The 72,089-nt window shown below is 42.4% G+C and overlaps 1 protein-coding gene across 2 annotated transcripts; it reads left to right on the top strand.

Moving 5' to 3' along the window:
* Positions 1-41,579: 41,579 nt before the first annotated feature.
* LOC148026736 (diaminopimelate epimerase family protein) lies at positions 41,580-71,648 on the top strand. Of its 2 annotated transcripts, none has more exons than XM_087691240.1 (11): positions 41,580-41,737; positions 41,880-42,026; positions 42,156-42,206; positions 42,305-42,472; positions 42,552-42,622; positions 42,717-42,774; positions 70,047-70,226; positions 70,322-70,406; positions 70,496-70,555; positions 70,838-70,911; positions 71,029-71,648. In XM_087691240.1, the coding sequence occupies exons 1-11, from the start codon at positions 41,663-41,665 to the stop codon at positions 71,140-71,142; spliced, it is 1,083 nt and encodes a 360-aa protein (XP_087547366.1). In that variant the 5' UTR covers positions 41,580-41,662; the 3' UTR covers positions 71,143-71,648. The 2 variants fall into 2 exon arrangements, with proteins under 2 accessions (XP_087547366.1, XP_087547365.1); XM_087691239.1 differs by having other exon boundaries at positions 42,153-42,206.
* The last annotated feature ends 441 nt before the right edge of the window (positions 71,649-72,089 follow it).

Here is a 72,089-nt window from a genome sequence, read left to right as displayed (position 1 = left end):
AAAGATGTTGTTTCATGGAGTTGGTCATAATGCATTGCATGATCAAATTAATGAGTTACATAGAAGAGATGCTAATTGGGCAGCTTTTAAGAAAGCTTTGAGAGAAGAGTTTTTCTTGGAAGATGCAGGATTGGTAACTAAAAAGACATTTACATATTGGATTGAAAAGTCCAATAAAGGGTTGGCTATTACATCTTTGCTCCATGAATTTGAAGTTGGTATGCGCAGTTGGATGCCAATGAGTAGTAATCATTGGAGAGTCAGAAAATTGATTTGTTTCTAAAGCCTGTAGATATTGTCTTGTAGGAGAAGCTGACTGATCGTTTAGGAGATGCCTCTTCTAAAATGGGGCTAAAATAAGATTCAACTAATGCAACTGAGACAATGCATAGGTTGGCAAAGAAAGAGCGGATGAAATTAAGATGGGGTACATACACCACACCTACCAGTACTCAGAAAGGGGTTGAAATTGTAGTCAAGGCACCTGTGGCTATGGCAGAACAACCTACTATACTTGTTGGTCTAGCTCTTAAAGGTGATTTTGTGCATGAATTAATTAAATGCATGCATGATTTGAGACTGAATTTGACAAAAATCTATGCAAAGGTCAAAAAGTTGGATGTTAAGGTAGAAAAGAAGGCTCGGGCAACAACCCAAAGACCGTACAAAGAAGGATACAAGACGAGATGCATTTGTTGTGACAGTTTACTTCATGAAAAGTGAGACTATATAGCCTATCGTGAAGGAGAAGCAAAAAGGTTAGTCTTTTAGAAGGATGGAAAAATACATGCAACAAAAGCTGGTCTTCCAATAGAGCCAAATTTTGGAAATGGTGGCATGTAGAAGAGATTAGAAGATATGGCTACAAGGACAGCATTTGTTGCCATAGATACAGCCACATATGGGTTGAGAATTGAAAGGACTAATGAATCTCGTAAAGGAGAAATGGCTAAAGTAAAATCTCACGTTTAGATACATGCATTAGATTGTATGAAAAAGGGAAAAATAGTAAAGTTTGAATTGATTGATGGAAGTTAGATTATAGAGGGAGAATGGGATGGAGTACACCAGTGGATTCATTTTCAGCATATGCTTATTTGGCTAAGGTTCATAATCAAGAAGCTCTTGTAGAAGAAAAGAGTTGAAGAGATGAGGACACTGCTAGTCCTTGATCTTTAGGCCCATCTAAATGCATAATATAAAGTAAAGTGGAGTAGCCAAAAGAGGCTGAAAAAGCCATATTTGAGCATGTTATGGAGGATGCATCTCAAGAGAAGAAATAAGAAGGGAAGAAAAGGGGCAAGCAACCTGGTTACAGGTTACAATCAGATCTTGAGACTACTACAAACCTTAAAAAGGTCTTAGAATATCGCATACTTGGTAGTAGAGTGGAATTCACTCTTGATGAAGTTCTTGGAATCGCAAAGCGTGAATTTTATGATGCAATGATTGATATGCTGAAACGAAAATGACAATTTGATGGTGAAATTTTGCAAGCATTGATCCAGGTTGACAAAGACATAAAGAAGCAACTTCAGAGGGAATATGATAATGCATGTAATGATGATTTGGAGCACATTGATGTTGAAAATGGGCTCAATGGAGTGTAGACAGCAAGCTTGTGGTTAAAATTGGTCTTGTGGGTAGTAGTAAGCATAGAGAGAAGACTATGTATAATGGGGATGTCCATCAACAATCATATGAAGAAGAAGATGCTCATTTTATTCCAAGCAGTCATTATTCACAAACGCATTGAGCTCGTACTACAATAAAGACAATTGTTAAAGTGAGAGAAAGAGAGATGCCTTGCATAGCTCTCTTGGATCATGGTTCTGAAATCAACATTATGGGATGTAGCTTATATGAGAATGGAGGTTGGCTGATTGATGTAGATCCGAGATGGCGCATATGGGTAGCAAACAATCCATCAGGGGATCTTTATGCGGCTTGTCCAAATGTACCTGTGACTATTGGATATGTTAGGGATGAATATCATTTTTTTGTGCAAGATTCATGTAGTTATCCGGTGATTTTTGGACAATCCTATATTTTGAAATCAAGACTGGAAACAAAAGCCTTGGATGATGATTCTTCATATGCTCGGGTTTAAAGTAAAGACAATACAAAGGCAGTATTGTTTCTCACTGTTTATGTGAATCATCCCCGCAATTGGGATAGGTTACGGGATAATCCCATGCCACCTAATGCACAAGAGTTTAAGGGTTTTTAGACAGTATTGCTATAAGTGAAGGCTATGGCAGTGCCTTTAGGAAGATAATTATGCTTCCAAGAAAGGGGGAAATTGTGTTTGTGTCTAGATTGTAGGAATGGACAACATGTAGTCTTGGCCATTTTAAGAATATTTCAGCCATGTGCAGGGCTGAAAAGAAAAATGTAGGATGGACTGAAAAGGAGTTGAAGACATATAGTTTGATGGCTGCAAATGAGGGTATTTCAAGGCTATTTTCAAGGTTAGTTGATGTTGATACAGTGGCAGAAATTTATGCAGTAATTAATGCTGAAAACATGGCAAAAAAAGAGGTTATTTATATCGACACTTTCAAGATATATGAAGTCATTCAAGAGTTTTGCTAAGCATGAACATGAGAATATGAAAGAAGAAGAGATAGAAGATGTAGACATTAACATGGCAAAGGATACTTCTTCTAACACTGCAAATTCGTAAGACTTTGGCACATGCCGAAGGATGTGCAAGTTAGGAGGGGATGAATGTCATGCCACTACACAATCATAGTGTGAAAGACTCTAGAGTGCATCATCATTTGGCTTTCTTATTGATCTAGAGAGCCAATGCCATATTAATCATTAATATTAGTGTCCATAGTGTGGATGGTTCAAAAATACTAGATTTTTTGACAAGTGTAGCCAAATTTTGATATTTTAGATATTATCTCTTGTAAATATCCAAAAGTTATAGACAACTTCTAGAATAGGATGACATGTAAAAGAAAGCAGGTAGCTTTCAGTCATTTTGGAAGGATTTTATGTAAAAAGAAGGATTGGCAAAATCGCATGATGCACGATTGCAGTTTTCAAGCAGTAAACAACACTTTGAAAATGAGGAGAAGAAGAAGGAGTGATCTGGGAGAATTCTGAGCAGGTGTCCTACTATTTTACCCCCTTTTGGAGCCAACGGAAGCATCAGATTGGCGGTTTGAGTAGCAGAGAGGAAGCTATTGTTTTATGTACGTTTTTTTTCTACAAGAGATTTATCTTCTTAGAATGCAGAAATAATTTGACAAGCTTCACCTCTGTGAGTATTCTTCTACATCTTCTATTTCTTTAAACCCCTTCTCTTCCGTCTACTCCTCTCTTTGAATCTCCCTTCACCCTATTGTCTCTTACCCCCATGGTAGAAGGCTAAGGGCACAACCCCTAGCATCCCTAGAAGCCCCCACCCTACAAAGAGAAGAATTATTTCTAATCAACTAGAACCTGGAACTTGCAGTATGGGAGCAATGGGAGAACAAGTGCAAGCCCTTTGAATTCCCTTTCTGATACCCACCCATACTAAGCATGGTATTATCCCCTAAATTGGTGGAGGAAGTGATCAGCAGGGGTAGAAGAGTTGGGGAGTAGTGGAGCACAGAAAGAGAGACACATCCAACACTATGGAGGACAAAGGCACATGACTACTAGAAAGGCAAGGTCATGGAGGTACCCAAGACTGTCAAAAAATACAAATGACAACCAAGATGGAGGCAGAGAATCTAGGATGGGAATGTAGATATATGGATGTTATTTTGCAGCACCCTGCCCTATGAAAGAAACGACCCAGTGTACATGCTATGTCCAAGAAGGATAGGGGTGGACTTTAACCCCAACATCCATGGTCACTACAACTTACCTAAAATCTACAATGTAAATGCCACTAAGTTAGAGAAAGCCCTTACCTTTTCCAAGGATGACTTCCGGACCTCAATTGCCCATTTTCTTATTGAGTTTTCTTCTTACCCAAATCCTGCCTTCATCACAACCTATAATTATCTTAGGCTACTTAGAGTACTACTTAAACAAGACCCTACACCATAAGAATACTCCCTCCCACCCCTATTTTTTGATCTAAATGCCGGCATAGATAGCTACATCATGGCTAGGTTAATGATCCAAGCCGCCCTCCTTGCATCCTTTTACACGGCCCTCTTAGAGGACATGAATGGCATCCGCTTCACTAGATACAACCACCCATTCATGTCCACCACTATCTGTCTCAACGTACGTATAAACTTAAAAGGATACATGTAGAGCAAGTATTTTCTTGGAAAGTCCCTTAAGCCCCCCAGCCTCCTCCTCCCACAATCACAACCACAATCATGAGGACTAGCTCTCCGCATACTTATTATTAACAAAAAAGAAAGTAAAAAGAAAAGAGAAGGAAAAGACAAAAGAAAAAAGAAAATTAAAAATGAACGAAAATAATACATCTCATTTTTGCTAAGTATCACAATCACTCCACCTAGGGGTCCTCAAATAGACGTGTCCGGTGGCCTCAGTCGATCAGCCCCGTATCTAATCTCCTAGCCTCTTTTGTTTCCCACTTCACATTTAGGGCACATCAAGGGCAGGACACACCTAGGGAGTTCATGCTCACCTATGGTTAGACTTGTCTCCCTAAGCTATACCTGCCACACCTCCCCTATGCATGAACTAGGTCCTCAAGTGTGGGACACCACCCAAGACCTAGCTTCTAGTTCCACTAGCATGGACACAATGCACCGCACACAAATGGTTCAACTTTAGAGTTTGTGAAGATGGATAAATGCCAAACTATAAAGAGATTGATGCTCTTCCTCTAAGAATGGCAAGTTGCTAAATTTCTTGTCTTGCCATTGTAGGTACCTGTCATGAAGCTACAACTCACCAATAGTGTTCTTCAGATAATTTTTTGCAGAAAGGCACATAGGAAATGGTTGTGTGCTTATGGAAAACTAAAATGCTTAAATACATCAAGGGAATTTTCCTTCAAACAGTCCACACATTCCATTAAAAATTTATGACACTTTTCCTTAGTCATAAGTTGATTTTTATCCATTTTTTTATGCTTTTGGATGTTGATTAAGGTTTAGGGTTTGGTTTTATGTTCCAGACACTGTTTGTCCTTCTTAGGATTAGAGATTGAAGGGTTAAGGCCATTCACGACATGCTCACAGTGTTTTACTTTTGCATGAGCCAAGCATAGAAGTTTGAGTTGTACCCCATGTGAGCATAGTGGTCCATGTTGACAGGTCGGATGCTTACGTGGGTGAGGTAAGTGAGGTCATCCATTAGGAAGTCATTGAAGTCTATTTGACTGGCAATGTATAACTCCTCCTCCATCAACATGCGATCAAAATAGGGATGGGTCATGATGTGCTCTTTGAGGGTCGATTGCAAATGGTTATCATCATCCTATAGGAGGTTGGAGCTACATAAGTTGGGTTGTACTCCAAGGTTTTGATGGCATGTCTCTACTCAACATTGGTCATGATTTGATAGTCCTATAGATCTTATTGAATTCAGAGAGCATACCATTTTTGCAGGAAAGAGAAGTTGTTGATAGCAAGTTGTTTTAACTCTTCAATTTTCTAGTTTCTGGTAGGGACCATGCTCTTGTCATATGAGGTGATGAGTCGTGGTTCGTGCACTTGCTCATGGGAAATCTCGGTGGAAATTAGCTCCTAACTACCTAGGGAGCCTTAACAAATATGAATTCCAATTCTTCCCAAGAGCAAGGTAGCATGCGTACCTCCTTGGCTAAAGGCTCTTCTAAAAGGCCTAGGTCTACTCGGTCATAGTTTTTAGCAAGTGTAGTAAATGTAGTGTCCAAGCATCGAAGACAAATAACCAAGTCATCCCCCGTATTTTTCACTAAGCATGAGGCCAAGGTAAGAATTGATCATCGCTCATAAGAGGGTTTTAGGCCTACGGGAGGTTGAGGGACTAGACAGGTCTATGACTGAGGTTTGCGGTTTTGGCTGCTCCTAAGGGAATGGTTTAGTCACTTGCATACAAGGCATGGCTTGTGATGTAGATGTTGCATTGCTAGCTGCTTGTGAGGCCTTAGGGGCACTAGCAATGCTAGGCTGAGGCAGTTTATAAGCATCAGGTTGCAATTTCGGTCAGTCCTCTACATGCTTAATGAGTTTGAGCTCTATGGGCTCCATAGCTTGAGTCGTTTAGGATTTCGATTTCTAATCTACCAAGTGGGATTGTGTGGGCAAGCTCAAGGGTTGTGCTTGAGTAATGTGCTTTAGAAGTCTTGGCTTTGGGCCCCATTATCCAGGTATTGCCCTTGTAATAGCCTTATGCTTGTAATAAGGTCTTCGGGACCCAACGCGACTTGACCATTTGTCGATGCCTATAGTTTCTTCTCTACCTCCTAGGTTTTGAGGGTGAATTCCTAGCCTTGCGACATCTTATTTGGTTACTTCTTAGTGGTGGTCCTTGATGTTTAGGTACCAAGGGTTCATGGGCTTTGGCTTTCGTCTCCACAGTTTGCTAGCGTTGAGGCTTGGTGGGTTGTGTCAAGTCATGACCCCCCTCCTTAGACTTAGTGGTGGATTTCTCTATCAGTGACTTTGCGGTCTTTCATGGAGCCGCACTGTCCTTGCTGGAATTTGTTACAATGTGTACATTGCTGATAGCAAGGTGAATGCACTATGACTCATACTCCGACATTACAATGGGTCTATTTTTTAAAGGCATGTCCTAACAATGATTCCTTATCGGCATCTTTTGTATTTGGCAACACACAAGATATTATGTGTATGCTCATAGATTCGATAGAGGTTGTGACTTTGCACTTTTCCAAAAGTACGTATGATTGGCTCCCAAAAGGGCTAAGTTTACCACTCGTGGGCTATAGTTGTGGTCAGCCGATTTGAGCCCAATGTTCATGAGTTAAGATATTAAAATCAACTCCCTCATCAATCAATGCATCAAAAGTATGAAGTTCTAGCACTTCTTCATCCTCATCTTCAATTTCCATAATTGTGGCAACTCGGACTTTCACAAGAGATTCTAGCATGGGAGGCTCTTGTAGTGGATGTGTAAGAGGGTAGCACTTCTTTATGCGGCTACCATTGAAGAAGCCTATCCCCTCTTCATCTAGGGTCTCGAGCTCTACATTGGAGGTTCAGCTGATTTGCGAACTCGAAAATGTCATAATCCCCTAAACTTCATCTTCTGCTTGATCGAAGTCTCATTGCTTGACATGCTTGTCAAACTAGCTCTCACGTCGTGCCTTTTCACAAATCAATGCATGGGTAGCTAGAAGTTGGATCTCTAATAGGTGTTTTAGCTCAACTAGGTGTTCTACCCATGCCTCCTTCCCATCCCATCTCTCTTGAGTGGCTACTCTCAAGCTAGGAATAAAGAATTCCATTGGTAAAATGGCTTCAGTTCCGTAGGTCAACCTAAAGGGAGTTTGTTCTACAGTCATTTTATAGATTGGTTGATAGGCCCATAAGGCTGACATCGACTTGTTGTCCTTATCGCTACGCGAAGCAGAGACCACCTTGGTCAAGACATTCACTAAGATCTTATTTGTAGATTCTGCTAGCTATTCACTTGAGGGTAGTAAGGCAAGGATCTCTAATGTACGATCAGAAAGATAGACAAGAGGTGAGCAATCACTTCATTGATGAAATGTGTGCCTTGATCACTAAGTAGTTCAATGGGGTAGTCAAATCGCGAGATCACCTACTCCCAAAGGAACTTAGACGTGGTTCTAGCATCGTTCTTTCTAGTGGCTCATGCTTTTGTCCACTTTGTGAGATAGTCTATGGCAACTATGATGTACTTGGCCTGCAAATATTCTGTTGCAAGACTAATCGGTCCGATAAAGTCAAATTTTCATTTTTCAGAAGGCTTTCTTGCAATGATTGGGTTTAGCTCCATCTTGTCCTTGCAAACAGGTACATTGGTCCATTGGCACTCATCATTGTGCTTTACAAATCGTGCTACATCTCGAAAAAAGTGTAGGCCACCATAGTTGAGACTACAACACCTTACGGGCTATCAAGTCTTCATTAAAGTATCCTCCAGCAATTCCATTGCGCGCTTCTACAAGTATGTCATGCATTTCATGGTCGCACACACAACTATGTAGCAAGCCGTCTAGCCCTAGCCTATAGAGCTAACCTATTATCAACTAATATGGTTGTATCTTGAGGATGAATCGCCTAAGTCAACTTTGTTGATGGGTCTTTCACGTAGTTTGTGTTCAAACACTTGGACTATATCATCTACTCAATATGGCGTCAAGTCGTCTCTAAAAAAATCTTTCTCATTAAACAAGTTAAAGAGATGTGCGTCGACATCGTTGGTGATACTTTGTCCCCAGTAGTTTCTCCTTTGGGTGTGTGGGACATATGATCAGCCATGTAATGATGTTTCCCCTTGCGAAAAACCACAGAGAAGTTGAATTCTAACAACAGAAGTAACCATCGAGCAATGTGTCATGTGTAGCACAAGGTTTATTAACAAGATAAAGTAAGGCTTGATGGTCAACAAAGAAAGTAAAAGGCATAGCCAATAGATAATACCAAATTTTCTTTATAGCAAACACCATTGCTAAACCTTCTCTCTGTCATGGAATAGTTCATTTCGATGTTCGTGAGTTGTCTGCTAGCGAAACTCACTGGATAGTCTAGATTGCGTTTGCCAGGCTAGAACAACATCGCTCCCATTGTAAACTTTGAGGTGTCAATGTGGACATGGATGGTTATGGTCCAATGTCTAGGGCTCGTACTATTGGCCCAGTTTTAAGATCCTTGTTTAACTCTTCATATGCACATTGGCATTCCTTGGTCCATTCGAATATCATCAACATTTTGTAGAGTGGTCTAGCAATTAATACATAGTTCAATACAAATCATTGATAATATCATGTGGTAGTTGTCTCTCTTGACTTTCTTATAATTAAAGCACTCTCTGATTTTTCCATTCTTCTTGAGGACAATTACAATGGGCAAAACCCGGTCCATGTGCTCAAATTCATATACGAATCCTACTCTTAAGAGTCTGGCTATCTCCTCCTTGACCACATGAGCATGCTTGGGATTCATTGGATATGGTTGCTGCTCGACCGGCATTGCATCAAGTGTCATGGGGATGTTTTGAGTCACTATACTCAGATCCATTCCTTTCAGTTCTTTAAGTCACAAAGTGAAGATGTCTATGTACTCTTGTAGGAGAGCAATGAGACTTGCTTTTTCCTGCTTGCTCAAGTTGTTGGCTATAAAGATGAGTCAGGGCATTTCCCCTTTCTTTGACAAATTAACCTCTTTCACTTTAGCAGGTCCTTCTATAGGCTCTCTCACTTGCCCTTATTGTTTGGCTCCTAGCAAGATCACTACCCTATCGCCTTTCTTGAACTTTGTGAATCGTTTCAATAGGTCTTGTGGTTTTTTTTGTTCTCTAGCTTCCAAATCCCTGGACTATCTCCTCCTTTCCTCCTTCAACTGTCAATGCCTTAGGTAGACCGGTAGGTCTCCCTTGGTGCATTTTGTATTAAGAGGCTGAGGTATCTCAGGGCCAATAACTGAGCTTACTTCTGACTTAGAATCAAACTCTCCATCTTCGATAAAAGAGGGAGTCTCTCCTAGTTGTCGTAGCGCTAATTATGATTTCATTATTAATAGAGGCACATCACTTGGCTAAACTAACCCTGTTTGTTCATAGTCTATCACCCCTAAATGGTCTAGCCAAGTGCAATCACATTCATTTCTGAAAAATCCTCTTTCAATTCTAAATGCATTGGTGCTCTACAGCTTTGAGTCTACCCTGATCTACTCAATTACCTGATCATCTGTGTCGTATTCTATTGTGTTGGTCTCCTCTTCACTGTCTTCATTCATGGGATAACAATTTTTGTACTCATTGTCTGAACTGTCCTCATTCGATTGCTCATCATCTCTTAAGTCTCAATACTCTATTTCTTTCTCTTTGGTGATTAAGGCCCAATTGTACATCAAGTTTAGATCATGCACCTTGGTCCACCTCTACTTGGGTTCATCCAAGAGATCCTTGAGGGCTTTGAGATTAGCGGCTGGGTTGCTAGCTAGCTCATCTGTCAAGTGCTCTAAGATCTCGTGGAGATCTCACTTGTTATTTGAGATATGGAATGCAATAGGGGTGGGCCGTTCACTAGGACTTCTGGCCATCATGCATAGTGCATTGAGGGTTTGTCCTTGGGCTCACCGATTGTGTTAGTAGCTTGTTCGTATTCCTCATTGTCTGAGAATAGTAGATTGATCACGGCCAGTACATGCATCCAATCACACTCATCCTCAGGGCAATGAATATATTTCATTAGCAGCCCGTAAGATTTTCTAACTTGAGTATCACCCTTCAGCATAGCTAAGATGGTGTTAAGGTTGATTGGTGTAGTCTTCTAGGTGTCCATCTCTACCCTCACTGCTTCCATCTGATGCCTAAGAAGATCAAACCGTTGCCCCAGTCTTCTATGGCTCATGCATCCCACATCTAGGGTCGGCCTAGCAGGATATCATAGTCAACTCCCTTCATGACAATGAAGTCTACCAAGAACTGAACTCCTACGATCTTCAATGGCCAACTTTTCAGTGCTTCGAATGATTTGACATTCATCCCATTGGCCAGTGTGACATTAAACCCAGCATTCTGAACAAGCGGGTCACCCAGGCATAGAGCACCATGTGGCTAAGCACAATGACTCCTATCCCTATGTCTACGATTCCTTTCCATGTAGTGTCTCCTAGTGCTAAGACTAGCAAGACCGCATGCATCTTCATGCCTTCCCAAAAAGCATTAACATGTAAGGACTTGGGCATTGAGTGCAGTGTCAAGCTCGATATCTGCATCATTGCATCGTGGTCATGTAAATGAACTACCCTTTGCTAAAGCAATCCTTCCACCCACTATTTCAACTCTTGCCATAGCATTGCATGCTGTCTAAGCAAGTCTCCTAAGCTCAAATTCACTAGGGTTGTTAGTAGTGTTGTAAGAAGATTTTTAGTTGCTTGCTTATCTCCTAATCTTGTGCTCCTTGGCTAATGGGCTTGGCTAGCTAACTGCCTTGCGGTATTCAAGCTCTATCTGTTCAACACTACTTAAGGTGCAATGGCTTCTCGCGACCTCGGTCGCGTAGGTGAAATTGGTGTGCTCACACTAGAGAGATCATCTATTTCATCCTCCAAGATGGGCTCAACATCCTTTAAGTGTTCTTGGGCTTCTCTTACCCACTCCTTGACCTTATCTATGGTTTTAAGTTGGTGCTTCAAATTGGGGTACTCCCCGACCTTAGCACTCCCTTTTTTTGAAGTCTTCAAGGCGAATGTTTCTACCTCTGCATTCATGAATTTCTTCCCTATGAGTAGTGTTGTGGTACTCTCACTTTTAAGTGTGATATTTACTTTGCTTTTCTTCTTTCTTCACCTATGGCTCTTCTTCCCAATTGAGGCTGCATCTAGGTTGCTAGGCCTTGGTAGTGATATGCCGGTCTACTTTATCTGTGCTTGGGTCATGATATGCAACGGGATGGGTGTAGCCTCTTTGTCGTATGTTTCAAATCCCAACAATCCCAATGGTACTAATGGCACAATTGCCAAGCTAGAGGATGGTTTTTGTCTAGGGCAATCGGCAAATAGGTGGGTGATTCAACACTCTGTGCACATCTGAGGTTAGCCTTTTCTCGATTGGCTTACTCCCTATCAAGGCAGCATGAGGACATGGTGATTGCAAGTCCAACAAGCAAACAACTCTTAGGTCTGCCCTCCTAGGTCTCTACCTCTACCTTTGCCTAATGCCATCATCGGCACTAGTCTATAGTCCATAAGGATTAGATTTTTCTCTTCATCGTATGAGAGTAAGGGTTTATATATGCCTCTTTGTCATTTTGCTTCTCCACATAGTGGACTAGAGCATCGTTCGATGGGTGGGTCACAAAAACTCCAGGCAGCCAAGGTATGCCTATGGGGTTGATTTCCATCCTAGGGATGGCTGACTTTGCGTCATTAGGTACTAGAAGAGCCGATGGGACTCCCCTCCCGAAGAAATTTGGTGTTCTATTCCCTAAGTACACCTAGTTATGAGGTTGTGAGTATGGAAGTCTCCTTGGCAACCTAAAATGCATGGCATCATGACCGAACCTATTGCAATTGGCACAAGGTTGAGTCCGAGGGTCTTAACACTCTGCTGGGAGGTGGTTTCCACCACAATGCTTACATTGGACATGTGAGTGTGTAGGCCTCCTTACCATTTCTTGCATTCTAACTAACTCCATCTTCATTTCTGCCAGCTCTTAACTTTGGTCATCACCGCTTTTTCCTTTATCTCGGGCACTTGGGACTAACCATTCGCTAGATGTTGTGGCCCTTTTGAGGATCTATGGTTATCTTCGTCCTAATTAGAGATCCTGGAGCTTCTCTCCTTGAGCTAGTCATCCACTCCTATGGCCTCTTCAAAGACCCTAGCTAATGCGCCTCTTTGCAAGCTTGAGTTTCTTGCCAAGGCCTTCTAGAGCTCCTCACTGTCTATTCCGTTGATAAAGACTATGGAGACTGATCTCTTGATGGGTCATTCATTAGTTGGGATCCTCTATAAAGACTCTACACTTAGCTAATGTAGTCCCTAATGTCCTCTTTGTCCTTTTGCTTGACATTCAAACTATGAGATTGTCGGAGTACCTAGCCTCAAAGAATCTCTTAATGAAGAGATTCTTGAGTTTGTTGAAGTCATTGCATCCCATAGCATCTAAGCTCCTGTACCATATCCTATCCTTATTGCTTAGGCATAGGCCGAAAGCTTGTGAGTGTTGAGCAAGATTGGTGACACCATTAACTTCGTATAGACCTACTCGAATTGCTCCATGAAACTATACCAGTCATTGCATGGTTGGTATTTGTCTAGCTGCTTTGTGAATGTAGGGATCTTCCATTGGCTCTTGGAGCCTTGGGTGACTCCTAATCCTGTAAGCAATGATGTTATTAATGCTATCACGCTCTGCTCTACTAACGTATTGTCAACGAGCCGCTTCGTGAGAAGCTCTCTCAACATTAAGTTTATCTCTAGTGCACACACACACACTCTCTCTCTCTCTCTCTCTCTCTCTCTCTCTCTCTGTGTGTGTGTGTGTGTGTGTGTGTGTGTGTGTGTGTGTGTGTGTTAGGTCATGTTTGATTCCTATTCACTAGAGCTAACACATGTTGGACTTCTCGCATCTCTATGTCTTGCAACAATTTCCTAATATGTTGCTCCTAGCAATGCTCTACAGTGCCTTACGTGCTAATTTTCTCTCCCCCTTGATGTCTGCAATGATGTCCTCTGATGGCCTACCATGGTGATTCATTTGGGTTTATAGATCGTATTTACTCACCATTTGCTGGATTTCAACTGGGAAATCTTCCAAGTTGAGCACATCACTTCTGTGGTTCTCACGGGTTTCTAGCATGTCTACAACCTCTTACTTCACCAAGTTGTTGATGAGGTTGATCAAGTTGGATAGTGTTGCGCCTCTAATGGCATTGATCCTTCTACGCGTCTAGCTTTCCATGTCATGTCTCTCTCCTAGTTCTATAGATTGGGATTCTTGATAGCCTGTCTCAGTTTAAGGGTCATCTCCTATTATATTTGAGTGTTTTTTTTGTTTATTACAAACCATCTTCAACTTATGTACACATTGAGTGCGCATGGTGTTCTTTCCATGCACTGTGCAAAATCATGTTTTCAGTCTTTTTAAGTGCACTTCAAGTGTCAAAAATTTTGTGGGGAGCGTATGTAGGATGACAAATGCAGCTCTCTCACTCCCTTGTATGTTCTCGGCCAAGTATAGCTCTAGGCTGAGTTACTAGCTACTCTCAATGGTCTCTATTTCGTCTTTCAACTCGACTGATTTATAATTGAGGTCTATGGGTCAATTTGTGGCTTTGAGCAGGCTAGACAGCTAACGAGTCAATTAGCATTGCTTTTAGGTTTGTAGATCATGTTGCATGCAATCAGGAGGCTCCACGAGTCATCCGACGCATCTCGAAGGCTAGAAAAAGGTTTCCCTCTCATAGAAGGTGCTCTACTTCCTCATGGATATGCTGGATTTGTCAATTTTCACTCCTAGTTTTTTACTCCGATTTGACAGGGTCAATTTCTTAATGTCTGATTCTCAGAATTGGACATTCGAGCATGGATGGTCTGATTTTTGTTCGCTTGACTTTGATGTGTCTAATTTCTTTGCGATCCAATTTTAGGTATCTCATTTTTTGAGTCCAAGTGTCTGATGATCGATAGTCTGAATTGAACAAGCTATGTGCCTGATCGGATGGGTCACAGGGGGTCTGAATTCGATTGTCAATTTGCGTCTAATTGGACAATTCAAATAGTGTTTGAACTTCTGATTCTCGAGAATCGGACCATTCGATGATCTAGAATCATACACCTGAGTCCAATTCTGAGAAATGGACTCTAATGACATGGTCTGATTGTGATGGCACAATAATTGTGATTGCAAAATTTCAATTTTTGGTGTTAATTTAATGCACTTAAGGTCGCATACACCTCTAGAATGCAAGAATGGACAAGGAGCCAGGTTTGTATATACTTGGAATGGTCGAAAAACTCTCGCACAAAGTCGATTGATCCACCAGAAGCCCTAAGTATCTCTCTCTCTCTCTCTCTCTCTCTCTCTCTCTCTCTCTCTCTCTCTCTCTCTCTCTCTCTCTCTCTCTCTCTCTCTCTCTCTCTCTCTCTCTCTCTCTCTCTCTCTCTCTCTCTCTCTAGTGAAGCTAAAAATGAGCCATCAGCCCCCCTTCCTTGGGTCTTAAACCTTCATTCCAATACGCAAGTGTTGCCTCATTAGTACTCATGCCTTATCAATGGATTTCAACCCCTTTTTTTCCTTGTTTCAGGCCTATTTATAGCAGCAATCCTAAAGCAATTCGCTTTGATCTCTCAATCCTATCCTACTCTAAATGCAACAAAAATCAAAACTCAAGTACTAAAATGAGTTATCCTACTTGTCGAATCATCGAAACTTGAAATACTTACTTATATTGAAGATTAAACTCCAAAATCTCCTATTTATATCAAGCATTGGTTTAGGGATGAAACCCTACTTTGACGCTCGATTTAAAGCGCACAAGTGCTCAAGCTTGAATCTGTTGGTCCCAGCAACATAATCAAACTGTAGTGGGAGCTCACGCTTGACTGCCTAGACTCACAAACTGCTTATTGTTCAAGTGTTTCAAGCAAGATCTAATGGCTATCTCCCACCTAGTTGATGCGCTTCTAATCCTATGGGTGTAGTGAGCTTACCTTGATGCCCGAATGAGTGGCCTCCTCCCTCAAGCTCCTTGGTAGCTCCATAATCCTAGATGCAAGCTCAAGCAACCTTAAGCTTCCTCCCTCAAGCTCCATCCTCCATAGCCGCGCACAAGATAAGAGAAGAGAAGAAAAAGATAGAGGACAGAGGAGAAGATGGAGAGCTTCTCCTCCCTGGTCCCTCACCCTCACACACTCACTCGCTCTCTCAACACAAGCAATAAGGAGAGAAGAGAAGAGAAGAAGAAGAAGCCACCTTAGCCCCACACAAAGAATGAGCTTCTCATTCACTTTTTGAGTTTATATACAAGCCCTAAATCCCTTGGTCACCTATCCTCTCTTTTTTACATGATTGAGCATCTTGCCAAGGTCCTCTTTCCCTATTCCCTTCTAGTTGCCTTATCCCTTCACCTATGCACGTCTAGACTTTACAAATTGCACAAGAGGGAGTGTGACGCTCTTTTACAAAATTTTGGTGATGCCTTGGCATTTTAAAATGCACCTTTACCTTCGACTTGATCTTTTGCACTTTTGGCCTTTCCTCTCTTATTTGTTTGTCGAGTTGCCTTTTTTCACATTATTCTATATTTTTTAATTTTCTTTTTCCGTCTCACATCGGGGTTAACATGTACAATACTCATGATCTTGGGAAGAGTAGGAATACCTCAATGAGTAATATGGTGATCACTTAGATGACCTTCTAAGACTCGTCCTTCATGAGGAAGCTGAGGAACATCAATTGCTCCCCACATTCTATAATGCATTGTGACCCCAATCATCAAGGAATTATTAGCACTAGAAGAGAAATCAAAGGATGGTAGCCCATTCTATGTGAGCCTCAACAGTTGAACTCTAATTTTAGCTCATGACCACTTCATAGCAAAGACGAACCATATGAAAATCCCAAATTGACCCAATATACATAGCTCTTCCCTCCAAGTACTTGCCATTGTATGAGGAGTCACTCTGGATAGACCTTCCCTTACTTGATAAAATCCTCACAGAAGAAAAACACCATGTCATGAGTAGATTAAATCAAGATAATGTGGTACTTGATATTGTCGCATATCTGACAACATGTTCTTCATAATAGCAAATCAAGACTTAAGGATCAAACACCTCCTACTCTCAAAGCATAGTTCTTCTTGACCTTCCAAATGTTCATCATCCATGGATCTCTTATGTAAGGCTAAAAGACCTATTGTACAACATTGTTGTATTATTCAAAAAAAAGAAAATTATGAAAAATAAAAATAAACAAATGCATGCACAATCATTGCATTGCACCTAGGGGTTCTTAGGTACACCCGGTGGCCTAGGTTGGCCATCTCCATCCCTACTCCCCTAGTTCTTTTGTTCATTCCCCCAACACTCACTCGAGGCATATCAAGGGCAAGACATACCTAGGAAGCCTGCATTGCTTCTGGTTAGAGACATGTCATGTTGGGTCACTTCCACATTTCCTTATTTGTATCACATCAATTCCCTTTAACAAAGCAAGGTAGAAATGTGTTGGAAGAAGAGACCATTCTCGTACTCTTATTCTCAGGTCATTCAACTATAATAAATATTATCTAGTATACTAATGACATCTTTAGAATCTTCTTCAAGTGCACTTTCGAACAGCAGCTATGCTTTTTTTGTTCTCTTCGTCAACAACACCACTACGAGGAAACAAAACGATTGTTTTCTAACTAAGTTGTACCTAAGTATTCACGTGCACTCATTAATATTTACACCATAACCTTTATAGAGTTTGGGTCCTCGAGTGTAGGACAACACTTTAGGTTTGCTTGGAGTTCAACTTGTTTCCCAAACCAACAAAATATGTCATGTGCATGATAAGAAGACTAGCATTTTCCCCTAAGGAACAACTACACAATAATTGTTTTAATTTTTGTAGATAGTGAAGATCCTAAGGAGTAATGAACCATCAGCTTCTCCTCAAGTTTTTCTATCCTCGGCCCAATACTTCTACCCTTCAAGTCACCATGGGAGCTTACCAAGAGAATAATCACCATTGGAAAATAGGATCTTAAGAATACCACCAATTTTGACCATGAGGACACTTATCACCATTCTACCCATAACTTACCTTACAATAAGAAACTTCTATACCATCAACAATTCAAATAACTCCTCCAAGGACAAAATGCAATGGTCCCTAGCATCCATGTCTTTGGTGCAAGTTGAAGCATGCCACCTACAACAGAGAGTGCAATGGTACTAGCACTCATCCAGGAGGTGGATAATGTTAATTGAAATACGCAACATGCAACATTCAAGCAAGCACAAGGAAGGAGCCTAATTCTTTAGATTATTCACCAAACATAATGTACATGAAGCACTTGCATATTTAAATTGCCAAAAGGTTGCAGCAATCATATTAATTTATCTCGATTTCCCAATAAATAATACCCAAACTTTTGTAAGGATAAATACCATCCCTAATGCTTCTCTTTCCATCATAGAGTAATTCTTCTCTACCATAAACTCCTACTAGCACAATATATTGGCTTGATGCTTCCACCAATCACCTTGCTTTGATACCAATGTTGAGATTCTTTATCAGCAATAATTGAAAGAGAGAAGAGAATAGATAAAGAGTGCATGAGACAATCAATGGGTATAATGTCTTGCGTACAGTCTCCCTTTTACTTTTATTAACCTTATTGAATTGAAGGTTTAGCTAGCCCCTTTTCATGTGCATAGTTGAGGATATTACAATATGCTACAAGCACATGTGAGCAAAAATAATATAATTGGGAAGATTACCTACCCATCTTAGAGTCTATTTATAACAATTGATCCGGGTTTTTTACAAATCGGATATCTATCATAAATTTGGCCAAAACCCCTATCAAGAGCCTTACCCATAGCTTAAACCCTACATCTTATCACTTTGGGTTTACTCTTCAAGCACTAGGTATGCTACATTACTTCTGGGTTATGATAACTCTAGCAAGTGGAAAAACAAGTTCTTAGGAGGGATGTCAATGTAAAGGCTAAAAGGGATGGGTTATGTTAGTGAAGGTGGAAATGGATTACACCTAGGGGTTGAGTGAGTATATAGATTTTTTCAAAGGACTAACCTCCAACTACGCGTAGGTTCCATCTGCATCACCAAGATTTGGGATCTATCACTATCATTAGAGGACATCTCACCCTTGTACATAAGTCAATGTCCGCATTATGGTGTCATTTGGATCTTACAAAAAAGCTTAAAATCATAAACGCCCTCTATCACATGCTCATATGTATTTATATAAGGAACTAAAGTCAAAGCAACTTTTGAAAGTCATTTTTTATAATTTCAATAAATCCCAAGGAAAATCAAATCTCAAAAAAAATTTCACGTAGCCCGACAGGTTTTGACCTAGTCTACAAAGTTGTAGGAGAAACCTTTTTCAGATTCTTCACCGATTTGAAGTTATGAAGGCGCAGACTGCTGGCTGCACACAATTTTCTTCTCTCTTTTACCCTTATCACATCAACTTCACATTTTATCCTTCTTGTAAATATATTATAATAATGTGCTTTTGGCACTCACCTTTTATAATCTAGCTCCCTTTCTCTACCTTGTCTACCACCACCCTTAGCTTCTTGCATGCTAACCAAGGTGGGGATTTGTCCCATCCACTATTCTCTATATTTTCAAAGATGCCATACATAATCTAGGATTATGTTAATCAAGAAGATTAGCTTAATCTAATCCCTCATGGAGACTATATAAGGTGCCCGTGAAAATGTAAAGGACAACAATGACAAGCACATGAGAGAACTCTAGAATACTCTCATGCTAGTCCATCTCTTTGAGGTAAGCTATGAGTGAGTCTCTTTTATTATGTAGCATTCCATGAATACATAATGGCAAGCTTCCTCTCTCTCTCTCTCTCTCTCTCTCTCTCTCTCTCTCTCTCTCTCTCTCTCTCTCTCTCATATTCTAATATGGTGTCTAGATCATATGTACTCTCTTCTAATTCTCCCTCTATATTCATACTTAAACTTATTAAGTAAGACTTGCCACATGCTCTATTGGTGGGGAATCCTTATTTTCTCATGTTATATATATATTCATGGGAGAATTTAGGAGCCATCACCTCTATTAACCTTCCATCATCTTCATTTCCATTAAGATGGGCTACAAATTCTCTCTCGTGAAGTTGTGTTTTGGTTCTTTCCATTCTCTTTGAGGAAATGGATGTCCTAGCCCATCCTGCCTTTGGCTAGGTGGTGCCCTTCTTTAGCTCTCTTAGTGAGGATTGGAGGCTGGGTGGGTAAGAGGCAACCCACTCATCTTTTCAGTCTCAGAATGATGTTGAGGTCCTTAATCACACTACAAGATATAGACCTTATACCGACGTTAAAAGCGATGAAAATGTAAACAACAAAATTCACCTCCATCGTCACAAAAAGCATCGTTATTGGTGACGCCATAGAATAGTCGGTATCAACATCGGTATTAGGGTCGTTATTAGCATCGGTATTTGCGACGCTGATACCGATGCCAATAACAAATGCGATGCTGATACCGACGCCAATAACGACGTTGATACCGATGCTCTGCGACGCTAATTACAACGTCAATAACGACAGGAGCAGTAAATTTGCGACGCTAATAGCGACGGTAATAGGGGAAAAAATTTTGTGGCAGGGCAGCGCACTGTGTGCTTTATTTGGGCCATATAAAATAGCTTCTGCACTGTATACAATGCTTATGTAAACCAAAACAAAGTATACTGAAATCATAATACTGATACATTAAATAAATACATGATCGCATAATGAAAGCGACTGGTACAATCATGGCAAGATATCACTACTACATAGAAAATGTCTACACAAATCAAGCGACCAAAAAAGAAAGGTGTGTGAGCTCCAGGGATCCAAGGGTGAGCTATATATCCTCACCATCTGAAAGCTCGTCCCGCGCTCAAGTTTCGGCCGACGTTTTTTTTTCTCTGGTTACCGCCGCTATTTGTTGTCACTAATCGGCATCGCTGTGGCCTGATATCCTTGTAATGTCACACGATAATAAAGATAAATAGAAAATTGAATCAACTCACATCCTTGCCCATGTGAGATGTGTCATGCAAATTTTTCTTTATTCTCTTCTCTCTTTCAATGGACACAATCTCCCAGGGAGATTGTACCCATTCATTGTGTCATGCAATCTTTCTCTGTTCTCTTTTTCTTTCAATATTGAGTCGATTCAAATTTCTATTTATCTTTGTTATTGTGTGATTAAGAACCTCAACAATACTATTATAAGCAAACTCTAAGATGGGTAATAATCTTTCCAATTACTTTTTTTTGCTCATATATGCTTGTATATGATGCACAGATCGGATGTTGTATGCGTACATAGTGAGCGTCGGAAGGTCCCCAAGAACAAAAGAACTCTACTTTTGCACAAAAAACAAGAGAGAAGACTTACATGGCATGAACCAAAAGACTAATTGGGTACAATCTCCCCCCATGCCTTGTGTGAGCGCTCCACAAAGCATGTATTTGATATATTATCCATCTCCAAGCTCAAAAAATAGCCCAATTTACAAGTAGCATGCTTTAGCTTTTGTGTTTGCTTTTGTCCCACTAAAGAATTAAAGAAATTGGGCGCCCAAAGAGTCGAAAATACAATGTCCAATAACAAATATTTAAATCTGTACCCATGCGCATACAAAATAATAAATAAATATCAAGCACTTCAATAAATAAGCATGTCAAAATAAATATTGGCGCCACGCCTAAGATGTGCGCCCATCAAAAATATAATTTTTTCTAAATAACTTGAATACACGCTATAGCCCGGTGCTTCCCAACACCACCGTTGCCTGCTCTACACATCAACTGAAGCATTCACAATTGTTAGAAAATAATAAAATTAAATTGACAAAAGTGAATATCTAGTAGTGTTCAGCTACAAAATAAATAAATTGGTTAGAACTCAATCCTAATCTTAATTTATTACGAGTGCGCACTCTAAACTCATAAATGTCCATTAATTTAAATATGTATTTTGCGGAATCACCCACTTGCACATTAAATTAACAAGACACCCGAAAAGGACAGGCGTCTCCATCGACTTTTCGCACAAGGAATCCACCTTGTGTATGCACCCTGGCAACAAATATAATTTTACGACATCTACCTCAAAACCTCACATAATTCACCGTGGAATATGTCTCTTGGTATCAGTATCATATTGTAATATCCCTAAGTATGCACGTGAAAAGGGCCTAGCTGAACCTTTAGTTCAATAAGTTTAATAAAAGTAAAGCTAAAAATAATCATTGAGATCATCAACATCAAAACAAACTCCTCCATTGCAATGTATGCAAATCTGTTGAGCCATATGGGGTGATAAGTCTAAGAGAGATGAGGATGGGGAAAGGCTGTAAGATTAGGCCAAGGGACTAAGAGATAACATTTTTTAAAAAAAACATAAATGCTATTAGATATTTCTTTTTCCCATTATATACTGCACACATGTACACACTCACAGAGGGGGGAAGATAGAGAAGGAGAGAAGAAAGAGGAGAGAGAGGGAGAGATAGAGATGGGAGAGAAAGACAAAGAGAGGAGAGATGAGAGAGGAAGAAGAAAGAAGATAAAAAGCAAGAAGAACCACAAGAATTTGGAGAAAGACTTAATACTATTTGTATTCATCATCCTTTTCAATTTGCTATATGTGTGACATGCTTATCTAACAAATCTGTGATGGTGTGATTTTGGTAGTTCATCAAGAGATGGCCCTAGGCGAACACCATACTAAACTCTCTTGGAATATATGAAATTTGTCACCTAGGGTCACTTGAGTATATCTCACAAAGAAACTCCACTCCATTCCCTCGAGGATCAACATGTAATGATGTATTTAGATAACTTCTAAGGTCACCTAGCAAATTTTCTAGTGTCAACTATGGCAATTGCTTATGTAAGTTGACCCAAACCAAAGAAAACCTAGGTTGCACTTGGTTCAGAGTGCAAAACAAGGGGAGCTACTGCATTGACCCTATGTCTATAAGGCAAAATCTCACACAACCCCTGAAAATGATACAAGGTTGGGATCTGTGACAACTTCCTATGATAGTTAGTGTTTAAGTAAACACCTCAACTAATTGAGACCGTCCTACCATAGGACAAAGCCATCAGGGATCTTCTCTCTTGCTTTCCTTTTATAATGGGTTTGCCCCCAAGGGAAACACCTTGACTAATTGACACCATCCTCCCATAGGTCAAACCCATCATGGATCTTCTCTCTTGCTTTCCTTTTGTGATGGGTTTGCTTAATTATCTAATTACCTATCACATTTTGGTTAGCACATAAAAACTACTTCCTTAATTAACCCTTTAAGAATAAGGTTCGTTCATGTATAAACACTAAAAGAGGGGAAGACAGTTCTTTTAAAAAATACTGATTTTACCAAGCTAGGTAACCTTGTCTTATTACATCAGTTTACTCAAATGAGACAAACCACCAATCCTTCCTCGGTTAGTATCGAGCCCTTCATCGAGAATCATCTCGAGGTTGTAGAGGGTTAAACTAATTCTAAATCCTAATGAATTTACTATCAAAGCCCTCTAGCATCCTTGTTGCTTCCCAGCTAATATCTAATACCTACAAAGAGACCTCTCATGTTCGACCAATCCTAGAATCCACAATGGACAAGAACATTCCCTTGGTGAAGGGGTCTAGGAATGGACTCAGAGGAGGCTCAGCATGCATCCAAATGTTAGCATATGTTGGTTCAAATATTAATGAAAATACACAACCAACAAGCAGTTTTTCCTATTACACCAAATAATCTTTGAAACACAATCTATTTATTGGAACTCCTTCTAGGCATTGTTTTTCCATCTTGAGATTCGACTTGGCTTGATAAGTTGTCATGAACTTAGGGAAGGTATCATCCTGGCCACTTGAAGATAATTGGACCCTTTTGGTTATTTTTAACATCTTAGTTTTGGTTTGATTTTCCTTCCTTGATAATCTTTAATTTTTTGACTCAAGTACTTAGGCTTAAGGACCTTTATGGTTCCCTTGAAACATAGTCTTCATTTATGGACATAGGAGTTTAACTATATGACTTGTTAAGACTGCGAGGAGTTTCTTTTAACAAGAATCTTTGAGGGGAATCCTCTAGACATTTACAATCTCCTATACTCTTACTGAATTAATCTACCTTGCTTATCCTTTATCTTGAGTTTCATAGTAATGGTTACACCTTATTAGTTCAAGGAAATGACATCCCTTTGGTTAGGGTTTACTTACTTTCCTCAACTAACTCTTTTATGACTATCCCTTAATGAAATAGCTTTATAAACAACATTTGAAGTTCTTTAGTTTATTCAAGACTAGTCGAAAGTAGATATCCTTCTTCCACCTAGATTATTTTAGGTAGTACTCAATTTATTGTTATTTCAATATAGCCCTATGTTCTTTCATAATTAATGTTATAAACCTAGGGTCTTTTTGGATCCAGCTTTCATCAACAAGATCAACTAATGTTGGGGGTAAAGGCACCTTCGCCTAGCCGCCCATGTATTACTACACTAACAGTTACTGCCACTGCACACTACTGGTAGCGGGCGCCCATCACCGTCACTTTATTCTTTATTCTTTTAGTGACAATTTGAATAAAGGAAGGCCCGGTCACACATGGTGACTGTTGGAGTTCCCATTTCTTATCTCTCTCTTTCTTGCTCTTGCTCTCTCGCCATAACTCTCGTGTGCAAGCTTCGATCCTTCTCACCTTTCAACTGGTATCAGAGCTCGGCTTCCCGACTCTTGAGCTTGGCTCGTGGCATTCTCAGCTTCCCATCAACTCCCCACTCGCATTGGGTCTCCTTCCCGACAGCCATAGCTCATTCTCTTGAGCTCCCGTCACTCCCCGGCTTCCCGAGCTTCTTCTCGGCCTATTGAGGCACCATCAGGGCATTGACATTGAGGTATTGCTTCATTATTTTCAAAGATTTATTTCAGTCCACATGTCTAGGTAAACAGGGCAACCACCATTGAAGCTTCCAATATTCATATCTCTTTGCCACTGGTTGTGGGCTGCTAGAGGCTTGTTCCAAGGCCTCTTTGGCTCATGTTTGAGCCCTCCAATCTCTCCAGACCAGCCACATGGATCAGCAAGAGCAGCAACATCATCATGTTGATATGTGCCTAATTTTGGAAAAACTTCATTCAACCACACACTAGTTACTTCAGCTCCAGCTCCAGCTTGGCATTAAGCACTTGTTTGGGCTCCATTTTAGGATTTTTGCACATGTATTGATACTTGGCATTGATCCTTTGAGATTAGGCATTGGTTTGGTGTCTGAAACTAATGTTTCAGGACTATTATAAACAGTCTACAGACATTTGATGCTAGTGTTACATTCATAGTTTATGCCTATGCTTGTTTGGGCATGACTACATAACCGGTTCGATGCCTATTGCATCCCGATTGATTGGGGGATTGAAGCTACATGTCATGCTATGATTTTGGCCTAATTGTGGGGCTGGAAATACATAGTTTATAACAGTAAATGCATGCTTAATACTCTTGTACTGAAGTTATCTTTCATGCTTTGACATATGCCTATTGGTTATGGATGTATATATTGGGTTATGCTATGATGTATTGATCATCGAGGGATGACTTCGAGCTTGTCATTAGATCCAGATGCTTTTGGAAGCTTGAGCTTATTTCAGCCCGCACTTATTAACATCGGTCTATGCTTGACAATGGTCAGTGCTTTGACAGTTATATGCTCTTTGGGTACATGCTTACCCAACACCTACGGCTTGATGCATTTGTCTTGGCACAGTGTACCATGTACTTGTTGAGCTTTAGTGCTCTCTGAAGACTTGGCTTGGATTCTCATTTGCTATTCCAAAATTTTGTATTGGATGTCATTTTTGATTGTTAGAGATCTTTATTGGGATGTATGTCTTGCTCATGGATGCTACCTACAATTGCTTTGTAGCCATCATGCTCTTGGGATGCTATTGGCATCTTGTATGCTTGACCAACATTGAGCAGGAGGCTTATGCTATTTGAGTATTTTGTAGATACTTGAGACTTTGGGATCTCTTACACTTAAATATTGCATGGTTCATGCACTCATATCTTGGAGTTGCTTTTGACCTGAGCTTGGGCTTTACACTCCTGTCAGCATACACCTACTGGTGTCATGTCTTGCCAGTGTTATGTATACTTTACCCTACTGTCCAGGGAGTATGCCTACTCACTAACAGATGCTTTGGTGACATGTTTGGGTGTTTTCTCAGGGTCTTGATGACTGTTTGGTGCTGATTTATGTCCGTTTATGGTTGGTTATGTCTTGGCTATCATTTATTGACTTAGTGCAATGATTTGGTTAATAATTGACTCTCACAATACCCTGCTATCATTTATTACAGCAAGCATATAACTCCGGACTGACATGGTTTTTTCATGCTGAAATATTTTGAAATGATGTACTTTACTTGGTGGGCAGCAGCTTTGGTTACACTTTTCTCACAATTTTCTCTCGATTTTTGGTGATTTTTTTGTCATTTTCTGTAGTAAACAACAAGCAGTTTTGTATGCAGTCTTCCAGCCTGCATTATGGCGAGTTCGTCCATTGATCATGCTATTTTCAACATCACTAAGCTTGATAGTATGAATTACTCTTATTGGAAGAACCAGATTTGGGAGGTGTTGGTGAAGAAATTGCAGATCAAACCATTGAGGTTGAGCGGGCAACCGCCTGCAACTATGCCAGATGAGGAATGGCTTGAGCTTGATGAGTTATGCAAGTCCACTATTGTATTATCTCTCACAGAACAGGTTCATTACAATGTATTTGAGAAAGAACAAAGTGCATGGAAGTTGTGGGATAAAATCAAGAATCTCTATGATAAGAAAAGTCTAGCAAGTCAGATGTATTGGCCGAAGCAGCTTATGGATCTGCGCATGAAGGAGAATGTGACTATGTCTGCTCACTTGAGCCAGTTCCATGCTATACTCAAGAACTTAACTTTGCAAGACATTACTTTTGTAGAGAATGTCACTCCTCTTTTCTTGCTTGGTACTCTTAATGAGTCATGGGATGTATTCCGCACTGCATTACGTGCCTCTCTTGTTATCTTGAAATTATCCGATGTTGAGAGTGCTCTTCTGCAGGAAGAGATTAACCGTAAGAATTTGGATGCCTCTCATGTGTCACATGCTATGACAGTTAGAGGGAGGAATGATGGATATGGAAAGCATAGCAGTGGCAGTGGTCGTGGACGGGATTCTCAGAAATCTCGGTCCAAGTCTCGTGGAAAGTCACGTAGCAAATCCCATGGCAGGAATGCAGATGTTACTTATCACCATTGTGGGAAAAAGGGCCATATTAGGCCACGATGCCATGAACTGCACAATCAAAAGGCACAAAGATAAGGGGAAAGAAAAAGTGCAGGATAAGTCTTATGATCGCAACATAGTGCTTGCAAAGTCCAGTGTTAAAATTGAAGAGATCAATGTTATGCAGCCTGAGGATGTTGTTGATGATTATATCCTTGCAACTTATTCTAGTGCTTCGCAGATGACAAAGATACACTCTATGTATGCACAGTGTTGGCTCTTGGACTCAGGTGCGTCCTTTCATGTGATACCTTGCCGAGAGTGGTTTCATTCATACCATACTGTTTCGGGCTCTGTGCGCTTGGGTGATGACAGGTCTCTTGATATTGTGGGCATTGGTGATATTAGGCTGCAATTTCCTTTTGGCAGCAGTTTTGTTATGCAGGATGTACGTCATGTACCTGCTTTGACACACAGTCTCATGTCAACTGGACAGCTTGATGACGCAGGTTATCATGTATCTTTTGGAGACTCTACATGGAAGATCACTTTGGTAGACTTGTGATTACGAGAGGTGCCAAGGCTAGCAGCCTTTATCCCTTGATTGTATCCGCTTCTTCCCTTGATCATATTTTGTCTGTGGGTTCTATCCCACATGTATCTCTTTGGCATGTCCGTTTGGACTATATGTCTTTGAAGGGAATGAAAATGCTTTCTGGTTTGTAATACTTACCGCCCCTTGATTATGCATGTTTTGATTCATATGAGCATTGTCTTTATGGCAAGTAGACTAGGTCTACGCATAAGAAGTCTGGTAGGCCACACATGAGTGAGCCCTTGGCATTGGTACATTCGGATGTCTGTGGGCCCATGCCTTGTCAATCTATGGGTGGTGCAAAGTATTTTTTTACTTTCATAGATGATTTTTCACGAAAATTTTGGGCTTATCCCATTAAGCTGAAATCTGATGTCTTGGCTGTGTTTCAGAGATGGCTTGCATTGGTTGAGAACCAGTCTGGGTATAGGCTAAAATGCCTAAGGACAGATAATGAGGGTGAGTATGTCTCACGTGCTTTTGAGTAGTTATGTGATGAGAGGGGTATTAAGCGTCAGTTGACCGCCCCCTACATCCCCCTCCCCCCCCCCCCCCCCCCAAGAATGGTTTGGCTGAGCGGATGAATAGAACCATCCATGAGCGTGTACACACTATGCTTAGCCATGCAGGCCTACCACAGAGCTTTTGGGTTGAGGCAGTTAGTATAGCTGTGCATATCATAAACAGATCACCTTCTAATGGTTTGAATTTTCAAGTTGCAGAGGAGGTATGGACTGGAAAACCTCCCTCTTATGCACATATCTGTGTCTTTGGATGTGAGGCATTTTGCCATGTGCCCAGGGACAAGAGAAGTAAGCTGGATCCTAAGAGTGTCAAATGCATTTTCATTGGTTATGGGGATGCAGGCGAGATGGGTTACTGTCTCTGGGATCCATAGGCACGAAAAATCATCCGCAGTCATGATGTAGTCTTCCATGAAGACAAGATGCATAGGCAGCCCGAGAGAGTTGTTGAGATCTGCAAGGTCATATTTCAGGAGGAGCCGAGAGCTCCTGCACAGCCAATTGGACAGCCTACAACTGCAGCAGATCCTCATGGTTAGGGTGTTGGACAAGCAGCTAGGCAGGCAGTAAAGCCTACCGTGAGACATTCTGCTAGAGACAGACGTCCATCTGATAGATTTCAGCCCTCGATACATTATGTCTTGGTTACATATGCAAGAGAGCCTTTCACTTATGATGAGGCTATGCGCAGGGGTGACAGTCACTCTTGGGAGAGGGCTATGCAATCTAAGATAGACTCCTTGCATAAGAATGAGACTTGGGATTTGGTTTCCTTGCCTAAGGGCAAGAAGTCTTTGCCATGCAAGTGGGCGTACAAGTTGAAAAGTACCCGTGGACACCCCAAGCCAGCATACAAGCTAGATTGGTAGCAAAGGGTTTTAAGTAGGAGCATGGTGTGGACTTTGATGAGGTCTTTTCTCCTGTGGTTAAGATGACCACCCTGCGCTTAGTCTTGGCTTTGGTTGCTCAGCTTGACTTGGATTTATACCAAATGGATGTCAAGACGGCATTCTTATATGGGGACTTGCATGATGAGATTTATATGGAGCAGACTAAGGGCTTTGCAGAATCTGGAAGGGAGCACCTAGTGTGCAAATTGAAGAAAAGTCTTTATGGCTCGAAGCAAGCACCTAGGGAGTGGTATCATAAGTTTGATGCCTTTATGAAGTCACAGGGCTATAGCAGGAATGCTATGGATCCGTGTCTTTACACGAAGAAAGCCCGTGATGGTTCTTTATTGATGTGGATGATATGCTGATAGCAGGGAAAGCTCATGATGAGCTAGATGCTCAACTCAAGAAGAGCTTTGAGATGAAAGATCTGGGACATGCCTCTCACATACTTGGTATCGCAGTAGACGCAAAAGGCATCAGGGACTCCTCTACTTGTCACAGAGGGAGTACATTCATAAAGTCCTTGAGCGCTTCCACATGTAGGACGTAAAGCCTATTGGCTATCCATTGCCTTCTTATGTGAAAGTATCACAGGTCGATTGTCCATAGACAGATGAGCAAAGGGCCGAGATGGCCAAGATTCCCTTTGCATCCACAGTGGGCAGTCTTATGTATGCCATGATAGCCACTCATCCAAATATTGCCTTTGCAGTTGGTGTTGTGGCACGCTATATGGCTACACCTAGCAAGAAGCATTGGGATGCCGTGAAGGGTATCATGAGGTACCTGAAGGGCACTGCATATATGTGCATATGCTATGGCAGCCAGGATACAGGAGTCGTAGGGTACACTGACTCTGATTATGCAAGACATGCAGATAGTAGGAAATCCACTTCCGGCTATGTATTCACCTATGCTGGAGGTGCTGTTTCTTGGATGTCCAAGGTGCAGAAATGCACGGCCCTTTCTACTACAGAGGCCGAGTATGTTGCAGCCACTGAGGCTTGCAAGGAGGCCATTTGGTTGGGTCGTTTGGTTGCTGACCTTGGTATTGATGCTATCCCTACACTACATTCAAATTCTATGAGTGCTATTCAGTTAGCCAAGAATCTGGTCTTCCATGCGAAGACAAAACACATTGAGGTGAGGTATCACTTCATACGTGGGGTTGTTGAGGACAAGTCTCTTGACCTTGTCAAGATCTCGACTGACCAGAATCCTGCAGATTTGCTCATGAAAAGCCTCTCTACAGAGCGCTTTGCCTTCCTCAGGAGGTTGATGGGCATGGGGTGAGATGATGTCTTTCCTCATCCTGTTGTATATGTGTACATGTTATACAGTCTTTTTTCTTTTTTCTTTTCACTCCTCACTAGGGTAGATATGCCTTTAAGTGGGAGGTTGTTGGGGGTAAAGGTGCCTCCGCCTAGCCGCCCATGTATTACTACACTGACAGTCACCACCGCTGCACACTACAAGTGGCAAGCACCCATCACCGTCACTTTATTCTTTATTCTTTTAGTGACAATTTGAATAAAGGAAGGCCCGGTCACACATTGTGACTCTTGGAGTTCCCATTTCTTGTCTCTCTCTTTCTTGCTCTTGCTCTCCCGCCATAGCTCTCGCGTGCAAGCTTTGATCCTTCTCACCTTTCAACTAAGTTCAACCTAATATCTTGTTGAACAAGATCCATCAAATTAAGTTCAACCTAACATCCTATTGAACATAAAGCAATGAAGGAAAATATGACCCTTTTCTGCTCAATTTGTAAGTAACCCCTTTATAATAGACCCTTCTATATGTAAAAAATGTGTAAAAATAGTATTTTAAAAATCCCTTATGTTGAACCCATGTGATACATACATATATTTATGACTGACCTCCCCGATCCCTATAATCATAGGAAAGGAACCTAGAGGGAAAGGGAATGCATCAAAGAAATGTATGAAATGACGAATAAATTAGTTAGAATAATATCATATAACTTTTAGGATTGCTTGAAACATGCACAAATCATGCCAGCTGGTTTGATGCTTGTGCTGCTGTTGATGGTCACTCAAAAGCACTTAGTGGTGCTTTATCAAGCTTGTTGAAGGCCTTGAAGCAAGCTTAAACACCTAGGAACAAGTTGAGGTTAAATGGTTACCTTTTCAAACTCGAGCCATGGCTGCCATGAATGTGAACTATAGGGATTTCATCATGAACTAAGAAGAATATTGAGGAAGCTCCCAAGCATAAGGGCTTTGATACCGATTGAAGAGAGAAGCTTGAGTAAGAGCATGAGCAAACAAAAGCACCGGAGGTGTGACTATTGGTAGATGAAGTAAGAGAGCAAAAAGAGAGAGACTCTAGATATGGGAACTCCAATAGTCATAATATATGATCAGCCTCCCTTATTCTATTAGTCTCATTAAAATAATAAAGAATGAAGTGACAATGATGGTCGGCCACCACTATAGTGTACTGGTGTGTGGCTATGTAGGCATAGGCATTGTTGCCCCCAACAAGTTGAATCATTTGTGCTTATATATGAATTCCAAACTTAATCACAAGTCATTGCGGGAAATGAGAAAATCCAAATTGTAAAGGACTTTCTTCAATATCATTTTAATGTAATAAAAGTACATGCTTGAAAGTTAAGCAATTTCAAGTCCAATATAAAACAATGAAGCCTTAGCATAAAAAAAGAAGTAGTATATGCAAGTGACATCCTTACTGCACTACGAATCAAGCTCATATGCCCTCGTCTATGCTTAAGATGTACTTTGGATACATTAGAAATTAGTCATTATTATTCTTGAACAAATGACAATGCATATAATGCATTTGTTGGGGTTTGAGCATCTTATGATGTTTTGCAACTTTCTAGTAGGTAGATTCCAAGGTTGACACCCTAGCATGGAATCTTTGAAAGAAATATCCCCTCATATGATGGGATTAATACATGCATTATATGGTACTTCTATTATAATCAGCACGAATTCCATATTGATAATGGCAATATGAATACTAGATAAAGAAGAAAATTGTAGTTGAAGTTTGATAATAGAAATATTAATTTTCCTAGATCTACTACAGGCATTGGCATCCCCCCCCCCCCCCCCCCACACACACACACACACACACACATGGCTTCTATAGCAATTGGATAGTAAGTGGACACTACTTATCTCCCTCCCCAACATTGGTACTCAGCTTGAAGCATTGGTTTTGAGCTTGAATGCTTGAGCCATTCATTGTTTAAGAAAGGTAGCATGATGTCATCAAATAGGGATAGCTAATGAACCACTTTAAAAGCTTCATCTATGATCATTTACTCATACACTCATTAGAGGCTTGGCATTCACTGAAGAGATCTCAACATTGGCATTGAATGCTGACTATGAACCTTCAATATATGATTGGGACATGTCTTGAGATGCTTTGTGGGATGTATTGAGCTCATTCTAGCTCAACCTTTAGAGGTTATTTCATTGCTGTTATAATAGGGTAGCAAGCTCTTTTCTCAAAGAAATTGTATGCCTATTGCTCTTGGTGATTATTTGGGTATTGTTAACCCTAGTGCAAAGAAAGCAATAAGAAAAATTAAAAAGACACAGGGCAAGTAGAAAATGGTGGCTCAGGCTGAAGAAATAGAAGGAAAAAATGCCAAAAGCACAAGGACAGCCTTAAAAGTTCAAGGCAAGTGCAAAAGAGGAAAGGCACATTTTAAATGCAAAGATGCACCTTGAATATTTGTAAGAGAGTGGGGCAAGCAAAAAAAGGCTACCCAACTGAAGAAATAGGAGAAAAAAATGCCAAAAGTGCAAAGACAACCTTAAAAGTTCAGGCAAGTGCAAAAGAGGAAAGACATATTTTAAACGCAAAGATGCACCTTGAATTTTTGTAAGAGAGTGCCAAGCTCCTTCCTCCTATTCAATTTGTAAATGTAGATGGGCATGGGCGAATGCACAATGTAAATAGGAAGGGAATAGGAAAAGATGACCTAGGCTAAAATGGTCGGTCATGTTTTTTAAATAAAGGAATGGGTACCCAAAAGGGATTAGGCCTTGTATAAAAGGCAAAAAGCGAATGAAGAAGCTCATTTTTGTGTGTGGCCAAAACTAGCTCTCTTATTCTCTTATTCTTCTTGTTCTTGCTTATGCTTGTGCTTGAGTGAGGGAAAGTGAGGGAGGGAGAGAGGGAATGTGTGAGGGTGAGGGACCGTGGTGGAGAAGCTCTTCATCTTCTCCTCTCTTCTTCTTCTTCTTCTTCTTCTTCTTCTTCTTCTTTTCTTCTCTTGTGCGTGGCAATGGAGCATGGAGCTTGGAGCTTGAGGAGATAAAGCTTGCTTGAGCTCACACCTTAGATCATGGAGCTACTGGAGTGCTTGAAGGAGGAGACAACTCCATTCATCATGGAGGTAAGCTTACTACACTCATAGGGGTGAAGCGTGTGTATGACTATGTGAGAGGTAGTTATTGCACTTGGCTTGAAATAATAAGTGGTCCGTGGGTCTTGGCGGCCGAGCAAGAAGCTCCCACATTTTGGTGCCATTGTTGGGACCAATGGATTTAAGCTTTGAGTTATTGCACACTCTGAATCGGGCATTGAAGTAGGGTTTACCCTAAACCGGTGCTTTAGATAGGTAGAAAATGAGGGAGTTGAAGAGGTATTCGATCTCCTTTGTAGGTAAGTTTTTCTAGTTTTTTGGATTTAGGTAAGTAGATTGGAGTATGTGAGTGGTTGCTTATGATTTGGATGCATTTAGGTAAGGAAAAAACAAAAAAATTAGAGAAATACACAATAGCATTTCTATTGTAATAGATGGCCCAAAGTAGGGAAAAGAGAGCCTTAAGGCATTAAGACAACAAAGAGAGAGAAGGGGGAGGTAAAAGACTAAGCAAAGAGGGGTTTAGGAAGCCAAGAGGGCGAGAGAGCTCATTTGTGTGTAGTAGAGAGAGAGAGAGAGAGAGAGAGAGAGAGAGAGAGAGAGAGAGAGAGAGAGAGAGAGAGAGAGAGAGAGAGAGAGAGAGAGAGAGAGAGAGAGAGAGAGAGCTATAGGGCTAGAAACCTTCTCATGCTTGGCGATCTTCACCATCATGCCTTTGAGCCCCACAGGTAAGCTTTGAGTGTGCCCTCGTGTTGGATGATTGCTTCCAATATCATAGATGGGAGATTGATCAAGATGCGAGTGACATTTGGTAATGTTTTTATCATTCTAGAACTCGCGATGCCATGCTTGGACAAATCCATAATCGTTCAAGTCGCGCAATGGCTTGGATAGTGCAAGTCCCTAGTCCCCTGGACAAACCATACCAGTCTGAGTCCTAAACTTGGACTTGAACAATGTTACTCGGCCTTGGATGGCCACTTGGCCTCGGATAGCTAACCTCAACCTTCAAACGACCAAATTTTGATACCCCAAAATAGTCCACTTAGATGCTCATATATTCAGCCTCAGATGGTCGAGTGCCCATTCATTCAGGGACTGCTCAAACTCGAATGGTTTGAGTCAGTCACTCAGATATACAAAATCTAGATTTTGGCAAATTGGACCCACCCTAGGGCAGGCAAAGGCTAATCTTAGGCTAGACGACATTCTCGTAGGCCTCCAAGTACATAGAATGGGTCATAAGGCTAGTAGACTCACGAATCACAACCTGATGATCCAAGAACAGTTGGCTCTTGTTCATTGGATGTATGTGGTCCCATGCACTTCATACTTGACTCTTATGTGTACTATGTGTCTGTCAGCCATATAAACAATTTTCATAAGAATCAAAATACTTATAGTCTAGGGACAGAATTAAGCATTTTCATTTGTTGTAAAGACATATGCCCAAGGTGACAATGCCAAAGAGATACATGTGGAATTGTAGCCATAGCCAAAACATGGTCAACTGAACCAAATACAAGCAAGAGATAGATCAACTTAGTATTCTACCTAAGTCATGGGATACTTTATGTACGACTCTATGTGCTAACGATGAGCTAAAATTGCAAGATATTGAGAGAGCCCTCTTGACAAAAGAGGTAAACAAAAATAATGTAGATGCTTCCTCGTGTGACCCCTCATAGAGAGTGGTTTCACCCTTATCACAATATGATTGGATCTGCCCATTTGAGTAATGACTTGGCATTGGACATAGTTGGTATGTGTGATGTCCATCTATGTTTTGCTTCATGCGGCATGTTTACTCTTCATGATGTATGTCACATACTAGGTATCATGAAGAGCCTTATCTTTGCCCGCACCTTGGATGATATAGGTTATATTGTCTCTTTTAGTGATTCCTCATGGAAGATAACCCATGGGAATCTTGTTATTGTACATGGTTCTAAGTCTAGTACCCTCTATCCCTTGTTCATATCTGGGTTAGTTGGCCTTGTTTTGACTATGGCTACAATTCCACGTGTATCTCTTTGGCATCGTTGCCTTGGTAATATGTCTTTAAAAGAAATGAAAATGCTTATTAGTTTGCAGTATCTACACATGGTACTAAGTCTAGTAGACATAGAAGTCTCTTTTTTAATGTAAAGGTCCATTGACTGTTTCAATCAATAAACTTAAGATGCAAGACTCTACTTGTCATAAAGATTCTGAATATGTGTCCGAAGCTCGTATGAAGTCTAATTTTCAATTGCAACATTGTAGTGAACTTGCTTAGAGAGTAATAAAATGATTGTGGACTTGCATAGCTCATTCAATTCATCCCAATCCTCGATTCGCGATGTTTTCAAATTTGGCACCCCCGTTTTTAAGTGGCCTAACCTGCAATTTATGCACTAAAACCTATCATATATTGGTCTTCCAATAGCTATAGTTGGCCACTATCATGAGAACTTCGAGCCATAATGATACCAAGCAAGTGCATAGAAGGGGTAAACATGCTACTATAATATCTTGCAAATTAGCCCTAACACCATTGTCAAATTGAGCCAACAATAAGAGGTATTGACGAAATAATAAGTTGTCCACAAACGATAGCCAAGAAATTGTCAAGACAAGGTAATTGCTCTCCTAAATAGTGTAGAGAACTCCAATTACACCATGCTGAAAATAGAGCATAGTAGTAAGAAATCAAAGCCAAGCATGAACTATCATTGATAAATTGCAAACTGTAACTACTAGGGATATCCTACATAAGGTGGGGTATGTATGAACAACTAGCAATCAATAAACATGTGACAATTACCCAAAGCTGTCAACCTCTAAGTGTCATAGTGTAAATACATCCAACGACATAACAATCATGCATGTAGTAGGTCTCACGAGTAACAAAAGAGACATGCTAAAGGCACAATTGACAAAGCAATAGTAATAGAAGCTCAATACATAGCCATGTCAGGTGTATGTATCACTAACAATGATCTGATAGAGGTAGGTGCCCACCCAAAGACCAATGTCAAATCAAGCCATTAGGCATACACTACATACATACAGCATGAAGAGAGCATAGAGATGAAGTGAAGATCCCAACGTCTCATTATAAGGAGATCAAGCTTAATTGCAATCCAATGTGTAATATGACATCCAATATCAAGTAAGTAGCTCAATACATAAAGCCAATTAGCTCACACAAAAGTCTTAAGCCTGTAACCTAACATTATCTCAACTTGTATTCAAATATCTACAACAATTCATAGTCATGGGCACCCATAGCTTCAACCTTCAACGTATATGTTGATCTCCCATTGCTCCAACACCTATCAAGGCCTATTGAGGTTTCTTTAGGGCATCATTAGGCCTACCTTAAGCCCACTTTAGTGATCATTTAGCTCAATAATACCAGCAACCACACCAACTCATCCAGTGTGATTTGCACCTGGCTATCCAGCATTTCTTTCTAATTAGTCTAGTGTCTCTTCTGCCTCATGTGTGTTCATTGACACCTGTTAGCACTTGGGCAACCTCTTGGACTCTTCTCAGGATTGGCCACTTGCACATTGGGGCTCCCAACCTCCATTCCTACTAAAACATATAGCAAACCTATTGTAATATTTATCTAAATAGAGTTTCTCATATTGGAGCTTGTATATGCTTCTTAGGATGCCCGTATGCACATATATGGATACCAGATAGTTGGCGGATGATATGCCATTGATGTGAAATGCTATTAATTTGATTTGAGTATACATTTGGCTCGGTTTTCTTAGAGATTTCATTGTTATAATAATAGGGATGAATGTCATTTATTTGGGAAAAGTACATGCCTCTTATTATTTGATGCTCTCGAGGCTTTGTATTGATACCCAAATGTTAGCTTGACACTTGGGAAAAGTATATGCCTCTTGCCATTTGATGCTCTCAAGGCTTGGTATTGATACCCAAATGCTAGCTTACACTTGGGGATGCTTGATACATGACTTGAAAGGATTTGAGCTTTGATTGAGCTCGCCATGGCTCAACTTTGAGTGTTATTTTCATGCTATAATACATCATACAATAAACACTTATCTGTGATATTTTATGTCTATTACGGGTTCATGCCATCTCATATTGATACTTCGCATGTATGCTATGTGGATCTTGGATGCATAGATACCATTCACATTATGTTTTGAGCTTTATTTTGATTTTGAGGAAGATAGCTCTGATACCAGTTGAAGGGAGTGACCCTCGAGTGGAAGCATGCGAGTAAAGCAAGAGCTATGGTGGAGAGAGAGAGAGAGAGAGAGAGAGAGAGAGAGAGAGAGAGAGAGAGAGAGAGAGAGAGAGAGAGAGAGAGAGAGAGAGAGAGAGAGAGAGAGAGAGAGAGAGAGTTGTGTGTGTGTGTGTGTGTGTGTGTGGTGTCGGAACTCCAATAGTTAGAATGTGTGACCAACCTTCACTTGTTCAAATATCACTAAAAGAATAAAGAAAAAGCAATAATAATGAGCGTCCACCACCTGCAATGTACAAGTGTGCACATTCTATTAGCGTAAGTAATATACGGGGATGGCTAGGCATAGGTGCTTTTACCCCCAACAATTTGTAGTAGCTTGTCTTCTTATAGTGTGCTTTCATTTTCTAGCATGATGGTTGGTGGATCAAATAATAGTGCTATCTTTAATCTTAAAAAATTGAATGGCTCTAATTACAACTATTGAAAGGAACAAATATAGCAAGTTTTGGTGAAAATTTTGTAGATTAAGCCATTGAGACGTGAGGGTGTAAAGCCCAAATGCTTTTATGCAAAGGATTGGGTTGAATTGGATGAGTTATGTAAATCTACAATCATTTTGTCACTATTTGAGCATGTGTTCTACAATGTTGTCTTGGAAGGGAAAACTGGCTAGTAGTTATGGGGGAAGATCCATGATATCTATGACAAGAAAATTCCTACTTTACAAATGTATTAGTTGAAATAACTCATGGACCTTTGCATGAAGGAAGGGACCAATGTGTTTGTGAATTTAAATGAGTTTCATTGGCTTTACAAGGCATCAAGTTTAAGGATAATCTTCCTCCCTTGTTTTTGATTGAAACACTTTTCGAGTCATGGAATACTTTCCATATTGCCACGTATGCTAATATACCTAAGGATGTTTTCAAATTGCAGGATGTAGAGAGTGCATTATTGAATGAAGAGGTTAATTGAAAGAATGTTGATGCTTCTCTTCCATCTTATGCTTTGATAGTTAGATTTAATAATGCTAAGAGTGGTAATGATTGCGGTGAAAGAGACTCTTAGAAATCGTGTTCTCAGTCACAAGGACAATCTCGTAATATGTTCCACAGTTGTAATATGTTGCCATTGTACCACAAAATACATTATGACAAGTGCAAGAAAAAGAAAAATGACAAAGAGCAAGAAAAGAATGATGATTATAGTATTGTCCCTAGCAAGGCCAATACCAAGATTGAAGAGATTAATATCGCATAGATTGATTTTGATGATGATTATATAATTACATCTTATTCTCTTGATGTTTCATAGTCGATTGATACCTCCTCCACCTATACTTAGTATTGACTAATTGATTCATGGGCTTCATTAAATATTACCCCTCATCGAGAGCAATTCCACTCCTATCGTAGCATAAGAGGATCTATTAAATTGGGTAATGACTTGGCATTGGATATTATTGGTATTGGAGATGTCCAATTGTAATTGATTCATGCAATATCTTTACTTTGCATAATGTACACCATGTTTTGGTTTTGACCAAAAGTCTACTCTCTACTGGCCACTTGGATGATGCATTGTTACTTTATATCCTTTGGGGATTTCTCATGGAAGATTACTAGGGGAATCTTGTTCTAGCATGAGGTGTCAAGTTTGGCACTATTTATCCCTTACTTGTAGTTGGGTTTATTGACCATGTTTTGGCAGTGGCTATAGTATCACATGTATCATTATGGCATCGTTGCCTTTGGACACATGTCATTAAAAATAATGAAAATGCTTACCCATTTGCAATATCTTTTGTCCCTCTACTATAAATATTTTGATTCTTGTGATCCCTGTCCTCACGGGAAGAAAACACATAATTCTCATAAGAAATCTGGCATTATGCGCATGGGTGAGCCTCTGGCACTTGTTCATTCTAATGTTTGTGGACCTACGCCCTACAAATCATTAGGTGACACAAAGTATTTTGTTATTTTCATTTATGATTACTCATAAGGTCTGGCTATACCATATGAAGCAAATATCAAAAGTATTGGCTTACTTTCGTTGAGGATTGGCCTAGATATAGGCTAAAATGCATATGATTTGAGAATGGGGGTGTGTATCTAAAGCCTTTGAGTGACTTTGTGATCATAAGGTATTAAGTGTTCAATTGACTACCTCGTACACCCCACCCTAGAATGGTTTGGCTGAGCATATGAATACAACAATTTAGGAGAGAGTTTATAGTATGCATTTCCAAGTAGGCTTACCACAACGCTTCTGGGTTGAGGTGATTACTACTATCGTAAATTTGATTAATTGATTCCCATGTAGTACTCTTGACTATCATGTTGCCAAGGAGGTATGGTATGAAAAACCTCAATCATATGCTCATTTGTGTGTCTTTGGTTGTGAGACTTTTTACCATGTTCCCAAGGACAAGCACAATAAGTTGGATGCTAAGTCTGTGAAATGCATCTTTTTTTGTTATAGGGATGTATGTGGATGATATGGCTATTGCTTATGGGATTTATATGCTTAGAAGGTCATCCACACCCATGATATTGCTTTCCACGAGGAGAAAATGCATAAGTAGCTTGATCAAGTTATTGAGGTACACAATGTAATATTCTAGGAGAAGCCGAATATTACTATACAGCCAGCTATATAACTTGTAATAGTCGATGCTCTAATGGCCTAAGTTCATGATGTTTGTATAGGTCCCACAACCTGTTTTGAGGTGGTTTATTAGAGATAGATGTTAGCCTAATCAGTTTGCACCCTCCATGGATTATGTTATGGTGACTGATGTTGATGAGTCTCTTATTTATGATGAGGCCATGCATAGAGGTGATAGTCACTCTTAGGAGAGGGCTATGCAATCTGAGTATGACTCATTGCAAAAAAATCACACATGGGACTTGGTTCCTTTGCCTAATGGAAAGTGCGCTTTGCTATGCAAGTAGATATATAAGTTAAAGAGTATTAATGGATATCCGAAGCCGACATATAAGGCCAAATTGGTGCTAAGGGTTTTAAGCAAGAGCATGGTATTGACTTTGATGAAGTCTTATCTCTTGTAGTCGAGATGACCACACTATGCTTGGTATTCACTTTGGTTGCATTATTCAGATGGATGTCAAGATTGCTTTTTTACATGGGGACTTATATGATGAGATTTATATGCAGTAACCTAATGACTTTTGAGGAAAAAGGAAGGGAACACCTAGTGTGCAAGTTGAGAAAGAGCCTTTATGGCTTTAAGCAAGCACCTAGAGAATGGTACCACATGTTTGATGCTTTCATGTGTTTATAGGGATATATTTGCTATGATATGGATCTGAGTTTATATGTAAAGAAGGTCCATGATGGTAACCTTATGATTTTAGTACTCTATGTGGATGATATATTGATTGTTGGGAGTACTAATGATGAGCTGGATACCTTGAAAAGTTAGCTCAAGAAGAGCTCTGAGATGAAGGACATGAGACAAGCCTCGCATATCCTTGGAATATGTATCATACATTGTCACTCTAAGGGACTCCTTTACTTGTCCTAGAAGGAGTGTATCCAAAAACTCCTTGAGTGGTTTAATATGTAAAAATTTAAGTCTATTACTTGTCCTTTGCCTTCTCACGTGAAGGAGTATATCTAGAAAGTCCTTGAGTGGTTTCATATTATGTAGGATTTTAAGCCTATTATTTGTCCTTTGCCTTATCACGTGAAGGTTACTTAGGCTGATTGTTCACAATCTGATGAGCAAAAACTAAGGTGGCTAAGATCTCTTATGTATCCACAGTGGACAATTTTGATATATACTATGATAGCCACTCGTCTTGACATAGCCTTTGATGTTGGAGTTGTGACATGCTATGTGGCTACACCTAGTAGGTATCATTCATATGTCATAAAGGGTATCATACGATACGTTAAGGGCACTACAGATATGTACATATGTAATGGTAGTTAGGATATAGGAGTTGTGGGATACACTAACTCTTATTATGTAGGACACGTAGACAGTATGAAGTTCACCTTTGGCCATATCTTCACCTTTGCTAGAGGTGCTGTTTTTTGGATATTTAGGTAAAAAAATGCATGGCCGTATCTACTATAAAGGCATCTATACTATTAGTTAAGGAGAGGTGGGGGGTAGGTGCCATGTGGCAGCCCCCACCTCCCCCACAAAAAAAAAGAGAATGCAAGGGCAGGTGCCACGTGTCCAGCACCCGCCCCCTGCAAATATCGCGCCCACCATGGGCAAATCTAGGCGCGGAGCGCCTAGTAGTATCTTGTAGCCATTGAGGCTTGTAAGGAGTTTGAAAAGTTATAGTAGGATGGGTTTTCTTATAGGAGCTACCTTTAGTCCGCTTTAATTTTTCTCTCTTTTATTTCATTTGGGTCTCTCTGTCTCTCTCTCTCTCTCTCTCTCTCTCTGTGTCAAGGCAGGGTTCGGACAATGGCAAGCGTTTCCATGCATAGCACCAACCCCACATGGCAACAAGCGAGGTCACGTCATCAGGCCACGAGCTGGGTAATGACATCCTCCACATGAGAGTGCACACGCACACGCGCAAACACAGACTGAGAGAGAGAGAGAGAGAGAGAGAGAGAGAGAGAGAGAGCCTCATCTTCCGATTTCTGTTTTTTTTTTCCTTTGTTTTTGTTCCTTCTAGCTCAATGCCAGCCTTGCCAGGAATGTGCATTTCAGAATCAATAGACAGATTTTTCGGCTGTGTGTCGCCAAGGCCCCGCGTAGAGGCTCTCAAATACATGCTGTGTGCAGCCCCCAAATCGAGGTCTCCCCACAAAAGACGCAAATGGTAAAGTCAAGCCCTTTTCTCTCAGAATATATGTTTTCTCGATACAGTCTTTGCATTAGATGTTGTAATAAGCTTGTCGTGCATTAAACGTTCTAAGTTTATTGTGTCATTCGTTTGCCTTCGCAGCAGGGGGTCCTCTCTTTTGTGAAGTATCAGGGTCTTGGAAACGATTTCATCCTGGTAAATGCTGCCATGTTTTTGCAATGCATACCTTTGTTGTGTTGCCTGAAGAGAGCAGTATACACTGTTCTCATGGTTTTTCGATTTCTGTCTCTCAGGTTGATAACAGAGATTCCTCAGATCCTATAGTTACCCCAGAGCAGGCCAAAAAGCTCTGCAATCGCAATTTTGGGGTTGGTGCAGATGGCGTCATCTTTGCTATGCCAGGGATTGATGGAAGTGATTACAGTATGAGAATATTCAATTCTGATGGAAGTGAACCGGAGGTAGATTTGTTGAAAAATCTGATGAGCGAGTTTGTCATGCTTTGTAGGAAAGAGCTAAAATAAAGCATATAGTGTGCAGATGTGTGGCAATGGCATTCGCTGCATGGCTCGCTTTGTGGCAAAACTTGAAAGTGTAATGGGCACAAAGAGGTATATCTGTTTGTTTACATATGAAGAGAATCGGAACTTCACAATTGTTATTGTCATTGCAAAACCATAAAATCTGATGTGTATTTTGTTTCAGTTATAATATACACACTCTTGCCGGTCCAATAATTCCAAAGCTAAGACATGATGGCCAGGTAATATGAGCTAACCCATTATTTTTTATCACATTTGTGCCATTTCTTGTTAGGTCAGTATTTGGGATTTATTTATTATGTACCTTAGACTTCTGTATTATATAACACCCCCCAATACACCAAGGTTGGACATGAGTGTGTCTAAACATGGGCTCACATGCAAATATGAACAAATTGTATGCTTTGAATTGCTCTCATTTTATTGGTTCTATGATTTCTATATAGGTGGGATTCCTTGCTTCATGTCTTTGCTTACAATACCCTATAATCACCATCTTTTTCATATGCTTTGATGTGCTTTCCATGTTTGTGCTGTAGTTTGTAAGCCATCTAGACATAGAAATTCAAAGTGAGTGAACACAATGGCTTGCACGATTTGGATTTGTGGTTTGTTGTTCATGTTTTGAGTTGTACACAAAAATGCAACGATGTATGGGCTGCCCCATATGATGTGGGCAAAGTCAATTGCTAGTGACATGTTAGCCACACCAAGGCCATTTAGGATCACAATTTCCTCGGATGATAGGATTGTCTAATTTGAGTGGCATTCCAATGCTAATGGCCCTAATGTGAGTGGTGATTAGAGCTTTGTTGATTTTATCCTTTTTGGAGCAACTTTAGAGGGAAATGTAAGCTAAGTAATTGCAGTTTAGATCATCAATCTAAGTAAATGGAGAAGCAGATTATCAATCTAAGTAATTGGCTTATAGATCTAGTTAAATGTCCCACAAGTCTAGATATGCTGTCGTGTGTAAGTGTAGGGTGTGTAAGACTGTCCATTAATAGTTCTACATCTCGCCAAATTTAGAGATTGAGTGTGATTGCAAGTGTGTTACCTTTGATTGCAAAATGTATTGCAAGAAGATCACAATTAATATCATGACCTTATTCGTCATATGGGAAGGGCCATGAACCTATAGAGGGTCTAGATGGAACATGTGTTGAACATGCCATGCTCTTCAACTTTGAAGATAGAAAAAGGGGAAAAGTCTTATGAATTAGATGTGTGATTGCTGAATGTTGAGCCAAAGGATTCATGCAGGTCGGTAGATACGAGGATGTCACCTTCTTAATGTTTAACAACGAGTGTGCTTGATGTTGCCTCTCATTGCTTGCGTTAGTCTTCAACCACCATAGCCGCTTGGTTTGCAATTGCCACTATCTCCCCTACTATCTTGTGCTATTGCTTGCTTTCCTCTGTTACTCCGCATTTCTTATATACTTGGTGTAGCTCCCTATCTCCTTGTTGCTTTTCCCTAGTTGCCCCTTTGCCATCTATTTTGTTGTCGCTCCTCTTGCTATCCCCTCTTGCCACTGGCTTTGTTGCTACCCCATCCACCTCCAACCAAATGTTTTGAATTTGCCCGTGTTCAATTGGTGCTACTTGCCTAGCATGTTACTTGGTCTATTGGCTCTAGTCCACCATTGTTTGTTGTTCCAACCATAACAAGTTAGTGCTCCCTAGTACCATTTTATTTGGATGAACAATGGCATCTAGGTGGTCTTTGAAGAACACACATACTGCAAACCTTTGGTTGGACGTTGGTGCACTCCATAGGAACACCACTCTTTGATGCCTTGCTAGTCATTCTCTTTGAGAACAAGCTTTAATCAGTATGCACTATAGAGAAGACACTAGCAAAGGCCACGGGTTATAGACAGATTGTGGGCCATTCCCCTTCTTGAGCAAAGTTTGAGACCAGCATAGGTTCACCTTAAGCATTGATACTTTGTGGATTGCGGATGTTGTGTTATTGGGCTTGGGCATTTTCATGGTGTTGTTGAGAAACCATATCATTCTGGATAGTTTTTCTTTTTCATTTCCATTTTTGGTTTCAATTTGCAGCTCGAAAAGACTTTCTAAAATTCTAGGGTCTTCCGAGAGTGTCGAAGCGTCATACAAGAGACTTCAGCAGACAAGATGCGAGACTATTAGGGGCTATATGTATGGCACCTCCCATTCATTCTTCACCACTAGCACACTCGCTTTTTTTGAGACTTTCGTTTCTTGTCTCTCCTCTCTCCTTCCTTCATCTTCTTAGACGCCCTGCATCCTTGCATTAGGCTTGCCTCTGGAGTACATCTTGTTGTTGTTATCATCCATACACAGACAACAACTTTTAGAGCCCTTTCTCCTTTGCGTTTAGTGCTCACCCCTGTTGGCGTTAGCATTCACTTGCTTGGCATCAGCCCTTCTCCTTTAGGTGATAATTCATCCTTGTGTTTGGCTGCCCTAGAGGTCTTCCACTCACATGGCGTGTGCATCATGAGCTGGCATCGACTTTTTTGGCCACTCCCCAGTCATCAACCGTTACTTTTCCAGCTGGTGCTTTCATCGTTAGAGGCTGCTACATTTGGCTTTTTAGTTTTTGGCTCTTTTATTTTCTTCAGCATCACTCTTAGCAATTGGCGTTAGTCTTTAGGCTTGCCTTCGTAGACTCAGAGGCTCCTCATCCTTCAATGGCTATCTCTTTGCTCCAAGCATCATCAGTCATTATCCCCGAGTCGCGGATTTAGAGGCTCCTCTTTGATGGCAGTCTCCCTGCTCCAAGTGACACTCATCATCCCTATGTTTGTAGACTTAAAGACTTCTATGGTAGTCTCCTTGCTCCAGCTCATGCTTCATGCTACGGCACCCTTGTATTAGATTTACTTCATTATTTTGTTTCATTCATTTGAGTTTCTCTATTTTTCTTAATGTTTGCCGTTCACACTTTGTATTCCTCCATGTAAATTCTACTCTTTGGTTGCTCAGTTATTTCTTGACATGATATTAGAGCATATTTGTTTTCTTGGCATGGTATCAGAGCTAGAGGTGCTCAATGAGTTGCGAAGATCCTCTGCATTAGTGAAGTTAAAGATAAGTTATAGGATCGGCATCAACATCTGATTTCCTTACTATTTCTGTTGCGTCACTGGGAGATATCCTTATTCTCCCTTCCACCCTCCCTTTTATAGGTTGGTGCTACGGTCTCATGGCATCTCCACCGATCGATTACTTGTCTAATGGGGTGCTCTTGTTGCGGTAAGAATGGTGACACCCTCAAAGATTGTCAACATTGACCTTTGCTCCCTACCCCATTGGAGTATATGCATCTTCCACTAGGCACTCCTTGTGCTACCTCTTCTTTTTGGGCCATAGAGATTGTTTTGCATCGGCTCTCAGCTTACTATGTTCAAGGCAATAACATGCATCTGACGTGCACTAAGTCCTCATGAGCAGACGGAGGCCTTAATATCATGCATCGATAAGTTCTCTTGGAGACCACCGCATTGCACGAAGATTTTTCCCACCCATTTTTGGGTCCAATGGTTCCCATGGCCCACATCTCCACCATAATCCACTCCACTGAAATCTTGCGATTGTTCATCCTCTTCTCCTCAGGTTCGAGAAGACATCTTTGGCCACTTTTTGGCTTTTGCTCCTTCTAAGCCCCAAATACCTTCTTCGACACAATTGGCGGTACTTCCTTAGCCCCTAGACACCTTAGAGTGAGTGATTCATGAGTTGGAGTCCCTATCTCTCTCAAAGGGGGAATCTTTTTCCTTTGCCCTCAGCGGGTTTATCCCCTTTTTCTTCATCTTCAGAGGGGACTCCTACTCCAATTTCTGAGGGGGACCCTACTACCCTCGAAGTTCCTCACTCACCATCATTTACTTTCAAGGAGTGGCTCTCTTTCGAGCAATTCTTTTCTCTATTTCTACCCAATGTCTAAACGATTTATCTTCGATTGGGCCCCTTGGATTTTCAGCAATGATCTTTTGACTAGGCCTTCGTATTCCTTCTAGCATGGTGTAACGAAGCTAGTGGCTTTTCACCCGAGGTCGTGTTTCACGTTCTATTGCTCATGCGGTCTCTTGACAAGCTTCACAAGTCGCTTTTCAGGTGGCATTCTGGGATTACAAGGTGGATCTTCTTCTCTTCACCTCACTCCTCTCGTGCTTCTTTTCGGGCTTGAAAGGGGGTGTTGAGAACCCACATCATTCCTACAATTTCCCTTTTTCATTCCTATTTTTGGTTTGAGTTTCCAGCCCCAAAAAAGCTTTCTAGGGTCTTTTGAGAGTGTCGAAGCATTGTGCGAGAGACTTCATTGGGTGAGACTCGAGATTGTTAGTGCCTATATATATGGCATTTCCCATTCATTCTTTACTACTACCACACTCACCTTTGAGACGTTCGTCTTCTCTCTGTTAGCAGTCATGTTTGTAATGCCTTGTCATCTCTTGCATGTGAGCCTCAATTTGAGTCATACAAGGACTTTAGGAGCTCTGACTTGTCTATCACTCGTTTTGACTGAGGAGGTAGCTCATTCTAGAGCACTCAGCTTTATTGCATTTCAATGCATTTTCTTTTCCAGTCGGGATTTTAAGTGCATTTCCCAGGGTAGTTCTTGCATTCTTTCAGTTTGCCTCACCTTTTGGACATTGTCCACCCTCGTTGGGATTTTTTTGAGCATTTATGGCATTTTTACTAGCATTAAATGCTGGTCGGACATATTTTTGGCCTCAAATTTTGGGTCAGCCAGTTTTTGGGTTTTTTGGCTATTTATAGTCATTTCCCACTTTGTAGTCAGTTGTATTATCATCTCCCCTCCTTCCTTGGCAGGTGCACACTCCGACTCTGTCATCTTCATCTGTCTTCGGTGCTACGGTGGATTGATCAGTCCACATCTTTGTAATCAGCATTGATTTCAGTCAGTGTAGTATTTCTTCCTTCATTTTTTGCTCTCTCTCTCTCTCTATGTTCGTGTTTCTTCTCCGTTGCGCACTTTCACATGGTATCAAAGCCTAACTGAGAGCAAGGAGGAGAAGCTTCCATTGCAAAGGAGGACACCATCAAGTGCAACCCTTCTTCCATCCTTTCTAGCCCTTGGCCGTACTGTCCAGGCTGAAATGCAGCCTTCCATACCTGCGTTTTGCTGTTTTGGAGCACCAGGAGGAGTAGGTGATAGTTTTCTAGGTGTTTGCTGCCTGCGTTTGCATCTAATACAGCCAATAGAAGGTTGTCCACATCAGTAAAGGTGGAGGCGTCAGCATCTGGAGAATAGGTGGCAGGTTTTTTCTATAGGCAGCAGCATTTTCCTCTCTCCTCTTGCAGGCGACATCATTTTTTGGGTCTATTTTGACATAGGCGGCTCCATCTTTAGTGTCTGTTGGTTGCAGATTGTTTGGTGATTGTAGATATATACGAAGATGTTTTATCACCAGTTCTTTGCTGATTCAAAGGATGAGGTCTCTATTCCTTCCTTTGAGAGATGGAGAGACTTTCCTGCTAGTTCATGCGATGGCCGGAGGTCACCTAGCCCATTTGTACAAGATCCCTCTATTCCTCGTTCTCTCCATGTTTCAAAGAAGGCTCATTTTGCTGGCCTTCATATGCCTTCCATGGCACCCTCTATACAGGTGCCTGTACAAAGAAGACCGGCTTGATGTTTCCAACTACTCACTTTGGTCGCATAAGGTGGAGTGTATCCTTGATACCTTTGATCTTTGGGAGTTTGTTACCCACCCTATTCCCCGTCCAGTGGAGTATCCCACCTTTGGATCATCGACAGATCGTGTGGCCTTATGGGATTAGCTTAAATTGAGAGCTCGATCTTTCTTTTTTATGAGTTTACAGGATTCTGTCCTAGTGCATGTGCTCGGATTGCGGAAAGTAGCAGAAGTGTGGATAATGCTTGCTTCTTTATACCATCAGAAGACATTTGCCTATTAGATTACTCTCGAGAAGAAATTACGAATGCTTGCTGTTGATGATTCTTCTTCCACATGAAGGACCATATCAACAGGTTGGAGGACACAAGGGATGAGCTTGCGTCCCTTGGCAGGATGATCTCTTTTGAGGATATGGCCATGATTCTTTTGACTCAATTGCCATCTTCCCGTTTTGATCTCTTCTACACCAGCCTTCTTACATTGAGGACTCGTGAGAAGCTTCTTTGGGAGGATCTTGCCCGGCTTGTTTTGCAGCATGAGGAGTGTGCCAAAGAGGTAGCCAGTGGATCCACCTCCACTAAAGCTTTTGTTGCAGGTTCGGGAGGGGGGCACAGAAGAAAGGGAAGTCATAGGCTAAAAAACAGGAGAGTTCTTCAGGTTTCGACTCTGATTCATAGAAGCCTAAATTTCCATATTGTGGGAAGGGGACACATCCAGAGGATAAATGTTGGAAGAAGTACCCTCACCTTCGTCCGGGAGCGAAGGATGGAGCTAAAACATCCGAGCCTTCTATCTCTACTCTGGCGGTTACCCATGAGTTGGTGTTCCTTCATATTGTTGACTTGGAGGAGCCTTCTTCAGTGATTGCCTCATCCTTTGAGAGGCCTTGGCTGGTTGATACTGGAGCTTCTAGTCATATGACTCCATGAGGTGATTTGTGCAGCATCTATGCCCTTCTGAGGGTTTAGTCTATCTCTACTCTGGCGGTTACCCATGAGTCGGTGTTCCTTTATATTGTTGACTTGGAGGAGCCTTTTTCAGTGGTTGCCTCATTCTCTGAGAGGCCTTGGCTGGTTGATAGTGGAGCTTCTAGTCATATGACTCCATGAGGTGATTTGTGCAGCATCTATGCCCTTCTGAGGGTTCAATCACTGTTGGTGACATTGTTTCGGTGCCTATTTGTGGTATTGGTACTTTGCCTTTATTTCTTGACCGTACGTCGAGCTCCCTTTCCTAGGCTCTTTATGTTCTGAACTTGGATTTTCCACTCCTCTCAGTCTATGGCCTTACTAGGCTTGGTACCCGGGTTGTCTTCACCGGGCAGGCCATTTGTATTGAGGATTCTTCTATAGGGGCTGTTATCGCGACATGTTGGCATGAGAGTAGGCTTTACAGGCTCCATTCCCCTTCTCTTATGCGGGGTCCTCTGAGGCATTTGTGTATTGCTACACCCGTTCTTGCCTATGCATATTTTTGACTGGTTTCTTCCCATCCCCCACTCTCTTCTCCGGTGGTTCCCTCGTACCCCCCATCCCTTTCCGAGGGGGACGATCTTGGTGATGCGGCTATGGATTTTCTCGCCCCTAGTGTTTCAGAGGGGTTTTTCCAGGATCGTGAGGAGTTTCTTCATCGGCAGTCTTCATCGACGGACTTCATCGACATTGGCATTCCTCTTGGCACCCTAGGATCCGTTACTCCCTCGGCCTTCCGCCACTTCAAGGATTTGAGAGGGGGTGTTAGCAATCATGTTTGTCATACCTTGTCATCTCTTGCTTGTGAGCCTCAGTCTGAGTCAGACGAGGACTTTAGGAGCTCTAACTTGTCTCTCACTTGTTTTGACGAAGGAGGTAGCTCATTCTAGAGCACTCAGTTTATTGCATTTCAATGCATTCTTGAGTTGGGATTTTATATGCATTTCCCGAGGCAGTTCTTGCATTCTTCAGCTTGCCTCGCCTGTTGGACATTGTCCACCCTTTCCATGATTTTTCTAAGCATTTTTGGCATTTTTACCAACATTAAATGCTGGCCAGACACATTTTTGGTCTCAAATTTCAGGTCGGCCATTTTTTAGTTGTATTATCATCTCCCCTCCTTCCTTGGTAGGCGCACACTCCGACCATTAGCCTGCTCTATTTCAGTGTCAGTCTCTTATCTCCTGGTTGTGAGCTCCTGTCAGAGTCTGGCAGGAGACAGAGGAGCTCAGTCAGTTTAGGTGTTGCTGTTTTTTTGTTGTGCATTCCCTTCTCGGGTGGCAGTCAGCCTTTAGTGGCTGTTTTTGGTGCTGTCGGCCAGTTTTGGCCAGGTCGGCCAGATTTGGGCCAGTCAGCCAGTTTAGTGGCTGGGGGGGCTATTTATAGCAGCCCCGCCCCCCCAACAAATCAGCCACAGATACTGTTTTGCAGATTCAGCACACACTTCCTCCTCTCCCACTCCGGCATTGGTGCTGCCTTTGTTTCCAGCCTGATTTGGTGCCCTCATTGATGCTTCGGGTTGTGTGCAGGGACTGATCAGTCCATTTTAGTGTATTCAGCATTCATTTCAGTCAGTGCAGATTTTCTTTCTTCATTCTCTGCTTTCTTTCTCTCTCTCTCTCTCTCTCTCTCTCTCTCCTTTGTGTTTGTGTTTCTTCTTCCGTTGCGCACTCACATGGTATCATCGCCCAACTGAGAGCACAGAGGATCTTCCCCGACAGAGAGACACCATCCCCTTCTTCTGCTGCTGCCGACTTCTCTCCAACAGCCAAGGTGGCTCATACTGGTGGCTCCAACCCTTGCGTTTGCTGCAGGCAGCAGTTTCTGAGGCTGCCACGTCATCCAACACTCCTCCCCTGGGTGCGTTTTCTGCAAGGTGGCCATCCCTACAGCTGGGCGACACTCCTCTTGGCTGCGTTTTGCTGTTCTGGAGGTTGTTCCACCTTCTATCGGCCCTCTTCTTGCTGGCGGCATCCTCCCAGGCTGCGTTTTGGTGCTCGGCGGCTTCTGTCTAGGTGATCTTCATTAGACATCATTGCATTTTGCAGCTCTAGGTGTTTGTAGGCCTCCACAGCTTGCGTTTTGGTGGTTGGTGACCCTTCTGGTGGTCATCCTTCGGCATCGGCAAAGTTTTCTTTGGTGTGTTTTGTGTTTGTAGATTTGGAAGATGTCTTACCAGTTTTTAGGCTTTGACGACTCAGAGGATGAGCTTCTTTCTCATCATTTCTTTGAGCGGAGACGGGATTATCAGGAGTTTCGTGATCGACGACGGGAGGAGTCTCCTTGCACCCGTCCTTCTGTCCATGCATCTGAGAGGGTTTCATCTACAGTGAAGGTTCCATCGGTGAAGACTACTTCAGATGTCCGGATGCCTTACTTGATTTCCTTGATATAGGTGCCCATACTCCCTTCCTTTCTAAAAGAAGACAAGTTGGATGGTTCCAACTACTCTCTATGGTCGTGCAAGGTGGGGTGCATCCTCGATACATTCGACCTATGGGAGCTTGTTTCTTCACCCATCGACCATCCCCTTGTGGATTCGTCAGATGGAGCTTCTATGGACTGTGCAGCCTTGTGGGATAGGCTCAACTCTCGAGCCCGTTCCTTTCTCTTTATGAGTCTTCACGACTCGGTTCTTGTTCATGTTCACAGATTAAAGACCGCGGCGAAAGTATGGAAGCTTGCATCTTTGTACCAGCATAAGACGTTTGCCCACAAGATTTCTTTGGAGAGTTGCGGATGCTCAGTCTTGATGATTCTTCTTCCATGAAGGCGCACATCACGAAGATGGAGGACATGTAAGGCGAGCTAGCCTCTCTTGGTCGGGTGATTTCGTCCGAGGATATAGCGATGATTCTCTTGACTCAGCTACCATCACCCCGGTATGATGTCTTCTACACTAGCCTCATCACCTCGAGGACCCGCTAGAAACTTCTATGGGAGGAACTTTAACCGCTTGTCTTGGAGCACGACGAGCGTCTTAGAGAGGTGGGTGCCAGTGGCTTGACCAAGGCTTTTACTACAGGTACTGGTGGCGGCAAGAAGAAGAAGCAACAAAAGGAGAAGGCCAAGGACAAGGAGGAGAACAAGAAGGATGCGAAGGAGACGAAGCCCAAGTGCCCACACTATGGGAAGGGCACTCATCCTGAGGAGAAGTGTTGGCAAAAGTACCCCCATCTGAAGCCCAAGGAGAAGGACTCAAAGGCGGCCCCAGCCACGACAGAGTGTGCTTTTGTGCATGTCTTTGTTGAGGAGGATACAACCCTAGCTTCTACCGCTCAGGAGAAGCCTTGGCTCGTGGACAGTGGAGCATCTTCTCATATGACCTTTAGACAGGATTGGCTTCAGGATCTTCGTTTGAGAGGCGGCATTGTCACCATTGGTGACAACTCTACAGTTCCTGTTCGAGGTGTGGGGACTTTACCTATGTTTTTTGACAGGCGGTCTTCTTCCGCCAAAGTTCTTTATGTTCTTGATTTGGGTTTTAACCTATTGTCTGTGCATGGTCTTACTCAGCTAGGTACCCGAGTCATCTTTACACAGGATGCAGTCATAGTGGAGGACGCTTCTACAGGTGATGCTCTTTGGACAGGTACACAGGAGGGTGGGCTCTACAAGCTCACAGCCTTGGCTGCGAGGGCTTCCCATGAGCTTAGGCTGCTTTGGTATGCTCGTTATGGGCATTTGAACTTTGATTCTATTCGACGGGCTTCTCGGAGGAAGATGGTGGAGGGACTTCCAGATTTCCCTCCTCTACACACTTTATGCCCCAGCTGCTTGAGGGGCAAGCAGCATAGGCAGCCTCACCCACAGGTTGCTTCCAAGAGGGCTTTTTCTCCGCTTGAGTTGGTTCACACCGACCTTTGCGAACCCACGGGCACGGCCTCCCTTGGGAAGGCCAAGTATTTGATGTTGATTGTGGACGATTTTAGTCGTTATGTGTGGCCTTATTTCTTGGAGTACAAGAGCGAGGCTTACTCCCGGTTGTGCGAGAGGAAGGTGTTTGTGGAGACACAAACTACTTCCAAAGTTCTTGGTGTATGAGCTGATTATGGTGGCGAGTTTACTTCTCACCTTTTCTCTCAGTTTTGCAGGGATCACGGCATTCGGGTGGAGTATTCCCATCTGAATACACCATTAGAGAATGGTGTTGTGGAGCGTGTGAATTGGACCATGGTGGAGATGGCCCGATCCATGCTGGAGCATAGGAGTCTTCCTCATTCCCTTTGGGGTGAGGCGGTGGCTACAGCGGTGCATATTCGCGACCGCTCTCCGACTTCGGCAGGAAGGTGTTTGTGGAGACACAAACAACTTCCAAAGTTCGTGGTGTATGAGCTGATTACGGTGGCGAGTTTACTTCTCACCTTTTCTCTCAGTTTTGCAGGGATCACGGCATTCGGGTGGAGTATTCCCATCCGAATACACCATTAGAGAATGGTGTTGTGGAGCGTGTGAATTGGACCATGGTGGAGATGGCCCGATCCATGCTGGAGCATAGGAGTCTTCCTCATTGCCTTTGGGGTGAGGCGGTGGCTACAGCGGTGCATATTCACGACCGCTCTCCGACTTCGGCATTGCAGGACATGACTCCTTTTGAGGCTTTCTTTGGGAGGAAGCCTTCTGTGTCCCACTTTTGCATCTTTGGATGTGCTGCTTTTGTCCATGTGGACAAGAAGAAGAGGAAGATGAAGCTCGACTCTAAGTCGAGACAGCTTATCTTCGTGGGCTATAGCACGATCACGAAGGGATATCGGCTCTACGACCCGACTACACGGAAGATTGAGGTGAGTAGGGATGTGATCTTCAATGAGGCTTCGGCCTCCGAGGATCTGAATGATGGTTCTCTTATAGGTGGTTCTTCGACATCGATGGACCCTCCCCCACCTTCTCTCCCTTTACTTCCTTCCAAGATACCTCTTAGCACCCTTCCTTCTTCTTTGGCTCCTCCCCCACCTTCTCTCCCTTTACTTCCTTCCAAGATACCTCTTAGCACCCCTCCTTCTTCTTTGGCTCCTCCCCCTCCTATTCCTCCTCCTTCTTCGGCTTCCCCTCCCCTTTTGGCGGATGTGACTCCTTCTTTGAGTACTTCCACCCCTTCAGCCTCCTCTTTGGAATCTTCTAGGGATCCATAGCCATCCGATGGGGAGCATTCTTCAGATGAGGAGGATCTACCCTCCCTTGGTGAGGGGGAGTCCCTTTTTGAGACAGGTGCTTTACAGGTTCCGGAGGCTACTTGGTCTCCCTCGCAGCACGAGGAGTCTCTTAGGATTCCTTTGTGGTATTGCCAGCTTATGCAGGATTCAGGTGTTACTCACTTTCCTGCTTCTTCTACAGGTCCTTGTAGATCAGCCCGCTTACAGGCCCAACGGGATAGTTCCCTCTATGTGAACTATGCTCTTATGTCATAGATTCTTCAGGATTCTGAGCCTTCCATAGTGGAGGAGGCTCTTGAACAGGATATTTGGAGACAGGCTATGCAGGCAGAGCTCGATTCCATCGAGCGGAACCATACTTGGGAGCTTGTACCGCGTCCCAAGAAACGGAAGGTGATAGGTGTGAAATGGGTCTTTAAGATCAAGTATCTTGTAGATGGCTCCTTGGACAAGCATAAAGCTAGGCTTGTTGCCAAGGGTTTTGCACAGAGAGTAGGTTTGGATTACTTTGAGACTTTTGCTCCTACAGCTCGGATGTCTACCATTCGAGTTATTTTGGCTCTTGCAGCTCGTCAAGTCAGCCTTTCTGAATGTCGTCCTTGAGGAGGAGATCTATGTTTCACAGCCTCTCGGTTTTCTTGTGCAGGGGAAGGAGGATCATGTCTACAGGCTGCGGAAGGCCCTTTATGGCATGAAGCAGGCTCCTCGTGCTTGGTACGAGCGGATTGACCGCTTCTTTCTTCAGAGTGGTTTTCAACGCTCCGATCATAACCCCAACCTCTACTTTAGGGTTGCGGGTTCTCTTTGTGTTTTGCTTATCTTGTATGTCGATGATTTTATTATTATAGGGAGTGACACTCCGCAGGTGGAGCATACTCGGTCTATTCTATAGCAGGAGTTTGACATGACGGATCTAGGGATCCTTCACTTCTTTCTAGGATTGGAGATCTATCAGATGGCACATGGCATCTTTATCTCGTAGCATAGGTACATCTCCGAGCTTCTTTCGGAGTATGGTGTGGCCGAGTGTCGGCCTATTTCATGCCCCATAGACCCTGAGTCCAAGCTTTTGGCAGATGGCGCTCCCCTTTCTGATGTCACCCGTTACAGATGCCTTGTTGGTTCACTTATCTGGCTTCTTCACACTCGGCTGCATATCTCTTTTGTGGTGGCTTTGTTGTCTTCTTTTATGAAGACTCCTACATAGGACCACTGGAGGGCAGTTTTGCGTGTTCTTCGGTATTTATAGGGGACTCGCTCCTGCGGGATCATGTATGGAGATGGGATCACTCTTTCTGGATGGAGTGATTCTAACTGGGCAGGTGATGTGGATTCGAGACGATCCACTACAGGTTATGCTTTCACCCTTGGATCCAGTGCTGTCTCTTGGAGCAGCGAAAAGCAGCCTACTGTGGCACTTTCTTCTACAGAGGCTGAGTATCGGGCCTTATGTTCGACCGCCATGGAGGCCGTTTGGCTCCGTCGCTAGATGGCGGAGATTGGCTTTTCCTAGACAGGACCTACGGAGCTGCGCGTGGACAACCAGAGTGCCCTTGCTCTGGCAAAGAACCCGGTGTTTCATGCTTGCACGAAGCACATTGAGGTTCAGTACCACTATGTTTGAGAGCAGATTGTGGATTCGGAGCTGGCAGTGGCCTATTGTCCCACGGTGGACAATGCGGTTGATCTCTTCACGAAGCCTTTGCCTTAGGCTTCTTTGCTTCATCACATGCGGTTGTTAGGTCTTTAGACCCTCCCATGATCTGAGAGGGGGTGTTAGCCTGCTCTATTTCAGTGTCAGTCTGTCATCTCCTGGTTGTGAGCTCCTGTCAGAGTCTGGCAGGAGACAGAGGAGCTCTGTTAGTTCAGGTGTTGCTGATTTTTTGTTGTGCATTCCCTTCTCGGGTGGCAGTCAGCCTTTAGTGGCTGTTTTTGGTGCTGTCGGCCAGTTTTGGCCAGGTCGGCCAGATTTGGGCCAGTCAGCCAGTTTAGTGGCTGGGGGGGCTAGTGCACCCCCCCCCCCCCCCCCCCCCAAACATCAGCCACATACACTGTTTTGCAGATTTAGAACACACTCCCTCTCCCACCCCGGCATTGGTGCTGCCTTTGTTTCCAGCCTGATCTGGTGCCCTCACTGATGCTTCGGGCTGCGTGCAGGGACTGATCAGTCCATTTCAGTGTATTCAGCATTCATTTCAGTCAGTGCAGATTTTCTTTCTTCATTCTCTGCTTTCTCTCTCTCTCTCTCTCTCTCTCTCCTTTGTGTTCGTGTTTCTTCTTCCGTTGCGCACTCTCACACCGACTCCATCATCTTCATTCGTCTTTGGTGCTATGGTCATCATCAACCTGATCTGGCGCCCTCACTAACACTTTGGGTTGCGTGTAGGGATTGATCAGTCCACAGCTTTGTTTTCAGCATTCATTTCAGTAAGTGCAATATTTCTTCCTTCATTTTCTGCTCTCTCTCTCTCTCTCTCTCTTCATGTTTCTTCTTTCGTTGTGCACTCTCTCTCTCTCTCTTCTCTCTCCATCTTCTTTAGACTCCTTGCATCCTTGCATCAGGCTTGTGTTTGGAGTCCATCTTGCTGCTATCATTATCCATATACATGCGATAGCTTCTAGAGCCCTTTCTCCTTTGTGTTTGGTGCTCGTGTCAGAGTGCAGCGGTGCGGAAGCGTAGGACTAAGAGAGAGAGAACGTAGAGAGAGAGAGACAGTGGAAGATGATCTGCTGTATAAAGTGTGCTGTATACAAAGATATGCAGATATATACACGGGCGCAATGCGCTGGACTGCGTGTCTCCACCTCGACGATGCAACTTGCTGTTCACCTCGAAGTCCATTGCAGTCTGCACGATCTCCTGTCTAAAATCTGCGAACAGAGACGGAATCTGCGTGAGCCTCCAGCTTGTAATCTGTGAGCAGAAGAATGTGGGAGATTGCTGGAAAAATCGGCTATAAATAGCCAAAACTGGGCGCAAAAAAACAGGCAGGTCGGCTGTATTAAATGCAGCCGACTGGTGCAGTACCAGGTCGGACTGCCACGTGGCAGTTCGACTAACCAGGATATGAATCGCTAACATCCCCTCTCAGAGCCTGGACGGGGCAGAAGCCTGAGGGATCTGGCATGTCTCTGAAGTAGAGCCTGGGGAAGTGCCTTCGTAAACAAATCTGTAAGATTGTCCTCCATCTTGTAGTACTCCATAGTGATGGTCTCATCCAGAAGCTTCTCTCTGATAAAATGGTACTGGATCTCTATGTGCTTCGTCTGGGCATGAAAAACAGGATTTCGGCAATGCAACTCTCATTGTCGCATTGCAGCAAAGTAGGATGAGTCTGGGGGCAGCCAAGCTCCTCCAACAATCTCCGAAGCCGCACAGCCTCACATGTGGTGGAAGATGCAGCCCGATACTCCGCCTCAGTAGACGAAAGGACTACCGTGGGCTGCTTCTTGCTACTCCATGAGATAACACCTGCACCCAAGGTAAAACAGTAACATGTAGTAGATTGCCTGTGGCCCACATCATCGGCCCAATCAGAGTCGCTCCAACCTGCAAGAACAAGATTTGAACCACCTGTGCTTGCTGGATCCTGAATCCCTAAATCAGACGTCCCCCTCAAATACCGAAGTATCCTCTGGGCAGCTTGCCAATGCACCGTCTGAGGTTCACTCATGAATCTTGCCAAGAGCCCAACAACAAAACAAAGATCAATACGAGTGTTGAGGAGCCAAATCAATGATCCAATCAATTGATGATAGCGGGAAGCATCCGCCATGGGAGAAGCTGAATGGGAAGTGGCCTTCTAGTTCGGATCCATAGGGGTAGAAATGGTCCGACAATCCTCTATGGCAAAAGAAACTAAGAGCTCCTGTACATATCTCTGCTGAGAGATGAAAATCCCCCTCTGAGACTGATAAATCTCATGGCCCAGAAAGAAATGGAGTAGATCCAAGTTTGTCATCTCGAACGTCCGATGTAAAGCTGCCTTCGTCTCTTTGACCTTCTGTGCATGAGCACCTGTGACAATTAAATCATCAACATACAACACAAAAAGCGCACAACCATCCTCGGAAGTGTGTACATAAAGCTACGGATCGGCCTTAGATACGGAGGTGGCCTCTTGATCTTGCATAACACGTGTCATCAAACAATAGTTAGAGCAAACAAGCTCCGTAGAATGTGCCTGGTGCCTCCGTGACCGCCGCGGACCATCCTGCGGTCCCCACTTCTCAGGGACCCCCTCGATCCCTGAATCACGGAGTGTGTCACGGGCCCAACGAGGAGGAGGCCGGACCTGACCTCTCCTCGTCTCTCTCCATCAGCTGAAGACTCTGGGATATCCACCGGTGGTAACTCCTCGGGGGTGACCGGTGGAATAGTAGACTCTGTGTCAGAAATAGAATCAGAATCAAAAGGTGCGGGCTCCAAAGGAACTGTCGCGGGAGCCCAACTCTCCCCTGGATCTCCAAGAACGAGATGTTCCTCACCCGCTTCTATGCCCGGAATCTTCACAAACCGCACATCTTGACTGGTGTACACATCTCGCTTGATGGGATCATACAAACGATAGCCTTGGGACTGGGAGTTGTAGCCAACAAATACTTGTCTTCGGGAAGCTGCTTCAAATTTATCACGATGAGCCTTGGGAATGTGAACATAGGCATCACACCCAAAGACCCTAAAATAAGAAACATCGGGCTTAGTCCCAAAGTAAGTCTTAAAAGGTGTCATCCCTTCAACGGCCGAAGTAGGGGATCGGTTAAGAATGTGGACTGCAGTAGCCACAGCCTCGGCCCACAGAAACTGAGGTGTCTGTCGGTGCTCCATCATGGTGCGCGCCATCTGGATCACACTTCGGTTCTTCCGTTCAAAAATGCCATTTTCTTGAGGAGTGTTGGTATTAGCAAACTCCTGGTGAATACCTTTATCTGCACAAAAATGAGCAAACTCATTAGAAACAAATTCACCACCCTTGTCAGATCGCAAGGTCTTCAATCCCCGGCCCGATCGGTTCTCCTCAAAGAGAAGCCAATCCTTGAAGTGGTAGAAAGCTTCTGATTTCAATGCCAAGAAATAGGCCCATGTCATCCTGCTGTAGTCATCTACGATCAACATGAAGTACGAGCTCCCTCGCAAGGACTCGTTCCTCATAGGGCCACAAAGATCCGTAGATACAAGCTCTATCAGTGAAGTAGACCGCCGCGAAGCTTTGTGGGGAATGGCATCCCTATGCTGCTATGCTGCTTCCCACGAATGCAGGAGACGCATGGCTGTTGGCTCACCACTATATCCGGCAACCCTCGAACAAGCTGTCCACGTGACTCCCTCCGAAGATAATCATAATTAAGGTGACGAAACCTAGCATGCCATAGCTCTAACTGTGTCTGAGAGGTAAAAAGAAGAGTAGAGAGAGCGGTAGAAGACTTCAGTTTGTAGATGCCGTTCTCCTCATATCCTGATGAGAGAACCTTTCTTGACCCACGATCAAGGACTTGCACCGAATCACTGTCAAACTCCACCAGAAGTCCAAGGGAACAAAGCTTATGAACCGAAAGTAGATGATACCCTAAGCCTGGCACATGCAAGACCTTTGAGGTATGGGTACCGCCGCGTCCATCTGGAATAAGCTGCATCTCACCCCGTCCTGCAATAGACACCGAAGAGCTATCTCCAATGAGAATCTGCCCATGCGAAGGTCGCAACTGGGTAACACCATCTGATGAAGGAGTCATGTGCCGGGAGGCACCACTGTCAACGATCCACTCTCGAGCTTGGGGAGCTGTCATCGCAGCATCAGAAGCATTCGGTGTAGAGTCGTCAATGATAGCTAGATGAAGAAACGCAGCTGATGAGGGTGCAGCCACCGCTCCAGAATCCTTCGTGTCCTTCTTGTTGGTGTCCTTCTTGTCTTTGTCAGGGCAATCCTTCTTCCAATGGCCAGTCTTTCCACAAATATGGCATGTGGATTCTTTGTCCTTGTCCTTGTCCTTCTTTGACTCGTTATCCCTCTTCTTCTTCTTTTGGTCCTTCCCCTTCTTCTGAGAGGCTTGACCTGTCAGTGCCTCCGACTTGGAAGCATTCTGTCCCTTTAGTTGTTCCTCTTAGTCCAAGACCATAGGAACCAACTCTTCCCACCGAAGAGTGGACTCCCGCCCCGAAGCAATAAGGGCGGAGTAGAAAGCACCGAATCGTGGCGGCAACTGGGACAAGAGTGTGATCGCCATGTCTTCGGAGGAAATCGGCTTCCCGGCATTCTGAACCTGTATCTGAAGCTGTCTAAGCTTGTTGATGTGCTCCCGCAACGAAGAAGACTTGTTCACGGACAAGGTCCGCATCTGTACCTCCAAAGAAACCCGCTTCATAAGGGTCATCCGGTTATACATCTGATCAAGGTCCAGCCATATCTCCCCGAGCCACCATCAAGTGCTCGATGTGAGCTATCACGATTGTAGTACAAGACAGAAAAAGAAAGGAACGAATCCTAGCATTCAGTTTGTCCCAGTGAGATTGTGCCTTGGCCAACTCCGCACGAGCATCGGAAGAGAGTTTGGACTCATCTCTCACCGAGGGCCGGTCGATCTGCTCCTGTAGAAGCTCCGCCAAATCATAGGACTCTAGGATGGCCAACATCATCACGCGCCAGATGCGGTAGTTGTCGCCATCAAGCTTCTGATCTGCGGGAAGAGCCGGTAAGATAGGCACCTTCCGGTCCATAATCATCTAGAACTCCAAGTCAATCTCTGTAGACATCTTCACCTGTAATGCCTTCACAAACGCAAAAGCAGCCCCCTCTGACTGTGAAAACGCAGCCTGCTAGGGCTCTTCCGCGTCCTGAAACTTCTTAACCCGTCGGAGGCGATGAAAAAGCAAAACCTGCACTTGAAAGCTGAAAACTCAAGCTTCCTCCTCGTCAAACAGCAGTAAACAGCAGCAAATCCACTACTTGGACTCCTTTCCCGGGCGCCCACGCTCGCTTCAGCCTTGTTTCGAGGCGCAGCCCTCCTGCCTGCCCTCAAACGCTGAAAACGCAGCCTTGTGTCGCGATAGGAACTCCTCTTCAGGTTGGTTCTGCACTCAGTCAGCCCTTCAACACTGCTCTGATACCATGTCAGAGTGCAGCGGTGCGGAAGTGTAGGACTGAGAGAGAGAGAACGCCGAGAGAGAAGAGAGAAAGATAGTGGAAGATGAAGATCTGCTGTATACAAAGATATGCAGATATATACACGGGCGCAGTGCGCTGGACTGCGTGTCTCCACCTCGACGATGCAACCTGCTGTTCATCTCGAAGTCCGCTGCAGTTTGCACGATCTCCTGTCTGAAATCTGCGAACAGAGACGGAATCTGCATGAGCCTCCAGCCTGTAATCTACGAGCAGAAGAATGTGGGAGACTGCTGGAAAAATCGGCTATAAATAGCCAAAAACTGGGCGCAAAAAAACAGGCAGGTCGGTTAATGCAGCCGACTGGTGCAGTACCAGGTCGGACTGCTACGTGGCAGTCCAACTGGTTAGTCCGACTGACCAGGATCTGAATCGCTAACATTTCGTCCCTGCTAGCATCAATATCCACTTGCTTGGCATCAGCCCTTCTTCTTTATGCGATAGTTCGTCCTTGCATTTGGCTGCCTTGGAGGTTCTCCACTCACTTGGTATCTGCATCATGAGTTGGCGTCAACTTTTTTTGGCTCCATACCTTTGCGTTTTGGTTTCTGGCAACTCCCCAATCATTAGGCGTCACTCTTTCAACTGGTGCTTCCTTCATCTTCTTAAGAAGCCTTGCATCCTTGCATCAGGCTTGCGTTTGGAGTCCATCTTGATGTCATGATCATCATCCACACACAAACAATAGCTTCCAAAGTCCTTTTCCTTTGTGTTTGGTGCTCAAGCTTTTGTGGCGTCAGTATCCACTTGCCTATCATCAGCCCTTCTTCTTCAAGCGACACTTTATCCCTGCATTTGGCTGTCTTGGAGGTCCTCCACTCACGTGGCGCTTGCATTATCAGCTGGCGTCAGCTTTTTTGGCTCCATACCTTTGTGTTTTGGTTCCTAGTCACTCCCCAATCATTAGGCATTACTCTTCCAATTGGTGCTTTCATTATTAGAGGTTGCTACATTTGCATTTTTAATTTTTGGTTTTTCCGTCTTCTTTGGCTTCACTCTCCAGTAGCTAGCATTAGTCGTCAAGCTTGCGTTTGCATGCTTAGAGGCTCCTTATCCTTTGAGGACAGTCTCCTTGCTCTAGGCGTCACCAATCATAATCCTTAAGTTGCGGATTCAGAGGCTCCTCTTTGATGACAATCTCCTTGCTCCAGGTGGCACCTCATCATCCTTGCATTTGTAGACTCAATAGGCTTCTTTAGTAGTCTCCCTACTCCAGGGGACATCTCATCATCCTTGCGTTTGTAGACTCCGAGGCTTCTTCGACAGTCTCCTTGCTCCAAGGCATGCTTCGTGCTACGACACCCTTGTATCGGACTCACTTCATTATTTCATTTGATTCATTTGAGTTTCTCTTCTCTTTTCTTCTCAGTGTTTCCTATACACACTTTGTATCCCCTACAAACCCTATGGTCTCTTTGGTTGCTTAGTCATTTCTTGACATGGTATTAGAGTATACCTGTATTCTTGATAAGTGTCTTACTTGAGCAAATGTAGCCCAAGAGCTTGTGAAAAGCTCTTTGGTTGTGTTTGCGAAGTGAGTTATTTACATGGCTTCGTGATATAGTGGTTTCACAATCTCAAACTTTGGGCTTTATTACTGATTCCCTAGACACCTTGTTACGCTCTTCCCTAATCTTGTGGATCAGTATTGCCAACTAGTGGAGGACTTTGGATGGCTCTTTGGCATAGTGCTCCTTGTGTCCTTTTCCGATGTGGTGATGGGAGTAGGGTGCCAAAGGTGCATGCGGCAATGTCAAACATCAAGAAAATACCTATAATTTTGGAGATTGGTGCAAAAAAAAAAAAAAAAAAAAACATTTTAGTCAGCGGGTCATAGTTCTAGGACAGGCTTGGCTATGTCTTAGATGTAATGCTTTTGATCATTAGGCCTTTGAGTGTACATGCTTTGGGGTCAAGGCGACTCAATAGGTATCTAGTCAGTAATCAGAGATGCACTTGTTAGTGGATGAGGATGACTTTACTGAAGTTTAGTGATGCTAAGGTAGGGGATAGTCAGGGCTTAAGCAACCTTGCAATCCTAGTGGAGGATGGGTGGGTGGTCCTGTTGGCCCCTTTGATAAAGGGCCCCCCTAGTGGTAGCTTCCCCCTATCACAAGTGGGTGTAGCAATGAAAGTGTAGAGGACTATCGCAATAGACTACACAACATGAGAAAAGAGAGAATAGAAGAACATTGCAAAAGGAGAACTTTGAGACATGCTCGAAAAATGAAATCCTTTTTTCAAACACGAGACAATTGCCTATAATAGTGAGTGATTGGCTGTGTGGGCATTGGCACCAGCTCCCTCTCCAATAGAATGTGCATTGGAAGTGTGCAATCGAATAAAAACTAAGGAAGAGAAAGCCCATGAATATACAGGTATAAAATAATGCCTAAAGTGCATCAAGTTGGCCAACATCATAATGACCTAAAATATATAGTCAGTCGATCAATAAATGCTAGAAACCATAATAATAAGTACTAGAAAAATGCCTTTAAAAATGCTATTTCCAATTCACAAATAAACATGCACAAACTTACTCATGAGCTGACTAATCTCCTAGCATTCTCTCTTAGATCATGTTGATTAGATACAATACAATGATACCATGATAATGACAAAGTCCATATGGCATAAAACAAAGACTATTAGAATAGGACCATGGATACCAAAGTAGTGGGCGATCAAGCCACTACCAAGGTTTCTCGAAGAGAACTTGATATCAATGTCGATCATACTAGCTCTTGAAAAAAGAGAAGAATCATAGTAGCTCCTATGTCCATCAAACAATGCCTCACAGTAGCATGCATGGCTATTCTGTCACAATGCATTTGGGCTTTAACCATATGTGACCATGGTTTCCTCGCCTTCCGTCAAATTGCCAAAGTGACCTCTCATGTGAGCTTGGACTAGGAGCCAATCTTGCTTTCTATTAAGAAACATCCCATCATGAACTTGAAAGTCAATCCCAACTCCATTATTTTAAAACGTGCTAGATTTCAGTTGATGTGGAAGGAAAGTCCCTCTCTAGATCCTTTTCACTTGTATACTTGTATAAACGAGGCTCATATGCCCCAACTTACCACCCTCTCACACATTCTTTGGCATTGGAGAGTCATGAGGGATGACTGCATCACTTGCACTAAAAAGCAATAGGAGGGGTTGCCAAGCCCCTTTTCTGCTCCTTGGTGTTGGCTTTGGTTGGAGGATCCAAATTGGAGTTGGAGGAGGAGGATGACTCATCAGAAGAGTCCATATAGTACTACTGCTTCTCCTTCTTCTTCCTTGAAGTTGTTGACTCCTTATAATCTTTGTACAAATGCCTCTTCTTACCATAGTGATAGCGGTAGGCCCTTTGACTTCTTCATGTCACCCCTCTTTGAAACTGCAAATGTGTCATCATGGCCACCATAGTGAGATGGAAGCCTCCCTTGCAATTGCAAGGACATCTCACGCTCAAGCAGCATTGAGGGCATATGGGTAACACTGACTGGTGTCTATGATGTTTTGGCTTGCATAGCATAGGTTAGTTCATCAAACTCCGGAGGGAGCTTATAGAGCATAGTCCCCACGAGATGAGCTTGTGGAAGGGTAGACTGCATGTGCCAAAGTTGATTGTACCTGTGTAACGCAAAGTAAGAATGAATGGATAGTATCCTTTGGCTCGAACTTCATTTGTTGGAACTGTCCATAGAGAGTCATTGTACACATAGTCGATGGAGCCTTGTACAACATCTAAAGCTTCTCCCATACCCATATTGTTGAAGCTGTTCTGTAGGAGGTGATCACTGGGAGAACCTCTTTAGAGATGCATCGGAGAAGTCTGAAGAGCAGAATATGCATGGGCATCATCATAATCCCATGTAAGTACAAGTTTCTCATGGTTGAAAGGATCCCAATCAGTTGGAAGAGGAATATAAGAGGTTGGGGATGCTCGATAGTTGATAAAACCATGTACAACTATCGTTTTTGTACAAACCATACTTTCATGATAGGTCACAGCACTCCTTGTTCAGTAATTAGGGCCATGAAGTTGATCAGCAATAGAGCAATAGCGAGGTGCCATTTGGAGAGGATAGGATGAGAAGAGAGAGAAAAGAAGAGAAATAGAGAGGGAGTACAGCCAAAGACAGCACAGACTGCACGGTGCATGAGGAAGGCTATTGGGGTTGGTTAAGTGTGGAGGCCAGCATTTTGACGTTGAGGGGAGGAGGAGGGAGCTGTTGAATGTTGTTGCTACCTGTTGTAGGAGTGGACGCCAGCCAAGGAGGCTGTTAAAATTAAGCAACAATTGATCGTGCATGCATGACAGGATATGGCCAGCATCGAAAGGCTTGCCAAGTGCACTAGATTTTACCCCCCTTTTGAATCTATTGGCACCATCAAAATTTCCATTAGAGGTATTGTGTGAAACGATACTTCCTTCAGCTGATTTTCTCTCATTCTTTGACATTCCTTGTGTTATTCTCAGCATATTCCGACCTTTGGTGAAAGGCAACAGTGGTCTATTGCTGCTAAACCCTAATTTATGGCAGAAATTAGGGTTTTCACAGCCACCTTGGGACGTGCACATTAATTGAGGACATGGGCAGCGGATTAGCAAGTGCGATTGAAGAAATTGTAGCTGATTTGAAGGGTACTCCCATCCCCATTTGCCTTAGCTGGCATGAAAGAACTTGAAAACCAATTTGTGTCCAAATTGCAGTCAAATCAGGGGCAATTTGATTCCTAGCATTGCTGGTCATTTATGACAGCCATTTGTATTGGAGGTTGAAAGGTTTATATATGGGAAACAAGTCCCAAGTTTAACGTGATAACATGTCTTTAATTTCTTGAGGAGACAAGTTATATGCAAGCTTGGTTTACGTTGCAAGACAGAAATACTCCAGGGATACTTGGCAATAGTTTGAGGGCGCCATCCAAAGATTTGGCTATGACCCAAAAGCTAGCCCTACAAATAATTGTAGTTGGTTATGCTCTCATAAATGGAAATCTACTTGAAAAAGTTGCAGAGGAGGAAATCATTAACTTTAGATAACACACAATCGATCTAGCATACAAGATTGTGTACGTAGACGCCATCATAATATACTAAAAATTTAAAAAAGGTTTTAAAACCTTAGAAGCTTGTTGCATTATTTGGCATTGTTGCCCTAGTAGCTGTAGAGGGATGCTTATGGGGGATTGAAGGAGATGGGGAAAGCTCTTGATGTGAGATAAAATTGCCAAAAAGTGGAAGTTGAACAATGAATGCAAGCAAACTTTCGCCCAAGGGAGCAGAATTCTAATAGATCATGACTTCATCTACCTAAAGGTGATTGTTTCTAGAATATGTTCAATGATGGGTCGGAGGAGGGATAACAACTAGAATCTATAGATGGCCCAATATGACCTAGTAGATGGCCAAGCAACTAGGAAATAGGTAAAAATGCTGCACTGCAAACAAGTGGCCAAGCAACCAATCACAAGACCAAATGATAGTGGGAAGGACCATATGGTGATGTGAAATGAGACTTCCTCCATGGATAGGGTGGTTGTTGGCCCCAAAATTAGCGCCCCTTTTGGTATTTCTTTATCTTTTATTTTGCAAATGGATGGAGTACAATTGAGATTCTTTGATCTCCTCCACTAATCCAAGTGCTACACAAGTGAGCCTTCAATTTGCTCCTTGCGAGACAAATTTAGCCCTAAATTGATATTTGTTGGCTAGCTTCTTGAATCTCCTTGAAATTCTTTTACCTCGATGTTGGAATTTAAGTCCCAGGTCTTTAATTTTGGGCATGCATTCCAAGGCAATTGTCAAACCCTAATTTTTGTTATAAATTAGGATTTATATGAGAGATTGATTGAATCTCTTCCTTTGAGAACTTAGAATGCTGGAAAATTTTGAGAGGAGTTGAGAAATGGTCGGAGAATGTGAGAAAATGTTGTAGAGAGAAATCTTTGATTTTCTTCGCGAAAGCTTACACAAAATAGTAGTTGCCCTGTCCCAATAAGCCATGGATGTTGTTGCTTGCAGTTGGGAGGCCAAAATCTGATGTGACCAGCTGCCTATAGTAGTCACCTGCAGTGTGGGAACTTCTTGGAGCTGTCGCTTCTTGTTGTGAGCCTCCAAACTGCTGTTGCAAGCTTTTGGATAGGTCTCCAATGGTGGCCGATCAGTTCTACACCCTCTTCTTTCTCTCTAACAGCCTCCTTCTCTCTAACAATGGTTGGAATAGACCTCCACTAGCCCTCAAAAACGTTTTTCCTACTTGCACTAGCAAGTTTTGCCAAGTGGCAACTTGCTAATCCCATTTCTTGGCATTATCTAGGTTATTAAATTAATTTTCATAATATTAATTTAATAATTATTCTATCACTCAAAAAATTAATTTCACTAGTCAATAATCACATTGGCTAGGCTAATTGTCATCCAATGTCCTTGAGAAGTGATTGACCCTTTAGATCGGCATTAATTAATTAATTAATGCCCAGTCCTTAATGTCACCATTGATATTAGTGGCCAATAAATTGGTCTAGGCCTACATTTGACATTGGGTACTGCCTACTACTTGTTAGCCATAACTGATTACAACTTTTGCCTTTGGCTTCAACTAATATCTCGTGTCCTAGGTCCCATATGATGAAATAATTAAGTTGCACCTCACATGTGTACTCGTAACATGTTGTGAGGAATGATGCATGGTAGCACAAAAGCCAAGTCTATGTGGGCTGCCATATGGTCCATGGGTTGCTACCCGTCATTGACATATCGGTTAATGGCTCAATATTATGGGGGGCTAACAAGCATTTCAGCCCCCTAGTTTCCTAGAAACTGAAGTGAAACTGTTCTTCAATAATTAACGGTCATGAAAACATAGATTGTCACAATGATAATTTGAAATTGTTAATCAGAAAAGGTAAAGAACACATGGAAGTTGGAATGCCCTTGCTAATGGACACAAACACTAGTTTGGCCTCAAACCCTGGTGCTCCTTGTGATATTTATTTGATTTACTAAAAGAACATTGATATGAAAATTGATTGCTACACTGTCTTGAGTCTACAAATAGCTCAGCATGAGAAGCCACCTAGGTCTACCTTAAATCTTTGCTAAGAGTGGCTGTCTGCATTTTTAAGGGATTCAAGGGCTTGTGTTACAACTTGTTGCTGAAAATCTTCAATCAAGAACTCTTTAATAACTGACCTCTTTTCCGTCTCTTCCTTGTTGCCAACCCTTTCTTTCATCAGGATCCAGAATGTTCTCAGCAGCAGCACATGAGCTAGTAGGAGAGGTCCTAACAGGTTGCAGCCATGCCTAACACCCAATACACAATCATCAGATCCAACATGACAATCTAGAAAACAATTTGCTGGCTTGTCATAATAGCGTGTTGTGCTCGGACAATAGCTTGTGCACTAGATAGACCTACTTGGATGCTGAACAATAATTGATAGGAGCGAGCCATATCCAAACTATAATATAGCTCTTTGTTTCTTGTTGTGTCCAAACCTGCCAAACATGGGCAGCAATTTTGAAAAATATCACTGTTTGTCTGCCCAAAAAAGTATCGATGATTCACTTTTTCAAAAAACTCATTTTTAACTAATGAAAATTGTTTTATTTACATTTAAATACAAAATCGAAATTTACCTTCTCTGTTGATTTTTGCTACATCATTAAGCAGATTGCCATGCCATCAAATGTAGCACCATAACACTATTGCTATGCTAACATGCGACATCATCATCTTGGAATACAATTGTATTTATAGTCAAATGAAATGTTTTGAACCACCCAAGTTTCAACCATGAAACTTTTAGCCATGAATACAATATCCTCAATTTTATCAGCGGCTTCCACGATTGTCCATCATGCTCATCACACTTAGTCTCTCGCCCCACTAACTTTGTACATTACAGTTAGACCTTGATGTGTTAGGATTTGGGTTTATATGTAGAGTTAGAGATACGTAATTGACTATTTGCCAAAATTACTGAAGGCTGTAACTTATCTTCCTCCTGAAAACTGCCAAATGTCATCTTTGTATCTTCATAAATTAGATTAAGGACCAAAACCGCATGGATCCAATCCAATGCCAAATTCCAATATGATCAACCATATGGTTCAACATGATACATTGCCATAGTTAAAGAAATAAACTAATGCAGAATGTCTCTCAATCAATCTGCAAATTCTTATATTGCCAATAGTCAAAGTTGCAACTGTAGTTCAGGGAGCATTGGCCTAAACCACACCAACAGTACCAAAACAAGTATCAAGAGAATATGTAGATCCTAGAAGTCTTGATAGCAAATATATAGACCCTAGTGATTGTCAAACAAAAACCAAGTCCATTCTGGTGACAACTGTTGTTTCGGCCAGTCAAGGGTACTCAAGTGGTGCCTCTCCTCAAGGTTTAATGATGTAACTCATATGGGACCTGCATGTTTGCGAAATGGTCTTTTGCATGCTTGATTCTTTACAATGTGTCAGATACTCTGAGAGAGAGAGAGAGAGAGAGAGAGAGAGAGAGAGAGAGAGAGAGAGAGCTTGCTCTTTTTTGTAGGTTGAAGTAGACATGGGACCACCTATTTTGAATGCAAGTGATGTGCCAACGAAACTGTCCAGCAACAAGAATGGACATGTTGTAAAAGAGCATTTGGTTGTGGACGGGAAGACGTGGCTGGTGACTTGTGTAAGCATGGGGAACCCTCATTGTGTGACGTTTGGATTGGAGAGTGAGGAGGTATGGAAACCAAAACTCAAATGGCTTACTTTCTCTTTGGCCCCATTGGAGACACAAATTGGGTTGATGTGCTCTTAAGCTTGAGGAAATTACAGGAATTAGATGTAAACTCCTTACAATTGGAATGCATAGGCCCTCAGTTTGAGCATCATGAGGTTTTCCCAGCTAGAACAAACACAGGTAAGGTGTTAGGTTTGTTTAAATTGGGAGCTTGGTCAAAGTTAACGCACTTGAATGAAGTCGTAAATAATTTTGTGTGTTTGCAACAGAATTTGTGCAGGTTCTTTCACCTTCTCACCTGCGGATGAGAGTGTGGGAGCGTGGTGCAGGTAAGTTCAATGCTGTTGTAGTTCTTCAAATGCTGCTGGTGTTATAGATTTATGTTTTCTGGAGCATGATGATTGATGAATGCTATCTGTGTATTATTTTAATGGGTGGTGTGTATGTAAGTTATTGATCTAGAAGCTAGCAAGTCGCATTATGAGTTGATGGGAACCACTGACATAGACCTAGTCCTATAGCATGCACAATTTTGCTGTAAATTGTCCTCTCTGTCTGTGTTGCTGCTGCTGCATTTTGAGGCCTGATCAATTGAACTGGCTTGGTTTTAGGGGCTACACTTGCTTGTGGGACAGGAGCTTGTGCTGCAGTAGTTGCAGCAGTGTTAGAAGGACGTGCAAACAGGGTAAGTAATTGGACGTTGGACTTGTTTATCATGTTACCTTTCCTTAGACAAATGACTCCAATATCTCAATGTCAATGCAGCACTAAATAAATTTTTTGAATCCCCCCTTCCCCTCAGAAATGCACGGTGGATCTACCTGGTGGCCCGCTTGAGATTGAATGGAGGGAGGACAATCATATTTATATGACAGGACCTGCTCAAGCTGTTTTTGAAGGCCATGCTTTTATCTAGCAGATTTTGTAAGTTTGTGGAAAAGAAAATTTAGAAAACTAGCACAACCATCATTATATTGCTGCATGGCCCAAAACAGCCCTCTGTTACATCAGATTTGAGGAATTCATGAACATGGTTTGTTAGCTCTTCAATTTCAACAAGGAGACTGGGCACCATCTGAAAATGCACCTTTCCAGTTTCCTGAAGGAAAGAAACACAACTGTAAGCGATGTATAGTTGGGTTGGTATGAGCAAGCCAATGGCAGTTGAATGTCACTGATTAAGGCAGGTGCATAGAACATACTTCAGGATGTGAAGTAGGACACCTACTTTTAATACGCTTACAAATGTTCAAGCTTTATGCATTGTAAGTTTGCCCTAAACATCAGGTCTTTCCTTTTTGCTGCTGGCAGATGGAATAGCTTAGATATTTAGGTGCAAGTCAACAAAAACAATCCTTAAACTCACTACCTTTGGAAAACATCTTGAAATAGATTCACAGGAAGATAAGAGCTTTTTGGTTATGATAGTGCCTGTGTGAAATCTGATGATGTCTTGATTGTTTTCACTTGTGCCTAAGAGCTCAGATGGTGCTATACCATTCAAGATACAAACATCCGAAGGGCAAACCAATCTGCTGCTATTAGGAAAGAGTATCTGCACTACACTCTTATTGTGTGAAAGTCATTGCTTTGTACTAATTTAAATGATTATCTGCTTCTAGAGTTCACAATCCAACACATTGCAGAAAATCTGATAATGAGTCCAGCCTGTGTTTTGAGTGATTAACTGAAGTAAAGAATGCTTGTCAGCTCATGTTGAAAGTGATGGGGTCTAGAGTAATTGTCAATTGCATCTCCTATTGTGTCGCTTCACTCGTTATAGGCAATTTAGACTCCCTTTTTTGCACTTCCATAGAGAATCCATCTACAAACAGTCATGGATAAAGCCCAATATTGTGGTGT

Source organism: Lygodium microphyllum, chromosome 13, assembly GCF_053477565.2.
Source record: "Lygodium microphyllum isolate KBCC chromosome 13, Lygodium_microphyllum_v1.1.10, whole genome shotgun sequence".
NCBI classification, from domain to species: Eukaryota; Viridiplantae; Streptophyta; class Polypodiopsida; order Schizaeales; family Lygodiaceae; genus Lygodium; species Lygodium microphyllum.
This window is presented reverse-complemented; position numbering and strand designations above follow the sequence as displayed.

Coding starts and splice junctions, on each gene's coding strand:
- LOC148026736 (XM_087691239.1), top strand. CDS start 41,663: ATGGCAAGCGTTTCCATGCATAGCACCAACCCCACATGGCAACAAGCG. Junction 42,775..70,046: donor AGCTAAGACATGATGGCCAG/GTAATATGAGCT, acceptor TCTTTTTTGTAG/GTTGAAGTAGACATGGGACC. Junction 70,912..71,028: donor TAGAAGGACGTGCAAACAGG/GTAAGTAATTGG, acceptor CCTTCCCCTCAG/AAATGCACGGTGGATCTACC.